This window comes from Rhipicephalus microplus, chromosome 4 (assembly GCF_043290135.1).
Source record: "Rhipicephalus microplus isolate Deutch F79 chromosome 4, USDA_Rmic, whole genome shotgun sequence".
Taxonomy (NCBI): domain Eukaryota; kingdom Metazoa; phylum Arthropoda; class Arachnida; order Ixodida; family Ixodidae; genus Rhipicephalus; species Rhipicephalus microplus.
The window spans coordinates 85730067-85802155 of NC_134703.1; the positions used below are offsets into that span (position 1 = coordinate 85730067).

Consider the following 72089-nt stretch of genomic DNA (forward strand, 5'->3'; position numbering starts at 1 on the left):
GAAGTAGCTTGTACATGTACAAATTTTCATAAAGTTCGTCGATTTTGTATCAGCGTATGCGCTGCTGGTGCGGCAAAGAAGCTTGATGTACAAGTGTGACTCGTAACCGCTGAATATCAGACCGGCATTCAAGTTCCTCTATCTACATTCGACATTTATATCTGGATATTGCGATTTACTCGTACAAACAATGAGAGGTGAAAGGGTGTCCCAGCTACTAGTGTGGACATGTTGTCAAGTTGATCTACTTCCCACTTGTTTTTGTTGTTTTGCTATGTAGGAAGGGGAGATCAGTCAATTTCGATGTACTTAAACGGCTTTTTTTGTAGTGGTCAGCCACAGCGCTCACGACGTTCGCGCCCTCTGTCAGTTGTATCGATCACAAAGTTTACCAGATTTTTGTTCACAAATGAAGATGGCGCTGTGTGGCTCCTTTCTTTCCGTGGGCTTTCCGACGGATCGAGAGCGGGAATTCGGAAGTGAAGTTGGACGTGGGTCTAGATTGAAACCTGTAGTGGGAAGCCTAGAAGACCAGTCCCACTCCGATTTCGTATCAAGTCGTTCCGCAGGCTCTGGAACGACTTTGTCGTTTTGAATGCGTTGTAAAGGCGTCCGACATACTAGCCATGCAGTTCTGTGCTCATTGCTAACAGATGCCACGAAATCTAGCGACAGTGAAACACTCACAGGCTGTCATGACTAGCTGCTCTTAAAAAAAGGCCTTGATAACGAGTCTATTTATAAACTATTCCTAGTGTGAAATGAAAGAAAAAGTTATAATTGACTACTGTGAAATGAAATGGTGTTCATGTACTTGTGACAAAGAACTAACACCGTGCTAATAAGAAGGGCTGACTTGAGGCGGCCCTTGGTTCTCCCTAAATCAAAACTGGGGAATAACTTCTTGAGACGTCAGTAAAGTTCAGTAGCTACCTAACTATAAATTCAAACAAGAACCATCGCCACACGTAAAAGATGGTTAGATCCAAACCACATATCCATCACCCACGAAACAAAAACTTAAGCCGCAGGAGTAGTCGGCATCGCTGCACGAAAGCTGAAGCACTAACGCTACATACCTTCACAATGAAATATTGCATTGGAGAGAAAATACGCTAGTTTTTCTAAGTACGATGTTAAAATACAAATAGTTAGTGCCAAAGTGCAAGTACCTATTTATAGTTTACGTACCTAAAATCTGGACTGCCGGCAATTTCACACTAATAGCATCACACAACTACGGCTTAGTGTCAGAATAATCGTAGTGTGAAAATTGTGCTTACACTCTTTCTCTACACCTCCACAACTTTGCTAGACAACAGCATGGTCTTGGTCTTGACGTCTTTTATGAGGCCGAGCCTCCTGACTAACCCTTCGAACGAAGAAGTTCACAGTAATGTTGATACTATACAGGAGAAAGTAATGTACCAATGCTGTAAATATTGGGTTCACAGTACATACAGCATCCGAGAAAAAGGAATGTTTGGCTAGATTTACAATAGACTTTACAGCCGGGGTAAAAGTCAATTCAGATATCGGGCCACAGTCACGAAAATTCACCCTAGCAAGGGCCAGGACGTTTAAGAAAATACATGCATGGGAACGGGAAGGCAGCAATTAGGATGCACAAACTGCCAGCTAATATTGCCAATTCTAGCAGACCCCTGTCATATTTCATATATGAGTCAGAACTAAAGGGGGTTTGGTGCTATGATTGCAACATAATCATACCTGAAAACAAATTGACTAAAATCTGCACAATGATTTGTTTTGTTTCACGCGTTTGTATCTGGACAAGAAGACCACCGGGAGTGCCTCGCGACAAAAATAGTTAAGACCAGTGGTGCTTGAATTGCTCATGAACACACTGATCATGAAAATTAAATAAATAGGACGAAAGCAGTCATGTTCGGGTCACGTGTCTGAGACCCGCGCTATAAAGGCTTCTTTGAAAGCCCCTATAGAAGCTGGGAGTACTTTAAGCGAGTACTCTCAGCTTAACAATGCTTATACACAGTAAGAAATAATGGTGCAGTGAGGAAGTAGTTCTGCCACGCTATATTAATCGTCAGCTGACTCGCCCGCGTTTTCTTTCTTGAAAACGCGGCGTTGGCCACTTTCCTGTCGGGAATGTCATGTCACCCTGATAACGCACGCGCCGTTCGTGACCGCGAACTACCGGAACAAAAGAACGTGATTATTGTTTCGTGCCAGAAATACTCCAGAAATACTCCATTTTCTTTCTTGTATAGCGTACGGCAAGTCTGGCCGATCTCTCCCACTAGGGCACACTCTAAAAGCAGCCATACAAAGCAACTTCATACTTGGCGGCCCACTGGCGCCATCCCTGTAGGACAATGAGTGAGCGCTCTTGATGCTGTTGTATTTGCACGGTTAGGTGGCGCTACTTGTTACCATGCGTTCGTTTGTACTATTTTAGAACAATGCAATTCCATGGCCTCTGAGATGAAGCGCCAACGGGTTTCCTCCTCGCACGCAGTTTTGGAGGCCATGACTAACTGAGCAAGCTGTCTCAAGAGGGCGTAGCAAGTCAGTGAGTGAAGCAACTATCATTTGCGTGCGAGAAGGCTGCTTTAGCGAGAACAATGCTCGAAATTTGAGCTCTATCTGGTGTGCTTGCAGAGAGTACAGTAAACGTAGGAGGCGTACATGTGAATAAATGACCCTTCTGTGGTGATTCGAAAAAGAACAAAAAAAATATTTTCACCTCCTGGTATGTGCCGCATTAGGACTTATCAGTCTCAAAAAGGGAGCCTAAAATTTATAAAGCGCCTACGTTATAAAAGTATTTCTAAGCGTGTAAAAGTATGCGTGCCAACGCCTTTCAAGTCTGGGCTGTTAGTATAAAGTATAGTGAAAAATACACATACTCGTGGGGAATCTACGAGGATGTGGTGAAATACGGAATAGGACAATTTATTCTTTGATTTTTTAAGTCCTGAAGGAACCAGAAGAGTAAAAAGACGCAGTGCGGGGGGTGCTTTTTTCTATTCATTATATCTATTCCCACTACCTCTTTTAAGCAGTACAAGGCGAGCTTTTCTTTCTTAAGTGTTGTCTCTGTTGTATTGTAAAAGCATATTATATATGAATAAACCGAGAACAGTAGTGTCATTTTATGTGCAAATAAAACAAATGATGAGCTCTTGCTCAGGTAATTGTACAACATTTGAAGACTGATATTATGGCATACTTTATCTTTGGAGAACTTCCTTTAGCTAGTGAAGCAAGTGCAATGTGGAAAACATTCGCCGTGATAGAAAGCTATAATGAATTATACGTTCGTGTTAAAACTGTTCACCTTATTGAAAAGTGAGATATCAGTCAAGTACTTTGTATAATACGTAGCTTATAAGCAAAAGTGTTTAGGGCAGTGTACTTCTCTATACTGACTATAGCCAGCATGCCGAATGCTGTTAAGGGTGCATTCATTTCAAGTAATGAGAAACGCCTTATCTCATTTCAATACAACAATAACTATAGAGGAATGAAAAGGCTCAGATTCTGTGTTGCCGGGTGCTTTAATTTTTTTTCTTTTTTTTTTTGCGTACAGGCCTGGTGTTTTCAGTTAGTCTAATAGTCTGTTCTTTACAGCATTAAATACAAATTTTGTCTATACGACTTCAAGACTTATTCAGGCTCACGGTCCGTCGAAAAAAAAAAACTGTCAGGCAGATGACTTCTTAGGCTTTCTCTTTCAAAACTCAAAAAACACAAACAGTCACAAAAGCGAGAGGAAGAGAGAGTGAAACTAGAAAAAAATCATAGCACATTCACGAACGCATGATGATGAGAGGGGCGAAGCGTCCATCCGTCCGTTCGTTCTTGCTTCTGTCCATCCGTGCGTCCGTCTGTGCGACCATCCGTGCATCCATCCATCCTTCCGTGCATCCGTTCATGCATCCATTCGTTCGTCCATGCATCCGTCCGTGTGTCCATTCGTGCGCCCATCCGTCCGTCCATCCATTCGTGCGTCCATCCGTGCATGTGTCTGTGTGTCCGTCGGTCTATCTAGTTAACACTCCAAGTACCGCCATCTCGCATCCTTTCATTATGTATTCAGCATATAGGAAAACCGCCATCCAGCGGACGCGGGTATTTCAAGCACTGAACGTGAGGTGGCACTCGCGCACTTTCTTACAGCCTGCGCTTCGTGTCTACTTCCGATCTTTCACCGCCTCTAGTTCATGGCTATATACTCGTTCTCTATATTCATGGCAACGCCGGCCCAACTTTCGATAAACCTTGCTAAAACCAAGGAGGTTACGCCCACAGAGTTTAACATGGCAACCCTTTCTGGTCAGACAGTACTAAAAGTGCGTCCTTCTAATACTAGCTTTTTTCAGTAAGCATCAAATTCAAGGCAAACTCTATTTGAGATTAAGTCAGCAATACTCGTCTTTGTAAGTTATTTCATCAGAAGCAACTATCTTTTTTATGATTAACATGCGCGGGCTTCCTTCCTCCTAAATTGAAAAGGGTACGCGCGTGCCACTCCCTTAGTCCGGCCGTGTAGGATACCTACCACTACGACGATGACTACATACATCGCGGACGCACGACTCCCGGCATAGGTAGCTTCGGCCCAAAAGCGAAAGGCAGGGAGGTTAACCACAAGCTAGGATGCGGTATGTTACCTTGCACTAGGGTTGAGGAATAACGCGTTAAAAGAGAGAGAGAGAGAGAGAAATAAAAAGGAACAAAACACACACAATCAATTGGATTCAGGACTTTCTCACTAACCATCAGCAGTTCGTAGGAGCTAATGATATGTCCTCATCCTTTTCTAACGTAATTTCCGGTGTGCCACAGGGTACCCTTCTGGGCCCTCTGCTCTTCTCAATTTATATTAATGACTTACCCACTAATATTTCATCTAACATTCGCCTCTTTGCTGATGACTGTGTAGTATACCAACCCGTTAATAACGTTTCAGATAGAGTTACCCTTCAGCATGACTTACTAAAACTTACCGAGTGGTGCTGCAAATGGCTCATGGTTTTGGATACTGTAGTTGTTTCATTCACCAGACGCCAGAACTTTTCCACTGCTAAATATATTATTAATGGCTGCACAGTTTCTTCCATCAGCTGTATTAAATATCTTGACGTTAACATCTCACAGAATATAAACTGGGCTCTCTCTCTCTCTTCTTTATGCTCCCCTTCCCGTTCCCTCAGCGTAGGGTAGCAAACCGGGCTTGTGCCTGGTTAACCTCCCTGCCTCCCGTCTTGTTATTCTTGTCTTCCTCCTCCCTCCTCCTAAACTGGTCTTCTCACGTAAGTGAAATGCCTAACAATGCTAACAAAGCTCTTGCAAGCTTACTTTTGTCGTAACCCTCCTCTTCTTGCCCCTCCTTCAGTCAAATTACTAGTCTACAAAACCTCACCCCAACACTAGACTATGCATCCGTTCTTTAGGGCCCACGACAAAGTAACCTATGTAAATATATAGAACTATAGTTCAAAATCGCGCATTTAGTTTCATCTATTCAGATTACTCATATAACACTAGTGTTACGACCCTTAAAAGTAAGGCATGTTTACTTAACCTAGACCTACATCGTAAGATTTATAGACTGTCCTTGTATCATAAAAGCATCTTTAGTTTTAATATAACTCCCCAATTCGACCGGCCCATCACACTTTAGCCCACACAAATCACAACGAGGCCGTCTACCCTCCTCCTGCTTGCACTACAGCCTACCATCTTTCCTTTTTCGCTCAGGAAGCCAGGTACTGGAATGGTCTTCCCTCAAGTGTCATCGACCATTCAAACCACAGATAAATTTAGGAATGCCATAGAATTATTGTTTTATTAGCTCTATATTGTTTGCCCACTCCCTCACGGAAATCCCTCTGTAGTGGGTCCTTGAGATATACTAAATAAATAAATAAATAAATAAATAAATAAGTAAATAAACTTTCACAGTGCCTGGACATCTAGCTTGTTGAGTGTTTAGAAAGGTATTGTCTTTGCATTTATATTCCGCGCAGTCACACAGGACGTGTCGAATTGTTGTAATAAAGAAAGTATGCATCAACACTTAGGGCAAGAATGCAATCTTCCGAACTATTATTTGCAGTTTGCGGCGTGACAATGCATTGTCGACCTAAAATTTTTATTGCCGAATCGTGCTACTTTTCCCGTTTTTTTTTTAAGTTAGAAATTTCATCGCTCATAAATACGCATTGTGCTACCGCTTACGTTCTTTATAGTTAGACATTTCATAGCTCGTAAATAAGCGAGGAAATATTAAGTGTGAAAGTGCCCAGTCGCTATTGCGAAAGTCGGTGCACAAGCGTGCACAAGCTCACTGCATCGACTTTTTTCGCGTTTTCCTTGAGAGACTGATTAAAAAACGCTTGCGCCTGCCGTCCCAGTGGTTACCACTGACTGTTACTGGCATGCCATCTGCCTACTTATGCGTCAAGCATAGTGATGTAATCCCGTGGGTTTCTTCTGGCTCTCACCCACCGTTTCTCACATTTCAGCAGCGGGGGCAGCGCGCACGTGCGTTTACTGAAACGCATTGCATAAATTTTTGATAATATTGTAATTTTTTTTCGAGATGTGATTATGCTGTACCTATACTTTCTTTTGCTGCTGCCGCTGACGAGGCTGTTTGTATCGCTGATATTGCCTATTTATATTGCAATTTATTATATTGCTCAGAACAGTTCTGGAAGTAACTTAAACATTGCTAAGCGGTGTTTTTCATGTAGCTAATGATTCTTCTCATTGAAATGATGCATGCTGGATGAGAAATTGAATTTGCGGGTGCTAAGTTGAAGTTGTATAATTTATGTAAGTGCACAAACATCAGCCGCATTCTCAACATTTTTTAATTTTGTCACTTTATTTATTTGCGTAAAGCTTACACATCTTCCAATGAATGCAGCAGTGCGACTATAATCTTCCCATGACTTGCTGTCCCGGCCAAGAAGCCTGAGCAATGGTTAGCGGCGTCTCATAGAGACCCATAATCTGACAGCAAGCTCACGTGAATATGGAGGTGGTAGTGGTTAGAAGGTAAGAAAAGGCACCTAATTTCTGCAGCCCGGTCGGGAGCATGGCGCAGTGCCTTAACTGTAAAGCTGCACACGTCTACACCTCCCCCTCTGCTGAACGATTCTGTTGGGTAGGGGGGACATGAAAACTGCATGATGAACAAAGCGTATGTAACAGGTGTCATGACACCCATATCTGTATAAAATATAAACTATTGCGCAGATTTTCAACAGCACAGCTTTTTCTGTCCTAGACGTGTGATCACTACATTACGTATATAAACAAAAGGGCCCGCATAGTCAGGCATAGCATTGCCACTCTGGAGGTAGCTACCGGAAGGCCTCGTGTAGAGTGCGTACTCCTGAAGAGCAACATGCATGCTGAAAGTAGAGGCGTTGACAAGAAAGACAATGTGAACAATGGTGTCGTGCTTCTGCCACAGATGAACTGCGTGTCTAGGACGCACCGCGCAAGCGACGAAGCTAGAATATTATGAACCATTTCCAGGAAACACTAACTTCAATTATTAGACGCACTTCTTCAGAGTTCTCTGCTGTACAAGTTGAGCAACAATAACTTAAATATAGAGACTTTCCAATGTCTACCGGATGAAGAAGAGGTAGAAGATGATGAGATGGAGAGCCTGATCGTGCAAAATTTACTGGGACCTCTCAACGCACGTATTTGCGATATCATCCACACTCTTGATATTTCATACCCTGTGGCAATTCAATTTGACGCAATTTTTTTATTAACGCCAAATTACTTCCCCATTATATTTTAAATGGCTTACTACAAGATCACCTGCGCAGTATTACAACAGATATTGTTGTTTCAACAGACGCGTCACAATAGGACGAAAAGTCAGGTGCACGTTGGTATATTTAGCCCGAATCTAGATTGGTCTTATTTCCTTCGACTACCCGATTGCATACACGTTTTTACGGCTGCATGTCTGGCAGTAGTGTTCGCCGTACGCAATTCGGATACGGAAATTACACCATCTGGTATTGACAGATTCTCTTCTGTGCTGCACTTTCTGTTGGTGCTGAAGCTCAAGTAATAAACGCGCTCCATGCAATATAGTACCTGCGCACTTAGGAAAAGTCTGATTATTTTGGGTGCCAGGACATAAAGCCTTGTTTCGAATTGAAATAGCTGATTCCTTAGCTAATTCGTCAATCAGTGGGCCGATTCTACCGTACTTTCCAAAATCCGTATATGTGACTGCTGCTCTATTCTACGGGCGTTCGCTTATGGAAGTCTTTGGAGGCACAGCTATGCCAAACGCTGTGCAATATTGTCATTTATTATATCCCTGGCGAAGAGCCTTTTGCCAAACTTGTAAACTGTATAGAGCTATCACGAGTATGCGCTGCCATGTACCGAATCTAAATTTCTACAAAAACCGGTCCACTCAGGCACCTTCGTGACTGTGTGCGTTCTGTGGTGAACAGGAAACAATAGATCATTTCTTTTTGACCTGCAGATGGCTTGCTACAATAGAAAAAAACCCTTTTAGAAATATCTTTACGTGGTATTGGTATGGATTTAACTGTGCATGCCTATCATTCTGTTTTTCTAGCGCCTCAATTTCTGGGTTTTCCAGTGCGAGAGTATGCGTGGCTATCAAGGACTATATTATTGAAACTGATTGACTAATTATGTTTTATTATGCTAGCATGTTTACAACATTATATGAGTATAAAATTCACAGCAGTGCTCTAATTTAGGAATAAAATATTTTCTTTATTTATATATTTACATGCATTACATCAAGCATCACAGTTCTGTAGGTCCTCTGTATTATTTTAACTATGTATCTTCCATTATTCTAAAACTGCTCATTATTTAATAAAGCCACTCAATTTTTGGCCAATTCCCCACAATGGGTATGCGATAGAGACAGTAGGTGAACAAGAACAAGGTTGATTGTACTTATACTACCGCACACAAAAGTTAACCTTCAATACTGTCCCCTTCCGTAACGAATACCCCACCCAATCCAACTCTAAGCAGTGCTCAGTCTACCACGTTTTGTCAACTACAGACTGCGGCATATGCCTCTCTCCTTAAATGTTCTAAACACATGGATGACATAGAGCCAGGCTGCCCTCGCTGTGATAACTCGCGTTGTACTTTACAATACTTGCAGTGGCAATGTCCTGCACAGCGCGAGAAACCGGAGTCTCTCTCCACAGAGGAGGACTGGTGATCTCATCTTACTAGCCACGAGAAAGAATCCCAGCGAAAGGCTAACCAGAGAGCCCATGTCCTAGGAGAAGCATCTCCCTGTCCCGTCATGGGTGCGGCTCGCCGATGTCAACCCATAAAGGGGAGTGAACGTAATCTCTAGATTCAAATAAACTTTTTTGCCTGCCTACCCGCACCCCGCAACTATGACATTAATTGAAGGATGTTCCTCCATAAATGTCTACAAAAGGAGTCAATTTTTTTTACAAAAATGAAAACACTCTTTCATAACTTTTCCGATTGCACTCCCTATCTCTTGTAACGCGCACATGCTGCACTCGCCGGTTTTTTTTCTTTCTTTCTTGTTAGAAGTTATCGTTGTGTAAAGGCGTTCTCTTCATTATTTATGTGGTATAATCATTGTTTTGTGCCTATTCTTGTCTAATACCTTAACTTCTAGAAAAAAAAATGAAACGTTTGATTTTATTGAATGCATGCATCCGTAATTGTTTTGTCTTATATCACCAGATATTTATGTGTGTCGTGGTGGATTGGCACTTTGTCACTCTTTCTGTGCCTTTACGCCTGTCTCCTGAAAATGAAATGAAATAATGGAGTTCGCCGACTTGTACGACCAAATGAAATGCGTCATGACTATGAACGCGTCAAGTCGGATGATTAGATCGAATAAAACATGCATGCCTGGTTTGCGAAGTCGACGCACCTCTTGGTCATCCCTCACAGGAAAGGTAAGGAGCCGATCTAACTCTTTTGTGACTATAATGTGGAATGTCATTCAAGCGATGTCGCAATGAGTAATAGTTCTGTGTGGTGTCTACAACTTCGCTGTCCAACCCCCTTCACATTTTGTACTGCTGCGATAGTCGTTTTAACTATAGTTTGGGTGATTTGATGTCTAACTACAGGCTGCGTAAGGTGTTCGAGGCTACCATAGTGCAATTACTGCCTCCACCGATAAACCACTAAATGAACCATTCCCAACGCCACACTTAGACCAACAGAGCAAGTATTGTAATTCCTAAAGAACGTTTCCCTCTTGCATCTTCTATTAAATAAAAGACAAAACAATAAACAAATCAGGTATATCTACTAAATGAACAATTGACGAATGGGCGGCTAGACCCTAAGGTCCATATTGTCTACGTTGAAGTCGCTATAAGTATAAACTATAAGTATAAAGCTAAGTATAAAGGAAAGACAGCTGAATGAACGGACACATGGACTGATGGGAAGACAGGTGGGTGGATGCACGAATGGACGCGTGGACGAACAAATGAACGGATGGACGCACAAACAGATGCACGGACACACAGATGGACGGATGGATGGACGAACAGACGGACGGCGCAGGTGAGCATGTATTGTGCTTTCATATAATTGATTGATGTGCACATAAAGTCGGGTTTTCACACAGATGTTTTCGTTTTTGGTTCTGCAAGCATTAAATTTAGGTGTTAGTTTTATAGAACACGACGGCTGCCAACAAGGCTCGGCCCTAGGGAACTTTGCCCCTAATAACTTATGGCATTGAAGACACCAGTACGTCCATTACTTGAGCAGGCATCCCCAGCCTACTCAATGGGACATTGCGTGACCCATTACGGTAAAAAAAAAACAACTAAATAATTGTAGTTTCAATACTGCAAAATCTAACCATTTACAAGTGTAAACAGCTGACTGAAATAGCCTGCCTGGCTATATATCCAAACATGCGTGTACTTATGAAGGTTTACTAGAAACCCAGGGGTGGTGCGAGGATTATTTTACCGGGGGGGGGGGGGGGCACGATAAGTGAGTTTCTTCAGGTGGGGGGAGGTAGCAGGGAGGCGGTAAACTTGGACATTGCTTTATGATTGTGTTACATTTTGTGGGGGGGGGGGGGGGGGCAGGTGAAAATTTTTGGGGGGCTTCAGCCCCATCGTGCCCACCCCTCGCACCACTCCTGTGGAAACCTGATCTAACTTCACATTTTCAGCAATACCCTTTCACGCAATAAGACCACTAGAAGACAAACTTGCAAGACTTGGTGAACATTCATATTTTGCAGGCTATAGTGCTGGACAGACCGACCTAGAGGAAAAGGAAAATCGCAACGCTGCGCTCACTTCACGATCATCTTTATTTCTCTATACCTGTCTGTTTAGCTCGGTCTACGGTACATTTCATATCCCTGCCGTGGTGGTCTAGTGGCTAAGGTACTCGGCTGCTGACCCGCAGGTCGCTCGATCGAATCCCGGCTGCGGCGGCTGCGTTTCCGATGGAGGCGGTAATGTTGTAGGCCCGTGTGCTCAGTTTTGGGTGCACGTTAAAGAACCCCAGGTGATCAAAATTTCCGGAGCCCTCCACTACAGCGTCTCTCATGATCATATGGTGGTTTTGGGACGTTAAACTCCACATATCAATCAATACATGTCATATTAAACCAAATGATAGCTGTTGAGGGAAAGAAAGGTGAAGTTACCTAAAGAATAATGTGTCCAGATTTCATGGACACCAAAGCGCACGGCGAGGGCAGAGCAAAAGGGTGTGAGAGGTCTAGGTAAGTCGTTCTCAAGCAGTGTTCCACAAAAAAGGGGTCCGCGAAACCATTTCTGTAAGGGCGTAAAATCCATTCACGAAAAAGAGCGTGGGTTTCATGAACCGTGCGCGAAAGACGTTTGTATACTTTCGGGATGATTGCATACAGCATATCTGAAGAGCAAACATACGTATTTAAGCAGAATTAACGTGGCTGCATAACAGGCTGCCGAGACTGGATTGGCGTGGCACTCTCTAGTTAGACCATTCCTTGCCAAAGAGAAAAAATGTGTGTGTGTGTGTGTGTGTGTGTGTGTGTGTGTGTGTGTGTGTGTGTGTGTGTGTGTGTGTGTGTGTGTGTTAAAGAGAGCGAGAGAGGTACTACGTATGAAGACCTTCCATCAAACTGCTTTTTTTTAAGTTTAATGGTTGAGTCTAAGGCAACACTCAAACGCTGTTTTGCCCGACGTGACAATCTTGTCTGTCAACGCTTTGTACGAAAGTCTGAACATCGCTTCTACTTCAAAAGATTACGACAGACGATCTCAAAGTTGAGACTTCCTAATCATGTGAATGCTGAATTTAGGGGTCAGCCTACTCAATTGCTTGAAGCTTGGCGTTTCTGCCACAGCTCGCTGCGTAACGACAACAGGTACCGCTTTCTGCTCACTTGAAATTATACAATCAAATGACTAAGCAAAATTTTAAATTAGGATAGAAGAAAAAACAGCTTGAAAAGAAACGCATTCCTTCTACGTCTTGAGCTTGGTGTATTAGCAATGCTGATTAAAGTGCTATAGCCTAAAAAATGGGCTCACACCAAGAGGTTTATTGGCCTCAATCACAAAGGCTCTCCCAAACATACCACGAGAGAAAAACAGAAAGAAATAAGGGCCTTTTGCTAAGTCCTCACGCAGATTGCAATTATGTTGGAGCCGATTCTTATTGAACTTTGTCTATAAGAACAATGGCCTCTTCCAGACACGTCACTGCGGCACATCACACGTAAGAAAAAGTAGGCGACCCCATCCCCATTCTTCCCCCTTTCTTCCTCTGTTTCCTTCACCAACGTTCACGTCTTGAGCGGCAATCAGCAACCACTTCGTTTCGACTCACTGCTACAAACTAATTTCACCCCTCTCGTGAGCCTTAATTAGGCTGACTGCTTGTTTTCCCAATCCCGACAGTTTCGATAGCAAAGAAATGCCTTCGGGGCATTCTGAGAAGAACGATGTGTGCCCTTGACTCCTACTCGCTCTTGCACAAAGACATTCGGCTCTAACACTGATTACTAGAGCGATGCAATTAGAACGCGTTCGCGTATACGCCATACGTGCACTGCAACGGGACGGTGAACTCACCAACGGATGACGTCAGCCAATACGCAGGAGAGATGCCCAATACAAAAATAATAAAAAATTACTCCAGTGCATAACTCTAAAATTGGCTCGTTCTGCCTAATCAATCCTCTCAGAAGCCCGTAGAAAGCGATTTTCAGTTTTCCCGATATAACCAGACAACTGAATTGCTTTGCCGAATCGACTGGTGACTGTGTAACCTTTTCAAACTCGATTTTTTTCTGCGTAGCCCTTGGCCATCTTTGATTAGCTAAGCTAGAAAGACACCAGCAATACTAAATGTGTGGTTCTAGCAAGAGCGCAATAAGACATAAGGTGGGAGAATACTTTACGCAGATAAAGTTACATGGTACTTAACAGTTTATTCAGACTATGCTGCAGCAGTTTCAAAGATTAGCATAATCAAATCACTTGGAGATAATGGTTTATATGGTGAAAAATATTTTGAAGTTAGGTTTTCGTGCATAGGGGAACCACTCCGGGTTCCCCTATGCACGAAAACCATTATGCCATTAAAAAAAGGTGCCAGAAAATAGGCCACAGAAGAAGGTGGGGGGGCGAAGGGGTTCTGTACTAGTTTTGGGGCTCAGTAGGAGTATTGGCGGTGAAACTAAAGCCGTAAAGCCTAATAGCACCATTGCCATATTCTTGTGAGACGTTAAAGCTAAGCGAGCGTCGTTACACCAAGCATCAGTCAAACTGACCTTCCGGTTGCGTTGACTGGGCTTGTGATTATGTGCCTTCAACACGCACAAACCTTCATCTTTAGCGACTGCAGAGCTAATAACATAGATATCGTTGTGGTGAAGAGTAGCGTTATAATAGTCGTCCGCTAGTTGTACCCACGTGCGATCATCTGTGCTTCAATGTCGGTTTTTGGGGACAAGTTAGGTGAATTTCATTACTAAAGAACAATTACCAAGGTCCTATTTTTAAACCTTGAAGCTATTATAGGATCTTCGTTGTAAGGGCTACCGTTCTCTAACTTGGCCTGACAGTCTGTCAACACGACAGAAAAATTTCATGAATATCATACTTTTCTCTTTCTTTCTTTCTTTCTTTCTTTCTTTCTTTCTTTCTTTCTTTCTTTCTTTCCTTCTTTCTTTTGTTTTTTTCTTTCTTCTTGCTTTCTTGCTTTATTTATTGATTTCCTCTTTTTTCTTTCCTTTTTCTGTATTTCTCATTTTTTTGTGCGGATAGCATTGGTGTGCCGACTCATCACTACCATACCACGCTTTCAACCTACTACCTATTGGCATTCGCTTATGTTTCCAATAAAGTGTAAGAACCAATTCAGGAACATGGCAACAGCTGATATGGGCGCCTGCCATGAATTGACTTCCGGTACGTGTGAAGCAACAAAGCGTAGCCTTGTTAAGCTTAAACACAATATTAATCTGTCTTTTAAAAAAAATGTTGCCCAGTTTCCCTAATGATCAAGATATTGACACGTGCACTGTAAGGGTCAGTCACCGAATAATTTCAAGTGCACAGAAGCACTGCTTCAAAGTGGCAATTATCGCGAATGACCGGCCATGGAGGCTAGTAAGGAGGAGGTTAACTGTGCTATGAAATTCCGATTTCAACTACCATTGTCACAAGGCCACATTAGCGAGTGCGGAGAGCAAAGGCGAAATAGCGCAAGGGATGCGGCAGATGGAAAATTGGCCACGCTAAGGCGCTTTCACCTGTTCTGTGTTCGCGCTGTTTCACAGGAAGGAACGGAAACCAACTTACCACGCTAAGGATACTTAAACGGCAGTTTGAAAAGCGCACGGATCAAAATCAATGCAACCGAGGAATAAAGAATTATATTACTATATGTTTTGCACGCTTCATATTCAAGAACGTGTGCGGAAAAGACCACATCACGGAGAAAAGAAAAAAAGAAAGAAATACGAAAAGCCCTTTCTTCTAAGTTGAGGAGGGAGGGCGAGTCACTAAGTTGAGGAGAAGGGGAGGGCGAGTCACACAAACGCACTTTTTGCGTAGCAAGGAAGAAGAGAAACCTTTCCCACATGCACTCAGTCATCGCTTTATAGTTTTGGGCCGCCACACGTACGCAACCAAGTACTGAATGAAAGGTTTTGCGGGCCGATTCCTTGCTAAGGGTCGCAGGTGCACGCCCCCTCCTTCACATGTGCTCGACTACGCGAAGGTCGCCCAGAGCGGGAGTTTTGCCTGAAGAATAGCTGTTTCGTCTCGACCTGCGAGTATACCCTGCTACGGGAAAGGAGTGAACAGAAAACGAGTACTGTGAGGAGGCAGTGAGAAAGGGAGAGAGAGATGAACCCCTGTGCATGGCCAGCGAAACCTGTCCAGCAGAGACGTGACCCAAATACACGACAGAGCGGAGAAGGGAGCCGGCCTCTCCCTTTTGTGGGTCAGCCCGCGCCGTCGTTTCCGCTCCGGCGGTCGCCCACGTTCTTCGGCGCCACGCAACGCGAAAGGCAAATCGGCCGCGCCACAAACACGACGACCAGCGATGCAGCGAAAACACGGGGGAATCCACTCATCTGCCACCGTCGACTCACGTTCAGGGAGACCCCGGCAGCCGCAACGAATTGGCCTCTGTGGAACGGGACCGGTCGTGACAGTCTGCCTCTCGGCGACACCGTGCGCAGAAAATAAGGGGATCTCCTGGTGACAGTGTGTGGTCAACGCGGCGGTTCAGTGCCACGTCGGGGCTTCGAATGAGCGCCAAGTAGCAACACAACAGCAGTGAGGACGGCACCGCGCTTGTTTTTTTGCCGCATACTCGACTGAATCCGAAAACACTGCGGTGAGACGACTGCGTGGGTGCACGGTGGAGGCTCGCGTGGTGCCGCGAACGCAACAGGTGGCGTCGTGTAGCGTGCGGCGAACGCATCAGGCGTGCACCAGTTCGTGAAGGGAAGATCTGCCGGTTATAGTTTGTTGTGATGTTCGTGCCTTTTTGTGACTGAACGGCGACAATACGGGAATACCAATAGCGCGAAAAACGACGAACACTTCCATTGTTCTACGTTGAATCGACCGTTTGCCGCACGCCTGTTTCAGGTGTCCGACCTTTGTGGCAATCAGTGAGCTATGCGCCATTGCGGTGCTACTTGAGGGAGTGACCGCTAGTCAAACAACATCGTTTGTGCCTTCGCGATACCTGAACTTCTGCCTTTGTTACTTGTATCTTCTAAAGGATTGCCACCAGCGCCAAGTTTGTGATCAAGGAGCAGTGAACCACATGACGGAATTATAAGCTTGTGACTGGACAAACGCTCCCTTGAAGGTCAGTATGTCGGCATGCATTCTATATAAAAAAAAAATATCGCATTGATGCTTACTTTCTGAAATGGTATAAAGTTCTGTACGATATACAAGTAATAGTATTTATTTGCAGTTGCTACATTGGCGCTTTTGTGTCCCAGTGCCGGTTAAATGATCGAGCCATATTTGACGGATGATAACTCTTACATAATGTGGCTATGTTAGCCGGCTTCTTGTATGTCCTGGTGCTTTTTTGTTATTCATTTAGGTGAGCCATTAACAGAGAGTATGAAATATTTCGCACGAATTTTTTTCTAACTTACAAAAAAAAAAAAACCTTGTTAACCAGCTGTCTCTGAAAGCTGCGTCCGTGCGAGAATTGAAAGGACACGTATTTCTCGATCCCGAGTCATTTCGAGAAATGTGCCTGGTACCAAGAAATGGCACGTTTCTTCGAGCAAGGCCTGTTAGACGAATTAATTATTGGTTTCGTTATTACATTTTTTTTCTTTATAATTTCTGAGTTTTAGTTTCACGGCTCTACTGATAAAGGTTTCGAAATGTCAAGCATGAATTAGGAAACCGTGTGCCTTTCAGTTAAATTCAATCCCGGTGCGTTCGAATGAAGGAAAAAAAAAAAAGAGGATCGCGTCAGTGTACAGGGAAGCGAATCCCATTTCCTGCCAGAACCTTCCGCAGATTTCTGCGAAAACGACGGTTTTCCCTGCGGGCGGATTTCAAGGGAATTCAGGTGCCGCGTCCGACGCCGAATAACACGCTCGAAATAAACCGCAATAGTATGACATTCCCGATGACAGCCCCGCGGCTTCTGCTTCGTTGAAGTTGCAAAGGAGATCACCGCGCACGCTTACTTGCTTCGTCATACTGGACGCTTAGTTTCCCCGTGTTCTCAGCACAGCGCTCCAGGCTTGAGCATGAAATTTAAAAACAAGTATTTGGAAAGGAAGTCCTAAAACGAAGAAAATATTTTTTTTTTTTCATCTTGGACGCTTTCAACGGACGAGTGCCTGCTTCGTGTACACTACTTCCGCTTAAATGAGACCTCAACTTCTCCCGGATTTTCTCCCCGAGGGGACTTGCACGGGAACACCGGCGTCGAATATCCTCGGCTTTGTAACAAACGCCCCAGTCCGGTCGTCCTGTCAGCTTTACGCTCTTGTCTTTTCTTTCTTTTTCATTTTAACTTTTTTTTTCTACGTTCGCTTTTACCTGGCGCTTCTTTCTGCCACTGGCTATCACGCTGCAGCCTATGAAGCAACTGTAAAGGAAAAGAAAAAGAAAAGAACCTGCTGCCCCTTCACGGCCGTCGTCAATCAAAATTTACACGCCGTGTCATGTTTAAAGCCGAGCGGCCCCTTCGTAAGTCCCTCCCACGGAACGACCGCTTCCTACCTGTCAACTCGCCACTGTGGGCTGGAGAAAGAGTGAGGAGTATAGATGGAGGAGGGGATGAAGGGAGGGAAAAGGCAGGCGACCTTGCCTCAAACAACATTCGTACCCGGATTGAGATCCCCTGCCAAGATTCAAAACAGCCAGGCGACGACATGAAGCCAGTCTTGGAAAGATGAGCGAAGCGATACTTATACTTTGCGAATAAATTGCGTAGTTCTAAGTAGAAAAAAAAATCGACCGCGTGTCACTACTTGAAGTGTATCCCACATATTATCGGTTCCATCAGCTTGCGTTTAAGAATGAAACGGCCATTTTATTCTAGCTCCTTTCTTGTTTATGCACTTTGCACGACTTCATTATTTTGCAGCTGCGGCAGGGAACGATCCATTGGCATCCTGCTTATACCGTTCACAAGCACTAACGGCCGCAACACTAAGTTGAATAGAAAACCTGGAATTAACTACTTCATTTGCAAGCGACGTGAATTATAAAAAGCCAACCACGACTGTTATTGAACGCCTGGTTTGAGGCAGAGTCTTACAGACAGCCGTGAAAATTCAAGCTATAACGACTGCTTTTTACACGCAATACACGCCGTACAAGCACGCACTTACAAGGAAGTATCTGCATGATAGTTCGTTGTGTAGACAAAATAAACGTCTCATAATCGCATGAGCCCTTGCACGCAAGAGAAAAATGGCAACTCGCAGTGAGTGCGACTTCCACTGAAGCAATGTCAAAAAATCCAGTGAAACTAAGCAGGGTTGTCGGGTAGAAAAGACAAAAATAACCAAGATATTTCAAGAACTAGCCGAAACGCACCTAGCTAGAACAACTAGTACTAAAGTAGCAAAAAGTAGTCACACATGGGTGCAAAAAGTGACGATTTTCGTTGAAGTGACCAGATTGAAGAGCCTTTCGGCAGAAATGCAGATAGGTGCAGAAAGAACCCTTCAAAATTTTAAATGCTGTGATTAGACCAGTAATCTTACACTCTAGCAATAATTGGTGCAGGATAACAAAGTTGCCTACACTAACTAACTCAGAAACGACGCACTCGAGACTTGCAGGACTTTTCTTGAACGAACTATAAAGGCGACACCTGTGGCTACAATACTTTCAATATAGATTGGGTACGCTCACGGTTACTGTGGTTATTTGCTGAAGTTGTAGGCACTTTTACAATCACTTCTCGCATAATCAGCAAGTATGAGCTGGTAAGTCCGCCATCCTTCCTAAGAAATAACACACACAACTTGTCACATAACCTCTTTTTTGAGTCGCTCTGTTCAGAGCGACCTGTGTGCGCAGCAAGCAAATTCGACCATCTTGTTCTTCCAATTAGATTTTAATGTCGCGTTTAGTAATACGCGAACTGCAGGTGGCTTCTCTTTAGTAGTTTTACTCCAAATGTGAGCCATATATTCAGAGGTTCATTGTGGAATGTAAATAACAACTGAAGGTTCGGGAATCTAAAACATGCCTTGGCCACCACGTTCCGGCCCCGCATACTTAAATGCTGACGGCTACGATGGGGCAAAGTGTTGATAATTTGATTTAAATAGAGGCTCAAAAATGTAGCCAGAAAGTAGCTAAATAGCCACGCCATTTTTCTCTCGCCACCAGCCGATAAAATGGAGGCAAAGTGGCGGAAAATTTTTTAATTTGCCAACTCTTAAAGGGACACTGAAGGCAACTACTAAGTCGACATTGATTGTTGAAATAGCAGTCCAGAAACCTCTTAGTGTTGCCTGACAAAGAAGGGCTTACTTTGAAATAAAATCACGTTTTAGTAATACGCATCGGGTTAGCGCACTTCAAACTACCCGCCTAGAGAAGCATACCGTTTCACGTCACTGTTGCCGTGCACAACGTTGCCCGGCTTAGCTGCATGGCCGCCGACACTAGTGGCAGCAGAACAAAAGCAGCGGGAGCCACAGCAGCAACAATGGCCATTGATCAATTTCCTGCTATTGTCTCCGAAATGGCAGATTTGTTTCGGTTCAACTTCACCCCGCTAGTCGGCATTACCTGTCCAGGTCAACCATGCGAAAACTGAATATTTTAACGACTCACGCCATTCCTCAATGTAACGCCCGGTGATCCTTTTTTCCATGAATCAAACAGAAACGAACAAGCAGCATTTTCTTACTTCTCTTGACGCATAAACGCTTACTTATTTAGTGCATCCAGATCGATTACTAGCAATTAATTGTAGGCGGTTTGTCTGACGTCATCGGGATCATTTGGAGGATGTCCTATGCGGCGCATGTTTTCTTCTTTTTTCCCCTTCATTTCTCGATAAGAAGGGCACTGTTGTATATAATACTGCCGTTTTAGATGCTGTCATATAATGAGCTTTTGCTCTGACGTAAAATGTTATTTGACTTTAGTGTCCCTTTAAACTAAGCGTACTTTCAGGCCATGTTAGGACACCATCGACCACAAGCAAGATTGTTGGCACTTTTCCTCCAAGATGCGTTGGAGTATTCGATTAGCTCAAAACATTTCGAAAGAATGGAGAGCTGGAATAGTTGGCAAAGTATGTCGTTTAAAGTGTATAGAATAATATAGAACAGTCTAAAGGACATAGAACCATTGACGCCGTAAAAACTTTGGATGTCAAAGATAGCTGCCGAGGGTACATCAAGTTGAGGTCATTGCCGGGCCCGTACCTAGGAATTTATTTAAAAGGATGTGCAGCGGCACTTGCTGAGAGCCTTGGCTATGTTAAAAAACACTCATCTTCGTTGCTAATTTTCACTAAAACAAGTAGCCCAATACGAACTTCTTCGTGGAGGTTGGAACTGGTCGGGCTCGCAGGACAACCCCCCGGCTATGGGCGGGTTCAATATATTTACTCTTTGCTCATCCCCTGTCTTATCATCTTTTTCATGTGACAAAAGTTGTGTAAAATCACAACACTCGAAAAGTTGACGTTTTTTTTCTTTAGTATCCTTCTATGTATCGCCAAGAACAAATCAATAGGTAAGGTGGATTGACGCATGGGGAGGAGGGGCTCTGCACGATAAGGGCTCTGTACACTATATGGATTGCTCTACCAGCACGCTCTCATCAATTATGAGAACATAATTCTTCTAGTTGCTGTGTTAACACAAGCATCAATGATAGGCGTTTATATGATTCTTCTTTCAAAACATGTCGACACAATTTCCTTCTATTCAAATGCGATGGGTTGCCTCACTCGTACTATCGCTATGTGTGTTGATGTGATTTTTAAATAAATGATCAGATCGCAGTATGGACTTGCATCATGGCCTCTTTCAATACTTTTGTTTGAGCTTCGCTTTTAACTGAAGCGCTACTGGCTTCTGAAGTGAAGTCATGTACTTATGGGCGCATATTGACTCGGAGGATCTGAAGCGCATTTTTTTTTTCGTCATAAACTTAAAACATATCAACCTGAATTAGGAAGACGTAGCTTCACTTTCAAGAGTACTACGCGATAGCATCACAGGACCTATTTATTATAATAGTAATTGTTGAAGTTAAACGTATCAAAACCCAATATGGTTATGAGAGATGCCCTATTGGACGGTTTCGGCAGTTTTGACCATCTGGGCTTCTTTAACGTGCACCTAAATCTAAGAATACGGATCTAAAGCAATTGGGCCTCCAATCACAGGGCCAATTTCGCATCAACTTTACCATTCTAGCGTGGCTTCTCTTCTTGGTAGGCAGATCAACGGTGCCACAGGAAAAAAAATAAGCATTCGTGAGTAACATTTACCATCTCAAACTTCACGCACTTTACGCCTACCACTTCATGGTAGCCTTGTTCACCATGCTTTGTAGCTTTTGCCTACTAGCGACCACCAAGGACCTCGAGATTGCCAGAAACCACTCGTGCTTCAGTCAATGCCATGGCACCGCCGGTTCCCACATTTTTTAATCTGCCGGGACACGTATCACGGCTGAGCACCGGACACGCGAAATCCATTTTGCGGCCGTCAATCACGCATTATAGAGAGGCTGTCGTGCCAACCCTCCCCCCACTTCTCCTCTAGGCCCTTCACCCTCTGAAGATCTGATCGTACACGCTTCAAGACACGGAAGCAAAAGTTTAGTGTGTTAAGGAGAGCGTCGATGAGTATGAAGAAAAAACAGAAGAAAAAGAACCCACGCTCAATGCAAATGAAAAGGGAAGTCTGCTATTACACCACTCTTGAAGGTTTTTGAGCTGCGTCCTTCTGCCTTCTTCCGCCCTTATGATCGTCATTTTTGTTAATATAGTTTTTTCTGCTGTTTTTTCATCGCTGGTGAATGCACGTACTAATCGAGAAGGCCGCCCAGAAGGAACTGACAGACTCTGCTGTGAACTTGCCGACACCGACCTCCGTGTGAGGCACGGAGCAGCAGACAGGGGGTGCACCCACCCCTGGCCTCACTTTCGCTCCGTTTTCGCTTTCGGCCGAGATGTCTTGAGATGGCGCGAGCCGGTCGGCTGCCATTGGCGTCTCTTGTCCGCCCGGGTTGTCATTAGACGAGCGTGGGGGGGCAGGGACGGCGGGAGGGAAAACGGATTGCGCATGCTCCGGCGGGGCATTAGCGTGATGAATGAGGCTGCCTGCTGGGAGCGGGACGTAACCCTGCACTGACGCGCGTGTGTGCCACGCTAAGGCGAGCGTGAAGCATGAAGCCGCCCGACGACGACCTTCCACGGAGGCTAGGTGCTACAGAGGAAGGTAGAGGGAGGCCGGGGGTGCCGTAAGATGCCACGGCTGCGACCGTGAAGCGTTGTGGGGGCGCGCGACACGCAGCGTGCACCGGGAAAACGCAACAAGGTAAATGTCCCCCTCCGCCCGTCTCGGCTTTATACCGTCCTCCTATTCCGTGCTCGCGACCCGTTTATCATCGCCGCACCACCTAAGCACCCACGCGTTTTCCGTTGCTAGGCTTTCTTCGGTGTGCTCGTGGCTCGCAATGAAGAAAACAATCCCGCACATAATGGTGTGAGTCTACGTTTATCTTCAGGAATTCGCAGAGTAGTTATATACTACTACACATAATGGAATCAAATAGAACTTAAATGAAGAATTCATTCGCTAAAAAAGTTAAAAGCAAGTAAAACGAATTCTGAAAGCGATCCTGATGCTTGACTAGTAGCAATCGCATGTTGGCCGCCGTATACCCAGATACATTCTCCTGGTTGACTTGGCGTTTCGTACAGTGCTGAAGTGGATCTCAGAGGTCGCGTCGAAAGAAGAGCGCGCTTCAGATCTGCTCCTCCAGGTGCTCCACCAGGTGCTCCGCCAGTCGCAATCGTTGAAGAGTTTTTTTTTTTTTTTTTGTCATTGAAGTAGATAAATTCAGTTTCATTATTTACTGGGACGAATTATTGACGCTTATTTTAAGCAAAGGTATCCTCCAACATTTACGTATACGATATAACTCCCAAGTTGAACCAGATCCACGAATTTCAATGTTCTAAAAGGCTTTATATGAATCTTCGGAAAACCATAAGTGCTTGGCCGCATATGCCTGAAATAGATACAAGACTGACACTCGATGCCCGCGTCAATAATGAGAGCCGAGCAATACACCTTGCGAAACACTATGCATTCTGTGAAGAAGGTAGCTGTTGTTTCCTTGATACATACTAATGTCTTCAACACGTTACGGCACTCTGAGAATGTTAGGCAGTGTCTCTCACGACAATCACCGGAATGGTCATGAATAGTGACAAAAAAAAAACATTTTCCGCGTTATACTTTTTTATATTTATGCTTTGCGTGTGTTTTGAGTACAGTGTTTTCATCTAAACTTTTTTTTCCAGTACCATGATTTTTTTTCTGATGCATATATCACATTATATAACAGCTGCTCTAGTGCAACAGCAGAAGCGCAGCTGCAATAAAACGTCATAGTGTGACTGGGCGAGTGCGAGAGCACTCACACCATTGCAGGAAATTACTGTATATGTGAAAATTAGTGCGTTGCCTTCATTGCGCGTTAAGGGATGACATAAACTGGTGAATTGTGCATAAATTACTTTCGGCCGCATGAAACAAAAAATGCCTTCACCATTTCTGCACTAGAAATAAAACAAAATGCTTGTCTGCATTTTTGAATAGTGTTTCGTGTACTTCCTTTTTTTCTCGCAGATTTTATCCAAAGACGGGACCATAATGAAGACTCTGGGTTTTGTCTGCCTTTTCCTTTGGTTGGCCCTGGCTGAAGCTCGCTCAGCTGGCCCAAAGTGTCCTGGTGGTCACACTCAAATTTACCCGTGCAAGTGCGCCAGAAGCGAGGACGTCGGACTTCACATCGTGTGTGACGGCGTCAACTTAGCCATGATGTCTCGAGGATTGGGTAATATAGAGCATCCCATAGCTAACCTCACTATTACTGGATCTTCATTCAAAAGGTTGTTCGGTGACGTCTTCAGTGGATTACAAGTAATAAACCTAACTGTAGCTCATGGATCTCTTGCATCGATTGCCACGGGCGTTATGGATCACTTCAACGAGTCACTAAAGTTGCTCAGCTTTGAAGACAACATACTGCCTGAGATTCCCGTTGAGCTTATAAACAAGTTCAGGAACCTGACGTCCCTAAACCTAGCGTATAACAAAATCGAGGTTATACCTGCAAACGCATTCGGGGCCCTGAACATCCTATTTGAATTGCGTCTCGATCACAACCTCATTTTCAAAGTCCACCCATCCGCATTCACGGGACTGAATCGGCTTGAAAGATTGGAGTTGCATCATAACAGAATGGAAAAGATAGAACGAAACACTTTTCGAGTCGCTCGCAAAATAAAATACTTGGACTTATCCCACAACAACTTCACAGCGTTCCAAAAGATCGACTTTAACCAGCTGACAAACATGTGGTTTTTAAACATATCTCATAACCGAGTGAAGACTTTTCCGCGTGGTATGTTCGTCGCCAACGCCATCCTTCGTGTCATCAACATGTCGTACAACGAACTTTCTGAAATCGATGCTAACACTGTGAAAGGCGTTAGGTTTCTTCGAGACGTTTACTTCAGGGGGAACAAGATCAATAAAGTACACAAACAAGCGTTTGTGTCTTCTAGACATCTTCGTACTCTCGATTTGGCCTTCAACCAACTGGAAGACGTGGGGTATGAGCAGTTCAAGGATTTTCAGTGGCTTGAAAAACTTGACCTCAGCTACAATAAGATTTCTAAGATTGCTAGCGCGGCCTTCTTGAAGATGTACCAAGTTCACATTGACCTCAGTCACAACAACATTAGCTTCATAGGAGACATGGCCTTCCAGGAACTGTCAAACGTTAGCGTCTTTGATATGTCGCACAACAACATTACTACCTTACCGAAAGATGCGTTTTACTTGTCTGACGTCACGGTTCTTCTACTCAATCACAACAATATAAGTGATTTCAATAGCGTACCTGTCGCTAATATAACCGGCATAAAAGTGCTCAACGTGACCTTCAACAAGATCAACGAACTTAACCGAAAGGCATTTACGAAGAAAAGGTTGTATGAGCTGCACACCGTCGACTTTAGTTACAACAACATCTCTGAAATATCCGGGTCAGTTTTCGAGAAATTGGCCGGCGTACGATTCATAAACCTCAGTCACAACGTGATTAAAAAAATCGGCTACAGCACTTTTGGGTCGATTCCGACATTGCTCGAACTGGACATCAGCCACAACAACATCAGTGACGTCAGCCACGGTGGTCTCTCGGCCATGGTCAGCGTACGCCTGATAAGGGCCAACGACAACAAGATTAAGCGAATGTTCAATCTTCCCATAGCGTTGAACGAACTTCACTTGCAGAACAACCGGCTCACACATTTCGGCCCTGGAACATTCAGGTCGATGAATTCCATGTTAAGGCTTTACCTCGATAGCAACAATCTAACTCGGCTCGAAAGGGGGTCGTTCTCGAATCTGCTAACACTGCAGACGCTCTCTCTCGGAAACAACAGCATCGGCAGGGTACCATGGGAAGCGCTAGAAGATCTCAGCGCCCTTCAATACTTGTATCTCAATGACAACCAGATCAAAGCCCTCCCTAAGAAAGCGTTTGGACGCCTTCCTGTCGTGTTCGAGCTGAGACTTCAGAACAACCAGATCAACAACGTAAGCGAGTACGCCTTTGAGGGTATGCTCCAACTACTTCGCCTCAACATGAGCTACAACAACATCTCCTTCATACCACCCGACGCTTTCAAGGGCCTCGTGTCCCTCCATACCCTAGACCTTTCGCACAACTTGCTAAACAAACTCGAAAACAAAACCCACGGCCTCCTGGACGATCTACTGTCTCTGACTTCCATAAATGTCTCTCACAACGAGGTTGCTTTCGTGACAGAAAAGACGTTTCCTCGATCGCCTTACATTCCGTACAAGTTGAAGCACGTTGATCTCAGCCACAACTTCATTTCGGTGCTGACGAACAGCTTCGACGATGGCCTCGGAAAAGCGGAGTACCTCGACTTGCGCCACAATCTGATCAATGAAGTATACCCCAATGTTCTTAGAAATCTGACCAGCCTTAGACATCTCGACATGTCGTACAACGATCTGAGGCACATTGCCAACGGCGCTCTCACACTTCCGGAGAACGTTAGCTGGGCGGACTTCAGTCACAACAAGATCTTCTCGATTGACCTGCGGGACTTTCTGGCGTCTCAGCAGCTGCGACACCTAGACCTTCGGTTCAACAACGTGACTATGTTTGAAGAGATGTACATGGCCCGAATCAAGGATGGTCTTCGTCTCTATTACGAAGGTGAGAACTTGCCATTAAGAACAATCGTCATGGTTACTGCCCTAAAAATTCATGAAAGATATACACCTAATTAGTTAAGACTAATGAAGGCTCATTTTAAAGCATATTTTTTGTAAACTTTCCCATAACTTTTGTTCAAAGAATATGCAATCTGAAATCGCTAAAAAAAAACTTGCCGACAGCTGAACTTCAAACATTTATTCGAAAGCAGGGTGGGATGTAGTATTTGAAACATTTGGTATGAGACCCATTGAGGTAGCGTGCATGCCGCCTCACAGCCACTGTGCTAAAAAGTAGAATATGCAGAAAACACCATTCACATAAGTGATTTGGGTCATGATAAGAAGCAAAGACGATTGCTTTTGAGTAAGATATTAAACACTCTTCGTTGGGCGTGCATAACCGGCTCACGTACGCAGCATGACTGCGGAAGAGAAATGCGCACGCGCACTGCCTAACTTATCTTTTCCGCGAATGTGTGCGTATACGCCCGAAAAAACAACAGCATAACAAACAAGTATTGCGGCCAAAGTTGTTTGAGGGGCAATTTTCACGTGATAGATAAAGGCTGGTGTAGTAGTATGTAGTAAAAACTTTATTGCACTAGAGAGAATTAGGGCGAAGTTGGGTGGTTATCCCAGTCCAGAGCCCCTCTGGGCTTTGCGGCTCGCTGGGCCTGATCGAGCAGAGCAACTTAACTCTCTCGATCCCTGCTTTGCGCAACCGCTCTCCTTTGATGCTGTAATTTTCTTACCACGTTGATCTTGGGGATATTTTTCGAGAGATTCACGACCGCGCCTGCGTAGTCGGGAGGTTTGCTGAAAACTTTGGAGCCTCCCTAGCAAACGGGAAAGTTGGTATGAGCGCGCGTACCCAACACTCGTGCATTTTCGAGGCCTATTGCTCCTTGGAAAAAACCATCCAATTCCTGTTTCGGGCTTCATCCACCTTTCTTAGGATGTCTGATTGGGAGGACATAACTTGCTTCGACATGTCAGGCACGGGAAAACTCAGTACATTTGACGCTACCACGAGAACAGCAGCATGCGTCGATGCGTTAAAGTAAGAGAAAAAGAGAAGCTTGAGTCTATTCGTAATTTGTATTCGTAATGGCCCCCAGTATTGGCGTGGAAAATCTCAGAGGCTACGGCGTGCCACTGATGACCTAATCTGTCAGTATAGCGGTGTATGTAGCTCACGCTTGCGCCTGTTTTCCCGCGTCCTTGAAGTTTCCCCTAAATACACTAGAGGGAACTCTGGCGCTAGTCTCTGTGAGAGCTGAAACGCATGGCGCTTCGGCGAGCATGAAAATGATGGGTAAGAAATGTGCCTAATATTCGTACTTTTCGATCTGTTTGCCTTCGCGTGGCTTCAAGCTGTTTTGTCATAAAAGAACAATGAGTTATACTGTATCAGTTTCGCTTCACCACCGTAATCTTTTAGGCTGACCAATTTGAATGGGGTCAAAAAATTCCGAATGGTTTTTTCTTTCATTCAAAACAAGACCGAAACATGGCAATAAACGAAGCCACAACTGCGTTTGAAGTCCACAAACACGAAGACAAGGCAAATCCATGCACTACCCACCATTACCTTGATCGCAGCGCCACAGTCTCCTGTAGTTACTTTTAGAAACCTCTACGTTCACGCCCATACTATGGCCGCGTATACGTCTACCGCGGCAGTGCGGGCAGCACCGGCTCGTAGCTGCGCGTTAGTGCACGTTCGTATGAAACTTTGTAAAACTAAAATAGGTTCCCATCAACTTAGCTCAATTACATTTCAGGCTAATGAAACTTAGCCAGGACCATAGAATAATTCATATCGCCTAAGAAATTCGTATGAGCCGTCATTATAACACCGATTTTTCACTGTATATTCTCACGGAGCGACACATGCGTGTGATTTCTATCGAGGCTTACCTCTGTGAGGGAATTGTTAATCGCAATTTAAGAATCGCGCCCTGTCACACAAACAATTCTGATTGTGATCGATCCGAATTAGAATTTTTTGCCTTGGTCTTCCTGGGCTGTTGCAGTCAAGCTTCGTTATTAAGTTAGCTATTTAGTGGGTGCTCGCCCCACTGCAGTGGTCTAGTGACTAAGGTACTCGGCTGCTGACTTGCAGGTCGCGGGATCGAATTCCGGCTTCGGCGGCTGCATTTCTGATGGCGGCGGAAATGCTGTAAACTCGTGTGCTCAGTTTGGGTACACGTTAAAAAACCCCGGGTGGTCGAAATTTCCGAAGCTCTCCACTACAGCGTCTCTCATAATCATATGGTGATTTTGGGACGTTAAGCCACACATGTCAATCAATAGTGGGTGCTCGATTACTAGAGGCTGGTTACGACGCGACAACGGAAACGCGTCGACCTTAAGGAGCTTCACTCCTAAAAACCCTTCATTAAAGGGCTTAAATCAATATGTGGCACAGGGAGTTGTGTAACGTGACGGCATCTCTTCGAGACGTGTTGCATAACATGATGTCTTTGCAGGAAACCCCTTAACCTGCGACTGCCACGTGAAGTACCTGCGCCAGTGGCTGAGTCACAACCCCCAGGCGACCGAGTGGAACAGCGTCGTCTGCCACTCTCCTCACCACTTGCACAAGCAGCCCCTCGTGGAGGTCAGCCCCGACCTCCTGGATTGCCTCACCGACGAGGAGCGTGAACTAAAAGGAGACGACGACGGCTCCGCGGTAGACCTGAAGTTTAGAATCGTAGATTCTCCGTCCAAGAGGACCATACGCTTTGCCTGGTACGTCGCCACGAAAGAGGACGTGTCCGGCTTCCGTGCTATCTTGAGTGACGTGTTGACCAGCAGCCTCATGAGTGAAACGGACATTCCCTATCGGTACAGGGAGTACACTATCAACGGCCTCGAGTCTTCGGTGGAGTATAGGCTGTGCTTAGTCGCGTTGGACTCCACCGGAGGAGCTCGCAGTCTTCCCATGCGCCAGTGCAGGACAGTTACTCCGGTGGGGGCTGCGACGAGGACGGTCAGCTCGGCGTCCGTCTTGATTGTTGTGCTTGCAGCACTTACCACTGCATTTGTGTCAGAGTTGCGGTTCTCGAATAGCACATGAGTGCATGGGCTTCATGCAAAACTGACCGAGGGCTTGTGCTTCACATGTGCTACCTCCACATATGCCACCTCCACATGTGCCGTCGTGGGGTCATGCCGTGCGAGTGATTTTCAGCATGTGAAGTGAGGATCTCTGTCCAATTATTGTGTTGAGTATGGGTGACCACGAAGCTGTAAGAGGGCCCCTATGTCGTGTCGCATTTTGGGTATCATTCGATGCACAAAATACACTACCAATGTTACGGAAGAATAAAAAGCAGGAAAAGATATGATAAATCACAACGAAACAAAAAAGTGGTGTCTATAGCAAAAAAAAAACATAAGCAACAAAAATAATTTGCCCAAGATAGTCGGCTATCTCACTGTTCCCTCGTGAAAATCACTTACATTTAGTGATGCTAAATTCATTTGAACTTAGTTAGACAATGCCGTGGTTGTGGTCTTGTTTGTGTGCTGGTTCATTTTTCACATTCTCGTCATCTGCACCACCATTGTTATGCTGTGTTCATGTTACTGAGCATTTACATTGTGAAAGAGTTATTGTCCTTGCGCACATTATGCTCATCGTTTAGAGAAAGCTTTTCACATTGAAACACATATATATCAATCATGCCAGTCGGCACGATATGTGTACAAATAGCGCATGAGATTTACTGTGGTTTAAGAACAGCTAGCCTATGTAGAATAAATGTATATTTACTTTAGTTCAGAATTTATATACCAATACTAGTTGCTACTTGCGCGCTAAGTCTACCTACCACAGTAATCGAGGCCGCCGTCTCTGCGATCAAATTTTGAAATTTTACATTCCTATATGAACTATGCGGTGAAAAAAATGGACAAGTGCGAATTGATGCCACAGTCTCATCATCACATGCGAGAATGTTTTCATGTTACTTGCACGATTTACCTTTATTTATATTACTATCAGATGCTGGCCTCAGTTCTCCTCATCCACCCATAAGTTGCTGAAACCATCATCAGGTATGCTCTGAATGCGAATAAACATACATAAAAGATACTAGTGCAGTGGTGAATCACCAATGCATTTCAGTCTGTATCGGCTGCCTGCCTAATACCAGGCATCGGTAATATACCCCTCGCACAAGGATCCAATTGCCAGATTCTTGCTATCTATATGACACGTAGCAACATTTACAGTTACCAACTGGAGTCGTCTGTAATTCTTGGAGAGAACATTCTAAACACTTAACCTATTTGCACTTTCTAAAAAAATCATTTATTGCTTGAAGTCAGTGAGGAACTCATCCCTTGTTCCGGGCATCGATTTATATGGTTCCGTTTTTAATTGTGTTGTGCACATTTTCAAGAAGTGTGCAGGGATCTGTGTTGGTGAAGAGTCTACAAACCTGCGCACTACGTGCGTGAACATATAAATGCGACTCTTTTTTACGGCACAACATTTTTTGCGCTGTGCCACAGTGATTTGGTGCCACGGCATACGTGTACAACTTTTACTGCATCCGTGAGGTGTCCATGTTAATAAACATTTTAAAACAGCACTCGTTCTTGCCTGTTCTCAAAATTGCGAGATCCAACTATGGACTGCACTGCATATGTGACTTTCACATAAAGCGTCTAGTACAGCCGAGGACAAAATCCGAAGTCTACAGCAACAGAAGTCTTCACGTGTTCTTCGCTTTGTAATAGTCTGAACCACCTAGAGTTCAACGGAGACCCTAGCATACCGATGCTATACTCGCAAGACCTTCAACATTTTGCCAAACTTCCTGCGATGTTGGATGCACCTGTGTTTCATCAAAATATATCTACAAGCAATAATGTGGGAGAAGAAACGGTGGAAAATCAGCACTCAGCTAGATGGTTGCTGAACGACACTACAGAAGAGGGAAAAAAACAAAAGCTTGCTGTCGTTTTATTCAAACCAGTAAATACCGTGTGCGGCAGTTTTTAAACGCGAAAGCTCAAGAGAAAAGTGTGATTCAATTCCACTATGGCATGTGCTTAGGGACCACCTTTTCGCTATTTCAAAAATGACAGATGGAGCTAAGAATCCAGCTTACACATGAGTATCTATTTATTATTTTACTCTATGGTGAATTAAATTGATCCATCTAATCCACGTAAAAATCAACGCTGAATGTAGCTTTATTATTTTGTTGCATTTCCAGCATTTGGTGGCTTAAACAAACATTTAGAAGCTGAAAGTGTCTAAAATATTATTAGTATCCAAACCTTAAACGAAACAGATAGACAGATACTGTCACAATGTTTAACGCACGCACACACACACAATAATTAGACTATTTGAAACGTTCGTTAGCATGTTTCCCTCAAGAGTGCAAATGGCACTTTCGTCGTGCGTATACTGCACATGTAGTACATTGTCAATGGCCCAAACCACGCCGCAGTTTAACACAATAGCCCCACCACGGTGGTCTAGTGGCTAAGGTACTCGGCTGCTGACCCGCCGGTCTGGGGATGCAGCCGTCGGCTCCGGCGGCTGCATTTCCGATGGAGGTGGAAATGTTGTAGGCCCGTGTACTAAGATTTGGGTGCACGATAAGGAACCGCCGGTGGTAGAAATATACGGAGTCCTCCACTACGGCGTCTCTCATAAGTGTATGGTAGTTTTGGGACATTAAACCCCACATATCAATCAAGTATTAACACGACAGTGTTAAAGAGCTCGTTTCATCAAATTTACGACGTCATCGTCGATAACGGCGTCACTGGTTGGGAGTGAAAAATAATCTCGTCCGTGACCAAAAAATTGAGCGAAATGTAAACGAAATAAATGATACAAATATTTGGGTTTGCTATTACGCTTTCGGGTGCTGCGGGTATCTGATGAATATAGATAAAATAAGCGATTGAGCATAGGCCGTCTGCGTGGAAAACAGGTGTTCTACCATTATAGAGTCAATCTGCTTCTTTAGCTGTTTCGGAATAAAAAACTATATGAATGTTATGTAGAAGAGGTAGTCTCATTAACGGAGGGGCTTAGCCAAGAGTGGCACAGTCAGCCCGTGCCCCCCCCCCCCCGCACCGAATTTTTTATCATGTCGTAAAGAGCAATAAATGGTCATTTCAAGGAGGCGATTCTCCTGAAAGAAGAAGGTGCTCCCCCCCCCCCCCCTTCCCCGAAAAATACTTCTGGCTACGCACCTGCCTTAGCGCATGCAATATTCCGTAACAGAAGCGTAGAATCACGCCAGGCATCAAAACACGTGAAATGTGCAACGATTAGGCGTTTTAAAGGTCTATTCGTTACAAAGCGCACTGACATACTTGATCACCCCATCAGCAGCAAGAACATCTACAATGTGGACAGCTGCGAAGGTTCGCGTGTTGCCCTACGCGCGCGCAATGGGCTCTTAGCTGATTTGCAACAATATGATTTATGGATGTTGTACGGTACTTTTAAATGGTCAATGTTACGTGCACAGTCGTTTGTTTTCTTACGGCACGTTTCAGGCATTCACTGAAAACCAAAGCGCAAGAAAAGGTGATGCGAACGCGGCCCGATTTGGCATCGCATCCTCAAAGTCCTTTTATGAGAGTAGCTCCTTAGGCCGCACTCCGTCGTCACCGTCGAAGCTCCCTGCGCCGGGAAAGTGTGCCGGGCAAAACAACAAGTGCGCGCACATATGATAATGAGAGACGCCGTAGTGGAGGGCTCCGGAAATTTCGACCACCTGGGGTTCTTTAACGTGCACTCAAATCTAAGCACACGGGCCTACAACATTTCCGCCTAAATCGGAAATGCAGCCGCCGCAGCCGGGATTCGATCCCACGACCTGCGGGTCAACAGCCGAGTACCTTAGCCACTAGGCCATCGCGGCGGGGCAAGATACCTTTCTCGAGGCGAGATGCAGCAACGCCAGTGTCGGCACACGCCTGGCGCCTCCAACGATCCCTCTGGACAGACCCTAGCCAATAATATGGGCCTCTGTACAAGATTGATCTATCGTGTGACTTCAGGATGCCGCGAAATCTGAACAGGCAAGATGAAACATGTTTACACCGCATCCGAATAAACGTTGCATATACGAACTACTTCAGGAACAAAATTGGACTGTCCGACTCATCATTGTGTGCCCAATGTAACGTCGTTGAAGACATCAATCACGTCCTCTGTGAGTGTACAAAATACGCATCAGAGAGACAGTCTCTGAAGATGGGCTTGAAAATGCAACAGGACACAAATTTGGAGTTAAAAAATATTCTAGGTTCATGGCAGGACACCTCCTGTGCGTTAGACTCTACAAAAGCGCTACTGACGTTCTTACGGGCCACAGGCTTGAACGAAACGTTGTAAATTGTGCAGTGCGTGTGAGAGACTTTATGTGTTATGTGACTGTTATGCGTGTATGTTATGCGTGTTGTGCGTGTATGTGTTGTGTGTTTATCATTGCATATATTAATGTCATCACCCGGAAACTAGAGTAGCCTGTCAGGTGAGAAACTAGGCAAACCTCTCCAGCTTCCATTAAAATAATTCTCTCTCTCTCGCCCAACGCTTGCATTTGTAAACGAAACTGGTAGTTTTTTTTTAGGCAGGAGTCACCTTGAAGATTTAAAGTGAAGCAGTCTCCACTAAAGTCAAATATGAAACCTATTATGCCATTCACAAAAGCGAGCAGTTGGGGAGCCGTAGCAAATCTCAAATATAATATACTTAGCTGTAACATAGGCAACACGTACACCTGGTATCTATACAGCTGTGCCATAGTTGTTTTCAATGCTTTATTCTCTGAATAGAAAGGAAAGTAACGGTTGCGTGCTTCGTACAAAAATATACTATACTGGTGAATTTGTTCCAAATATGTAAATGAATTAACAACAAAAACAAAAACGACGCGTGCTTAGTGGCAGATGAGAGGGAGGAACCAACCAGTGCCATTTATTACAATTCCTAGGCAGTGTTGCCTGAAAGTGCGTAGACGACAGTTACAAGGAACAGGAAATATGCATTTTCGAAACACGCCCTTTGATTCGTACCGCACTTCAGAGGCTGCATTGTTATTTTGTTTTCAACTATAGGCGAAAGACTAGTAATGCGCGAATTCATACGGGTTCCTCCAGTGCGTCAAAGCCACGAAACACGTGAACGTGCCCACCATCTTGTTCGACGGTGTAATAATAAATTTGTTTAAAGGTAAGAATAACGATTGAAGGAGCTTTCTATTCAGGGAACAGGAAGACTCACAAGTGCTCGGTGTTCTTCACGGCAATATCAAAGTTGCATTTACGTATCTACTGTATTCAGTTACACAGACATGCCACAAAATTGTAAACAACTCGCATTAACTCTTTCTTAGTTTATTCGTGTATTTTTCATTGTGAAATATATCCAGCTAACCCCTGTGGTGCACTATACGCGAAGGGCACAAGGACTAATGCATTTAGTGGTTTTAAAAATGCACGTAGCCTAACATACAGATATATCTTGGTTGTGCCTATACTGATACTCCACAACAGATCTGGGCTATGCTACGAGGCTTGTATAACGTTACTGAAACAGCTGTGAACATTAAACATGCACACAAACATGACCCATGCACACACGCGCACGCCTGTGCGAACGCACGTATTATAGCAACTCCCCCTAGGAAAACTATGCCTGGAACGCCGCTCTCTTTTCATTTGGTTGCCTCCTGCCAGCACGCAATCTCGGAGGCCATGCCTCCTGCCTTGTGTTGCGACCGGCCGCCGCGTGAGACCACTCGCCTCCGTATCGCTCAGCCACGTGAAATAACCGTTCCACTCTGTCACGTGACATCACGGCTGCTTGGAGGTAACTGTGAGAGCACTGCTGTGTTCGCAGGGGGCGGCCGTCGGAGGCACTCGCCTTCGTACCGAAGGAGGAGGGTAAAATCAGAGGGCAGGTCAGCGCAGTCGCAGCTCACGTTCCTGGCATAATTTTTCAGGAGGCGTTAAATATAGCAACACCCGGTGACAACTTATCTCCACATTGGCTACGGAAGCGCTGCTTCCGCACATTCCTGTTAATCCACAAGTAGTACGGCAGATCGGGGATGATTTCGGTTTCGCTTGCTGGCATTGTTCACGCGTTCAGAAAATCACATACACGCGAATGTGAATGGCAGAGACATATCGATGGTTCAGTGTATATTTTAGTGTCATGTGACAAGTATATTTTTTCTGATCGAACTTAACAGCACCCTTGTGGCCGCACAGTGACCCACTACGTCACGGATGCCATGTTCACTTTGAAAAACAGGTGTGCTGGAAAGGTGGTGCTGTCCAAAAAATGAAAACTAAAAGAATGATGCATAGCGAACAGCAACTATATTTTGCCGACGACTTAACGCTAGTATTCAAGTTTCATAATGAATCAAGCCGCGTTTATTTTAGACAAGACAAATGAGAAAATTGTGAGTTCCCCTAAGCAAAGTTTTTTTTCTTTTTTTCTTTTTGGCGCGAATGCAGGCATGCGTTTCGGTACTCTTGCTTTCTGAGCGTTTTCAGGAAAAGTTATCGTCGAGTATACCACGAATCGCAAGAGGTTCTAGTCAAGCAGGTAGTTACAATGTTAATACTGTATTCCAAAAGAAGTCTCGTTTTGTACTGGACTGGATAAAAGTTTTCGAAGCAATTACTACAGATTATGTTTTAGCTAAACGCGTGTATTCTTGTTTCGCTCATATCTGTCAGACTCATTGCCCCTTTCTCCAGCACCGGGTGTGAAACCAGCCTGAAAGCTAACAAACCTTCCTGTCCTTCCGTTTTTCTTCTCCTCCTCCTTAACTGTGCATAAATTGGCGTGACTACCTAAGTCAAGGTAAGCGTTACTTTAGAGATGAAAGCTTTCGTTTGACCACCGATTTATTAATGCTTGAGTTATACCGGATGGCCGCAGCAGTACAGCAGTAAACACGGGAGGCTTCACAGGTGGCGCCATATGGTGCCTCTATGTTGAAGGAGGCAAGCACACAATTCTTATCACCGATATCTCGTGCATTCAGCCTCTCTCCTAGTAGACCCTCGAGACGCGCTGAATAGCACACGGGAAAAAAATAGAGGGGCACAGGCAGGGCACACACGAGCGCAAACAACCGGGAACCACATTGTACAGGGTTGTCACTTGCAGCTGATGACACTCCTAAAATGACACTTGTCAACCATGTTGTACATGGTAGATGAGTGTCAACCATTTACAACCAACTAGATCCTACTTTGGCCCTTCTTTCTCTGCTAGCTTAACTTCCCGCTATAGCGGCCTGATTCCGAGCGAAATGCTCTTTTGATGTTTTTCTCTTTCAAAGATACTGACTGAAAGTAAATATAAATGAATCTATAATTTTGTCTGCAAGAATCATACGATGTCATCGTCGGGGAACTCCAATCTGTACATCGCAGCACCAAACCAGCAAAAAAAAAAGTTTTAATAAGTGATCATTACCTTTCTATGTGAACTGGCTCCAAATCAATGCATAGCCTTTTTACCTAATATCGATAACGTACTTCAATGTCCCACGACGACGGTCGCTAATCAGGGCGATTAAGAGCATAATTGAGGGCTGTCATTGCCCAATTCCATGAACCGTTATAGCTATCATTGTTATAAATGAATTATTTGTTTGTTTTACTTTGATGTTTGAATGCAAGGACCCAGACTGTTTTTTAAATCTGACTTCTAACTTCACACCTCCATTTTCGTAATCGTACCTATTCCCGGTGAATACATGCCGCAATAATAAGTCTGCATCGGGAATTGTACCGAGTAATTTCTGATGCAGTGAACAATAATCAGCTATTTCTTTGATTCTTTTTCATAATGAGTATCATAACAAATGTTTATTAAAACATTCCACGCGGGAAAACTTTTGCACCCGCCTGGCTGCTGGAATTTAAAAGCAGCTTACGGTTCAAACACTCACAAACGCTGCAAGCCTGTTTACTTCCACAGAGCACGTAGGCACGACTCACTTAACAAAATGACCCTTCCACTGGGATGAAAGAAACAAGGAGTTGAATTACAACTCCTCGCCAAACAGGATGAAATGATTGAATTCGGTTCATCGTTCAATAATCAAGAATAAAAGGGTCTACCCAAATTATAGCTTTCTATTCTTATCTAAGGAACAGTCGGTGAAGAAAGCTCTCACAGAAACTTCTTTATTATTATTTTTTTGCCATTCTTCCCCTTACACTCGCAAAGTGCCACCCCGGGCCTTTTTGTTTTGCTTTCTTTTCCCCTGTACCATCCCGTTTTATTCTGGTTGCTTATTACTCAAAGCGACTCCTACTCACTTCACAATAATTTAGCTGCTCGCAAAATGTGACTACAGACGATCCAGACGATTCAGCAAACAAAAGAAAGTAGACTAGTGAACGAAATAAAACTTCGACGTTATTCTTTCCAGTTTTTGTGATGCTCATGCGTGTCTGTAATTTGTTTTAATTTCTCGCTCGATATTTATATTTAGAAAGAGCAAAATGGAGGGGTAGCTACGACTGCGGCGAGACCCAACCTCTCGGCTCATACCTTAGCATCGGCTGCGCTTGGCTGCGCTTGGCTTGTTCGGAAAGCAGCAGCCGAGATATAAATGACTTTTTTTTTCTCCTTTACCCCCCGTCCGTACCGTGTTTCCGAGAACATCACGCGTTGTTCTTCTCTTGTTAGTTTTATTTCCTCGCTTTTTTATATAATGTACTAGTGTATATTGGAAAAAGGTATAATGAACTCCAGGCGTCGTGTCTTTTTCCTCACTCGCATTGACTAATTCAACTCGCTCGATTTGTTTTCATCCGGGAGCCAGGAGCGTGTCACACGAGGCACCGATCTAAATACATTACGGTGCTCCCTTGTTTTTTTTTGTGTGTGTGTGTTTGTGTCTCATGGACGATTGACTCCTTTTTTGTTGTGTTGGAATAGTTTATATAGCTTCCTCCGTGCTAAATTTGCACACATAAAATGAACTCTTGTTAAACATGCGGAATGTCGGTTCTACGTATCACTTCACACACATTTGCATATGTTAAAAACATCACATTTTACTGCACAACAATATCGCAAGAAAATGTGAAGCGTATCAGTTTAATGTGTGCTGCTTGCGGAAACTGTATTCCTCAGGCCACAACGTTTTGGGAAATACAAATTCAATATAAAGAGCGACCTTCATTGATATTTTTTTAAAGTGATCACGCTAAGAAGCTCGTTTCACAGATATTCGGGTGTCGGCGTTGGTGTTCGTGTCGTTGGTTGTGAGTGGACAATCATCATATCTTGTCTCTGATCCAAAAATCTAAAAAGATGCAAGTAAATTAAAAAATAAAAATCAGTAATTCGAGCCAGAATCAAACCCTGCCTGTCTGCATGGCAAACAGGTGTTCTAGCTAACACACACGTTATTGCTTGAAACTGCTTCGGAGAAAAAAAAAGACACTATATTGCATTGTGTTGTGAAAAGAGCCTCCTTGATGCATGTATTGTTGCCAATCAGAAGCTTAATATCGCGCTAGGCGTGAAAACATGTGACTTGCGTAACGGGTGAGTATTTTAAAGGCACACTCGTTACACAGCGCTCCGACATATATAATCATCATCAGCTGCAAACAAAGCGAGCAGCTGTGCATGTTCTCGTGTTGCCTTACGGACGTGTAGTGCGCCCTTCACTGATTCGCAAAAGGAGGAAGTATGGCACAGCGGGCACTTAACAATAGTACTTGCAGTAGGAATTCTACAGGATGGTCTGAAATGGCGAAAATCACGCGCACACGCGTTCGTTTCCTTCCGGCATGGTTGAAGCATGGACGGAAAACCGAAGCCAGGCTGGCCATGGAGAAGATGGTGTGGACCCGGCCCGATTACGCTCTCGTTAGCTACTTTCGAAGGCGAAGCTCGAGGGTCCTTCAGGTTTTTTACCTCCCAATTTCGTGCGGTCGCGTTGCATATTTAGGGTTTATATAGACTGTTTGACAGTTTTCGAACATATGATTATGCCCACGAAATAGGTTGTGATGTATATATGCACACCTATGCAGACAGAGAGAGAATTTATTCACAGAATGGCAGAGATGTTGGCCTTAGCTAGTTCGCTTTGGTATACACTGGCAAGAGCAGCAGGCCAGAGGAGCGAAAGAGTGATGAATGATGATAGTGGATAGTGAAGTGACATAGCAAAGTGAGTATTTGGATCGCATCATACTCTCAGTAAACGATTTGTATTAAACGAATATTATAAGGAACGAAAGTTTCTCAGTCAAGATCTTGTAAGATGAAAAGGTAAATGAGGATGCATTGTGTCCCGCAGGCTTCAAGAGTCAACCCGTTTTGAATCTATCATTGTGGGCCCCACACGTGACCCTTTGCGTCAATATCACGCAAGCAATGAAGTTCACGGAGACGTTGAAGATGTGTGCCCGGTACTTTTTATGTGAAAAGCAATTCTCAATGGACCAGAAGCAGTTGGACTGTTTTCATCTATGTATCTATTTATCTAGACACCTGCGTGCAAGCTCTTTCGTGATCACTTTCTTAACTTGGAGTAGACTAAACCACTATGGCAGGGTAACAGAGCTCGACGAACATGACAGACTGGTCATTACATAACGTGAATATTGTCGCGAGCAAAACAAGACCTGCAGCCAGGAGTTCACCTGAACCCGAGCAACAAAAATGTTCTCTTCCTCTTCGCAGCCCAAAACGGGTATGAGCCACAGCGGCTCGTTCATCAATGGTGGCATGACCCCCTCTCCCAAGAAGCATCGTCTCGATGCTGTACATGAAGGCAAAAAAAAAAAAGAAAATGAGATGAAAATTACCATGCAAGCAAAATGAATGGCGTAAGGCGGAATAACATAGTTGGTTGTGGAGTCAAGATTTAAATGAGAAATAAGAAAAATAGGAAAGAATGTAAGGGAGAGACGATTAAAGTCAGTCACTCACTGGCGATTCACAGCGCGAAATATATGGTTTGGGCCGTGAAACGTGAACGACTTCAGTTCGCGGGGTGAAACAGGAACGTCTCGAAGTGCCTTCTGGGAGAACCTCGTATGTGACGTCGCTGAGACGTCATATGACCTTGTAAGGGCCGAAGTAGCGACGAAGAAGCTTTTCTGAACGGCCACGTGCTTGCCTTGCTACCAATTTGTCTTGAGATAGACGGAAGATAGGTGGGTGTGCTCAGAAACCTTGAGCCGAGGGGCGGGCTCGAAGCAGTGGCGTGGAAGGACTGCATAGCCTGGTACCTGGGCCGCATAGCAAGATCTGTAGCCGGTGGCGCAGGGGATCGCGATGCCGCCGCGTATGTCAGGACTGGGGCCTCGGGAATCAATGGTGCGATTGGGGTCAGGGGTGTGACGGCCTGCCGGACTTCTTGTCTGATTACATCCGCGAGGACTGACACAGGTTGATAGGATCCCACTGCCTGAAGCTGTCGCAGTTCGCCCGAAACAAGACCTGCAGCCAGGAGTTCACCTGAACCCGAGCAACGAAAATGTTCTCTTCCTTTTCGCAGCCCAAAACGGGTATGAGCCACAGCGGCTCGTTCATCACTGGTGGCAATATGTTGTCGCGCACGTCATGAAACCTTTCCTCTAGACACGTGTGCCACATACCCGTATGGTACAGGGTGCTATGCGCCACGGGTGATAGAGATAGGGTGGCTGATAATTTATTCGAAGGCAGAGAGGGAGGACTGAGCTGGCGCTATAGCCTGCTGGTCTACACAGTGCGATGGGGAAAGGCAGAAAAAAATGTGATGAAGGGTGAAATATAGGGTAAGGAAGAGGCGATGCGTATGTTGAGTAGCCAACGGTGATCGACAGTGAATATCTACACCGAAACGGAGAGAAATCATATTGGTAATTTAAATACTAGAGCATTAAGTTAACCACAGCGTTCATCCGATGAATGCAAAGAATAAAAATCAGGGTATCAGCGGAAATACAACCCCAGAATTTTGCTTGGCAGTCAGATATTCTACCACAAAGCCACCCCAGGTCTAGAAGCTGCTTTGGAAAAAGACCCAATGCAGGAGGTGTTGTCAGTGTAAGGTATATTGTGGCTGCAGTGCTGGCAATCAAATTTGACAACAAAACAATAAATATTGCATATTTACTGCTATAACACTGGCGTTATGTCCGGTTGACACTATTTGTGGTTGCAGTGTCGAATTCAATGTTATAACATGTCTAATAAGCATAACATATTTTTGTTGTGATTCAGCAAACTATATTCATGCGTTGCTCGTCCTCGAAGGAATACACAATGTGAAAGTTACGCATGGCATTTACTTCATCACTCCGCAAAGTGAACACCCGTTTCGATAATACTGATGTATGCACTCTAAATTGAGTTTTGACGTTACGTCACATCATAATAGGTGAGAGAAATTCCCCTTTGGAAACACCATCTTATGACATGACGAACTGCCCGATGGTTGATGTATCAAATGTCCCGTCTGTTTTCTCTGGACACCGCCGTAGGTTTTCATGTATATTGACTATAGGTCATGCTCAAAATATTTTTATGTCAAGGATACTTAGATTTACCTTAGTCCTATATTGTCGGGTATGAGTGTAATAAGTAAGCTTGGTGAAGATCTATACATTAGTGCTCCTAGAGGTACCACCGAGGAAATACGTAAAGTTTGGCAAAAAAAATGCTTGCTTTAACAGAAACCACGAAATATATAGTCTTACTGCGTAAGAATAGGTGCATAGGGAAATTTTATGTGTGCTAATGAATTTAATGCTAAGGGCGCGTCTTGACAGTGTTTTTTGTTGGGAGTGTAGCGTCCTGGCTCGGCCTAAGGCGGTCTTCTGTTTCCACTGAGAGCTTTTTCACGTCACTGCTACAAACTGCGTGACTTCCTAAAATTTTTATTACTACCCTTCCTATTGGTGAAGCGTTTTGTTTAGAGCGTCTCAAAAGCGCCACTTTTACTGCGTTTAAAGCGTTTACAGTTTATAGCTAATCCTTAGGGCTTTTGGTTCAACTGCTGGACTATCTCACTACAAGGCTCCAAGAGATACGCAAAGCCCATTTCAAGTATAATTGACTGTGATCACATATTGTGTTATTGTGTGTATGAAGGGGGGGGGGAGGCTTCATACACACAATAACGCGCGTATACGCTCATGCCAACGTGTACACACCCATAGTTTTCTGCATTGTAAAGGCTGGTCAGTCGAAATGCCCTCAGACATCAAACATTTTTTGTAAACTAGAAACTTGCTCACACATTTCAGCAAACACAGCCTCTGTAGAAGAGATGGCAAGCGATGTCATTCGGACCGAAGCCTGTGTTCTCCGACTTGTTCGTTGGGCGCAACGACAATAAGTATATCGGCAAATCCCGCATGCCTCATCTGTACCAGAAATAATGCAAATAGGTAACTTTTTCAAGAAAAAATAAACTTAAGGAAGCTTCTCACTGGTGGTGGCAAGCTTCAAAGAAGTGCGCAGCTGGATAGCTACGGTTCCTTTTTTTGTTTTCTCTTTATTTTTCTCCTTTATTCCTTTCTCCTTCTTCTCTCTTCTATCTGTTCTTTTCTGGGCTCTCTTAATTTCTATTGATTTGTTCCTCTCTTTTAACATGTTTATTTCCATTTCTTTTTGTTTTTTTCTATTCTTTCCCTTTCTTTCTATTTCACACTTGCCTGCTCCCCCCACCTCTTTTCTTTTTTCTTACGCATGGTTTTGCGGGCATTACGCCAAGCGCACAACTTTTTTATGTGTGCTGACGATGATAAATCGTCATCATGATAGCGGTGGAAAACCAGGATGAAGAAGAATTCTTGGCATGAGTATGCGCTCGGTACGCTACCCATGGAGTGGTGCGTGCTGCCACGACGACAGCACACGACAGCGTCCGACAGCCCGGTGACCTACAGTAACTCGCACTTGAAATATCCTTATCTTAATTCTCAGGTTTTCACTTGCCAAACTTCTGCGTTCGCGTACACGTAAACTGGTGCATCGCGTCAGTTAAACAAAGACATCTAGTTTTTGTGGTGCTACATATTCTTTTATTTGATCGGGGCATCTTCTAAAACAAGTTTTTAATATCAATAGATCATTCCTTTTGAATGTATGTAACTCATGAAGCGAACTTGAGATATCTTCAACAAGCAACATAGAAGTAGAAGAAGTGTAACCTTGAAGTCATAAACAATAATACCCTACGTTCTCACAACATTCTGACATTTTCCTGTTACATTTTGCGATAGCCTTGCCTCAAAACAATTAACGCCTCCCCCCCCCCCCCGTCCCTATACACTGTTAACTGCGGTTAGATGTTAGGAAAAAAATTCACTTGTCATTTGGCAATCCACTCACAATTTGTGCTAGCCCACGTATCAGCTGTGGCATACGTACTGTTTTAAAGCAGAAAAAAGCTCTCGCGCTCTTTATATGCTTATACTCGGAACACGCAAAACTACGCAAGCGTACACTGGGTGTTTGCAGCATGTACCGATCACCTTTTCTATTTCCTTCCGCATGCAACGAGAGGCAGTCCGGCATGGGCCGAACAAGGGGTGGGGTCGCCGGGTCAATACCGGTAGGCGCCAAAGGAACAAGGCGGCCTGAAGGGGCGATTGAAATCTCCACGCATGCAATCACACACATCCAAACGGCGGGGAATAAACGGAACTTCACACGACCAACCGAAAAGAAACAACACCCGGTGAAAAGCGATTCCCGAATAACGACGAAAGGAGGAAAGAGTGAAGCGAGAAAAGAAAATGGAATCCCATTCATAGAAGCTCATAACCCATTTGAGCCGCGTCTCCCGCCCTCTGCTCGCATGCGAGTCGGATAAGGAACCTTCCTCTCTTTACCCTTCCCTTCTTCTCAATTTACCCGGCGTGCTTGAACGACCGACCGGGTGGAGAGGAGGCTGACGAAGGCACCGCTCGAAGCTGGTAAAAGGCGAAGAAAAAAGTGAAACCTAGGAACTACATAAAAAACTACGTACGTTGAATCATGAAGAATGTGAAATGAAATCTACCCACGCAAGCCTGCGCTTCGGTCTTAGCCGAAGAACTAACATAAACGACAAAGACGATAAAAATGGAAAAATAAATGAAGCTCAGAAGATAAGACAGGGAGCAGTCGAATGGAGCAAAGGCGTAAGAACACGCCTGTGGAAGCCAGCACACGAGTGAGCCGGGAGAGAAAGGGGCTAGGGATGGGAAGGTGGGAAAGAAACCATAGAAACTAGGAGAAAAGGCGGGATGAGTGGAGGGGGACGGCGATATCTGGGGAGTTGAACGGGCGATGAAAGGGTCCAGATATTATACGAATTACGCTAAGGAGAACAATGCAGACAGCCGCCATGGACGCTGTCCATGCTACGCTATATATACTACGCTCCCATCTCTATGAGCCCCCTTCCACGCTCCTTCGAAATCTAGCCGCGCATGAAGGGGGGGGGGGGGGGGGTGTCCACGTAGTGGCCCTTCGATTTTGCTTTTGTGCGAGAGGGAACCCGCGTGTTTACGACGTGCCCGAGTGAAAGCCCCGTCGGCGATGGCCAGTGAGCGGGGCGGGCATGGGCGCTTGTCAACGACAAGGTGTAGTACGTATATGCCTCGGAGTGCCGCCGCTGTAAGGAAAGAGAGACGCATATCGAATCGCGCTAGTCAGCGCACAGTACGGAACCAATATTGAAGGCAGCGGAAAAGCTGCATGCAGGTCGTGGAAACAAGCCCGGGGATACCTAAAGAGGATTTCAGGGTTAGCCTTTCCTCTATATAGGGAAAGTCATTCCACCGTTCAATATTCCGACATGTTACCCGCTGTGTGCTTAAGCAACATGATGGGGATATAGGGGGAAATACTTAAGACGTCCAGTATGCAGTGGTGGGCATACGGAATCGATATGCTGCCAAAAAAATTTCTTGACAGGCCTTACACAGATTTTCTTCTGTTGGTGTTTATATCTTGATTTCTATCATAAAAAACTTTCAGTGTGCGTGTATGTTTCTGCGTGTCTGTGCGTGCACTTGAGTGTGTGTGTGTGTGCGTGCGTGTGTGTGTGTGTGTGTGTGCGTGTGTGTATGCGTGCAGACGAACGTACAAACGCATGCACACAGATATCTACACTCACCTATTTATGTATATTCGTGTACATACACAGGGTACACGATCTTCACATACGCTTTTCTACGAACATGAGGTACAAGCTACATGTTATGTGTGTCACATATATCCACATTCCTCTATGTGGTGTGTGTGATTGTTAGTAGTTTTTTCAATATGACACCTAGACACTGCTTTCACGCTTTTCGATCTTGATAACCAAATCTCATGTCAGATCGGACGTCATTTCCCAAGCTCACCGGATGAATTCGCTTCTCATTTTTCTTCAAGCTCTGTCTCTCGTTCTTCACCAGGCGCCGGGGGCAGACTCGCTGCACGAGCTTTGATTTTCTTTTGTGATCGCCTCCACACGCCGACGGTCAATGTCTCAGGGGTCTTTTCTATCGGATCAACTCGAGACAACGTATTTGCTTCTCGACCGTGTAGAAAGCATAGACCACGAAATGGCGCAACCTGGGCATCAACTTACGTACTTTTTGAACTATAGTGTAGTGATCCAACGTCTCAAATCCACCTGTTCCAACGCAACGTGCACCTCGTTCACTTGCGTGACGGTGGTTCGCACGATTGTTTTAGGGAGACGAAAGATGCCATCTGGCTCAGTAGACGTCTTCGAGGAACACGTAGAACGTACAAAATCCTCTCCAAGTTCAACCGCACGGCCAGTATAACCTCAATGAAATATAACTTATCATTAACTCTCCGATGCAAAGTCGCCCATCTTTCGCTATTTCATGAAATTTTGCACTACCCAACATTTATTAAGTAATATATATTTTGACCACTTCACATAAACCATGTTAATCGTCGTAATGAGGTATAAATTGCATCATGTCAGAATAAATCTTTTTTCCCTCGTTTATTTCCCTGCATCTGAAGAATAGAACCGTCCCCCCGCCGTAGTGGTGTAGTGCCTAAGGTACACGACTGCTGACCCGAAGGTCCCGGGATTGAATCCCGCGGCTGGGGCGGCTGCACTTTCGATGGAGGCGAAAATGCTGTAGACCCATGTGGTCAGATTGGGATGCACGTTAAAGGACCCCGGGTGGTCAAAATTTTTGGAGCCCTCAACTACGGCGTCTCTCATATTCTTATGGTCGTTTCGGGACGTTAAACCTCACATATCTTAGTCAGCAAGACTAGAACCACCTTCCCTGAAGTGGAACATTTGACCACCGGATAAATTTGGACGCAACAACTATCCTTGAAAGCGAGACTAACTGGACGAGAAGGTTGCTACTCGAGTCGTGGCTTATACAGCGAACGGTCCGAAACATCCAAAACGTCAACTGTTTTCTAGGAACCCTTGCTCCGGTCTATACACACGGACGGCGCTCCGCGGAAAAACGGGCGAGAGAGGGAAGAGGGGGGGTCATTAACCGCCCCGCAAGTTCTTTGAAGACGCCGCTGCAACGTAGCCCCCCCCCCCCCCCGAGGAAAGAACCAATTCAGCTTCGAAACGTCGGTTTACGCATCTTCGCGCACTTCTTGGTTGAAGCTTAAATAGTTTACCAGTAGCGTGTCGGTGCAGCCACTTTGGTGACATGAAGGCAGACGCGACGAGCTTCAATAGCCATGGCCAAACACGCGAATTTCGCTAGGCTGCTATTGTAGAGAGGACACAACGCGCCACCAGAGTGGGTATCGGTGAGTCATAAAAAAATGGTAGAACCCACGAATTGTGAGAATCGATGATATGTGAAGCACGAATGAGGAAGTTCATATGTCACGTTAGGATGAGCACAGCGTTGCGAGGTGGACGTAAATTATTCCGCGAATGAATTCCATGCCATGATTATCACGTTTAGAAGTGTCATTTACCTTCATCGTCTGTTCACGGCCCCTAATACCAAATTTTGTATATGTGAAGCTAGCGAAATGGCGAAATGGCCGTGAGCACGTTATTAGCGTAGCATGTAGTCATTATTTACGTGACACGCATGTCATGATTATCATGTTTGGGCGTGTCAAGTCAAGTCAAGTTTATTTGCAACACATCAAGTCGAAGGTCCTTTGTCGAAAAGATGACACAGACATCTTGAGAGAACACAAAGACCCGTCGAAAAACAGAAGGCATTTAACAAGACCACGGAGTTAACTATAGATGCATAGGCCAAAACAAAAGCTTATTTTGTTTCTTTTTAGACAACGAAATAATCACGTGGATTGTACTTGTGTTACATAAATTGTCTTTGCCCATGCGCAAAAACAACAAATTCTATAAGAAAGAATAAATCCAAAAACAAGATAAACTACAGATAGTCTCGTTTTAGCAGATGCTATATGCTCAAGATGGCCTTCGTCGTCCATTCACGTCACCTTAAACCAAATTTGGTATGTGTGGTGATAAAAAAAATGGCCGATAGCATGCTATGACTGTAGCATGTAATCATGTTTCACATGAAACGCCTATCAATATTATATCATATTTGGACGTGACGCATAGGTATGGCCGACACCGCCGACTGTGCACACTGCGGAGATGAAGAAACCATTCGACATATCCTGTGTGACTGCCCGAAATACAACCTGGAAAGACAACACCTTTCTAATGCACTAAACAGGTTAGATGACCAGCTGCTGTCAAAAGAAAGTATACTGCGCGATCGTCATGACTCATCGTCACAGAAGAAAGCCGTGCAAGTGCTACTGGGCTTCTTGCGAACTACTGGCCTGTCGGAACGCCTCTGAGTAAACTGATTTTGTGTGTGCGTGTGGGTCGGTGTTTTTCTCTTATTTATTTTTCAACTCTCCCTTTCTCTTTCAACCCCCTATTCCCCAACCCCAGTGTAGGGTAGCATACCGGATACTAGCATCTAGTTAACCTCCCTGCCTTCCATTTTTCTCGTTTCTCTCTCTTTTTGGACGTGACATTTACCTTCGTCGTCCATTCACGCCACGTATTACCCAATTTTCTATATGTGGAGCTAGCGAAACAGCCACGAGCATGCCCTGAGTGTAGCAGGTAGTCGTGTGTTACATGACGTGTATATTATGATAATCTTGTTTGGACGTGTCATTTACCTTCGTCGTCAAATGACGTCACCTGATACCAAATTTGTTATATGTAGAGCTAGCGAAACGCCTGCGAGCACGCTATGAGCGTAGCATATGTAGTCATGTTTAACATGACATTCATGCCATGATTATCACGTTTCGATGTGTCATTCACCTTCGTCGTCCATTCACGTCACGATTGATTGATTGATATGTGGGATTAATATGTGAATCTGAGCACACGGGCCTACAACATTTCCACCCGTTCACGTCACGTAACACCAAATTTGGTATATTTGAAGCTACAGAAAGGGCCGCTAGCGCATCATGAGTGTGGCGTGTAGTCATGTACAGCCATAACGTGAAACTCATCACATGCATGTAATGATTTCCGCGTTAGCGTCTGTCACTTGTGTTTGCTATGCAGTGATGTCATACCATACCAGTTTTGCAAAATGTCATGTGAGCGGAACTACCTCATGAGCCGCAAGACCATGAAATGTAAATAATGACATCCATGACATACACGTCATAATTTTCGTGTTATGACTAATCAATTATTTTCGTGGTACAGTCATGTTATGCCATACCAAGTTTGTTATTGATACCATTATCGAGACGGGTAGCAGAGCTAAAAGTCATAGGTGGCAACTAGCTAGCTAGCTAGCTAGCCAGATGGATAGATAGATAGATAGATAGATAGATAGATAGATAGATAGATAGATAGATAGATAGATACGCCCAAAGTTGCGAAGTTCGCTAAGAAACGCTTCACATTTAAAATATATAATTCATAAAAGATGAACTAGAACATACGTGGCTCCTAGCTTCGCAATCGGAGGACACGGAGATTACGCGATATACGACACTTACGACAGACGCGACTGCCTTCTGAACGTGGGAGAAGTGATTGTTGAATAGGAAAATAAAATAAACGTGTACCCCGCAACTTTGTTCAGGGGGAGGACACCTCAGCAGTAGTGCACAGGGATGGGTAAAGTAAATAAAGGAGATAAGAAGGAAAAGAAAAGAGGAGAATAAAAAAATCACAGCATATTCGTGGGGTGAATGGTGGAGAGTAGAGCGAAGCTGGGTCCGCACGCCGCTGCCTCGCCGCTTTGGCCTCCCGTTCTCGTACGGCGGGATCTTGCAGGCGCCACTGCGCAGCTTCACGGCACGCTTCTGCTTCGCGGACTCGCACATCGGGGTTCCATCTTCGAGCGCGAGCCACCGCCGACTTGCGCGCAGGCCGCTCTGCAGCTTTGTCTATTCACCGACCTTCTGAATGCGCGCGCGTGCCAGAACGGCTTTTATTTTACTACACCGCGCCCCCTAGCTCACGTCGCCGCCGACGAACACGCGATCGCCAACGTTTTCGTGTCATTCCTATTTCCTCGCGCGCTCGCCCATCGGGGTTCCGTCTTCGAGCACTAGCTGCCGCCGCTTTGCGCGTGTCATACTTTTTATCGACAAACCATAAATCATTTGCTGGACGCGTCCGTCCGTCGTTTGTCTGTCTGTCTGTCTGACACACGGATGGACGGACGGACGCACAGACGGACAGATGTACGCGTGGACGAACGCAGGTACGGACACATGAACGAATGGACGCACGAGAGGACGGACAGATGGAATGGACGGACGCACGGATGGACGGATGGACGCATGGACGGATAGACGCACGGACGGATGGACGCATGGACGAACGCAGGGACGGACGAATGGACGCACGGATGGACGCATAGAAGGACGCACAAAAGATCGGACGGATGGAGGCATGGACGCATGGATGGACAGAAGCATGGACGTAGGCGCGAAAGAACGCACTCACGGATGAACGCATGGACGAGCGCAGGGACAGACGCACACATGGACGGACGAATGGATGCACAGATGGACGCACGAATGGCTGCATGAGGGGACGCACGGATGAACAGGAGGACGGGCGGACGCATGGACGTATGCACGAATGGGCGGACGCACCGATTTAAGAATGGATGCATGGACGGAAGCATGTACGAATGCGGGGACGGACACACAGAGGGACGGAAGCAAAAACAAATGGATGGCCGGAAGCACGAACCGACTGATGGAAGCTTCGCCCCCCTCACCATTCTTCCCTCCATGGATATGCTGCGATTTTTAATAATTATCATACTACAAGTAACGTCCTCTAGTATCGTACCATTTACATTGTTCAGCGTATATGCGTTTTGTTATATGTAAAAGTACCACCCTCTACTCCAGGTTCCAGAACTAACGAGAGGTGGCTACATACAATTACGACGGAACGCACAGCCAACGCTTTAAGGAGCTTCGCTACCAAAAAGACACATTCGTACGCGGCTTTACCCTTTCTGTCTTTTCGTTTATTGTTTGGGGCAGATCGCAACAACCCGAGCACCCCGCAAAAGTAGGCGGGGCGCCCTTGGGACGACCTGTGCCCCCTCAAAAATTACGACCGTATGGAGAGTACGGTAGAACCGGGCGTCAATCCGGCTCGTTATTTTCCTTACTCATTAGTTTAAGGCACGAATTGCAAATGTTTTTGCTAATCCTACTGACCAACGACAACCGAGCTAATTGGGCAGGCTAAGCGGCACGTTTCTTGCGTGTTTCTGCCTACAAATAAAGAGTTATCCAAATATTTGCCATTTCTAGTTTTTATAATCTAAATTGAGCTGCTCTTTCATTAAGTCTTTGTATTTACACTACAGTTTCATTTAAGATAAGTTAAAGCTTGCGTGAAGAATATCTCACAGTTTGTTGGAAACGTCGTCATTTAGAAGCATATAGTTTCAAACAAAGATACCTAGAGTGGAATCCGGTGCTAGTGTCTACGCGGGCTCCTTCAGCGGCGCTTGTACGTGCATGGGAATGATGGGAAGTACAGGATTCGGATCTGCTTCGGATAGATAACGTTCTTGAGATTCGCGACGCTTTTTTTTCGAATGTAAAACAAATTGATATGAAGTAACATTAAAAGAAAAGTTGCTTCATCCTTTTGTATGCAAACTTTATTGCAAAAAGTTTTTGGGACCATGGTGTAGAAGTGAAACATGGACGGATTTAACCATCAGGGTATGCATCGCTCTGCCATTGCGTTCAGGATTTGGCATCGAGATTTAATAAATTATTTTTTACAACACTTCAAAAGAAACGTGCTTATTTTTCTGTCAAAAGTGCACATTATCTTTTTATGCAAATAACAGTACAGTATTAAGTGAGAAACACTTATTGTTTTGTCTTCTGCGACGCTAGGTGCGTCTGTCCCAGTGGTCTGCCCCCAACGAACCTCTGGTTTTGTTGTTAAGTCGAGTCAGCGGATAGTGACGGTGCGTCTACTTAGCTTCGTAATCGCTTTGCAGTCGATTTAAAACGAGTTCAGGCAAGACGCGCTCGTGAAAAACATAATCGTGAGGCATCCTGAACTGGCATGAGACGCTACATCTAGACTCAGCGGTGAGTGGACGACGCTTCGTTTAAACTGTCTAATGCGACTCGCAAAGCTCCAACGTCGCAGAGAATCAGGAGACCTAGCGGTCGTCAGCCCCTTCGAGCAACAAAGGCACTGCTTCGGCCTGTTTTACCGCACCCCACTACCGGCGTTCCGCGAAGAACGAAACTGAAACTATAGCGAAAGATCTGTAGACATTTCAGTAGCTAACCCTATCCAATTCGAAGCCTGTACTTCCCATAATTCCTATGGGGAAACACGATTGCCGCACCAGATTCTTCTCTAGGTATTATTGTATGAAACTCTATGCCTTGAAGCAAATGTTACTTGGCTTGGTTAATAAACAAAAAGTTGCGGTTATAAAGCTGACACATAGAAATAAAGCTAAAAATAATTACAACAAATGTACCACGTATATTGCATGGACTCTCACGAATTGTTTTAAATGCGAAACATCCCTTAGCAAACTTCGGTGACTTTATGCGTATCTATCTATCTATCTATCTATCTATCTATCTATCTATCTATCTATCTATCTATCTATCTATCTATCTATCTATCTATCTATCTATCTATCTATCTATCTATCTATCTATCTATCTATCTATCTATCTATCTATCTATCTATCTATCTATCTATCTATGACTTTTAGCTCTCCTGGCCGTTTCGATAATGGTATCAATGCCAAATTTGGTATGGCATAACATGACTGCACGAAGAACATATTTGACTATTCCTAACATGAAAATCATGACATGTATGCCATGAATGCCATTATTTACATTTAATTGTCCTGCAGCTCTTGCGGTGGTTTCGTTGACATGGCATGTTGCAAAACTGGTATTGTATGGCATGATTGCATGGCGAACACGAGCGACAGACCTTAACATGACCATCATGACATGCGTGTCATGTAACAACACGACTGCACGCCACGCTCATGATGCGCTCCCGGCCGTTTTGCTAGCTTCACTTATACCAAATTTTTTATTACGGGACGTGGATGGATGACTAATGCCCCTGACACACGGGCACCCTGAAGTCCTTTAGACAAGGGGGCATCTTTCGGAAAGGCGTTCGGGCACAATGACACACGACAAAGGAGTAACTCCTTTCCGGCAAAGATCCTTTTCGCAAAAGCAGATCCCGCATCTACTTTTCTGGCTGGAAGGGAGTACTCTCGCATACAGTGTGCATAATTTATCAATAGAAGAAAACGTGTCGCAACACTGCGGTGCCCTGTCAGTCTTTTTTTGCGCTGAGAAAATGTTTTCATTTTCAGCAGCAGTGCGGTTTGTTCAAAAGTGAAGGCCTATAGTCTGTCCATACTCTCAAACGCCTGCATTACGTCACTAGCTGGATCATGTTAGCGTTGGCAGTGGCAGTTGCTGTGTCGGGCTCACTCGAAAACACTGCTTAAAGTGGCCGTCGCCTAATAAGGGCAATGTGTCTTCGAACCAGCGTTCGTTGCGCACAAAGGCCCAACTTTCGCGGTTGATGGCTCGGGGGACAGTGCACAAGCAGTCAAAATGAAGCTGTTCATGACGAGTCTTTGTTTGAGGCTCATCACTCTTGTTTTCGCAGCGTTTAGCTCATCTTCGATGGAGCCGAGGGCGACAAGAGTCAGGCCCACCTCAACTGTTGCTTTATCTCTGTCTTTGCGCTGAGACATCGCAGGACCACGATGAAACGCGGCACGCCGTCACTGACCCAGCTGGACGCATCCATGTAAAAAGCACTACAAAAAACAAAAACAGCAAAACACCGACTATTCATAGTTGCCAGACGAACTTAAGATGCTGCTTAAAACGCAAAAAAGCGAAAGAAAATTACAGGTATGCACATTATAAGCCACCAGACAATAAAAAAAAAACGGTTTTATGCTCCAGCGTCACTGAATGTGATGTACATGCGCAGATTCTTTTAATATTTCCAATCTTGCTGCTTCCACAAAGAGCGCCATTTTTTCTGCAGCGTTCTTCTGAGGCACCGCCTAAAGCAGTAGTCCGGTGCCGTGTGTCATCAGCGCCACTCCTTTCTGCAAATGGTCCCCTTAGGCGACAAAAGGGGTTTACTTCAAAGTACTTTACTTTTGCCCGTGTGTCATGGGTATAAGGTATGAAATTGGTGCAAACATGATAAACATGAGAAGCGTGTCATGTAACAACATGACTACATGCTACGCTCATAATGCGCTCGCGGCCGTTTCGCTAGCTTCATAAGTACTAAATTTGGTATTGCGTGACGCGAACGCACGTCATAGGTTACTGGCACATCCAAACATGATAATCACGACATGCCTGTCATGTAACAACGTGACTACATGCCAAACTGACGATGCGCTCATGGCCGTTTCGCTAGCGTCACATATGCCAAATTCGGTTTTACGCCAATGGATGACGAATGTATATTACTGGTGCAAAGATGATAATCATGAAATGCGTGTCATGTGAGAATATGACTACATGCCACAGTCAAGGCGCCAATACATTTCGACGTGACGCGGTGCACGTGCTTGCCGGCGTTGCCATTGCCGGCGTTGCTACGCCAGGTGCCAGTCCTGCCATATACTCGCAGACGCGCGCTGCGCTGCGTTGCTTCGACGCATGCGTGTTTCAGAGCGTCCGGCGTCCTCCGTCACAAAAACATTGACCCGAATCTACGTGTTACACTGTAAATGTCGTCGAAAGACGATAGTCTTGCATCTGAAGAGAGTAAACGAAACGTTTATTTGATGTTCTGCGCAAGAAAATCGGTGAAGTGTATTCTGCAGGCACTGCGTTAAGGCTGGTGCACACCGGCGACTTGCAGTGGTCGCGCGACCATTTGCGACTGATCTTCACACCGGCAGGGGCTGCATGCGAGCGACCGGAAGTCGCAAAAGCGGACAGTCACGTCCGGATCTCCTTATCAGCGAGAACTCTAGAGACCGGCGCCGATCAGCTGATCACCGCCCGCTGAGTGAGCGGAGCAAACCGGGCACGCCACATTGATTGTTTTCGTCCGTTCTCGCACAGCGTTCCCGACAGCGTCAAGTTAGATTCAAACGACGAACAAAACATTGTCATGGTGCTGACGCGCTGTGCCATGGTGTCAGCGCTGGCATCACAGATGCCTTCAAAGAAGAAAAGCCAGTAGTGGGTGTGACCGTCCTTTTGATCGCGGGAGTTGGCCGGCCATGCAAGCCGCCTGCCTCCCGAGCTGCGCTGAGACGACGAGGAGCATTTCCGAGAGTCGTACGTATTCAGAAACGGTCCTTGAATTTAAACTGACTTGCCACAGCCTGCAATACAGCACAAACGCGTCTAGAACGTGGTGTCTTAAGTCGTTGCCAAGGCATGAAGCACAAACGCGTTCTAAACGCGCTGCATTGAATGCGGTGGTAAATCAAGTTCAAAACAATAAAACGGTTCTGAATACGGGGAAACAATAGTGCATAATTTATTTTCTCTTTACTTTGACAATGTTTACCTTCTTACAAATACCGCCACGCAAATTCGACACTTTGCTCGAGCTGCTGCGCCCCACCATCTCCAAGCCAAGTATTCTGTGGTGGCCATGGTGCCACAGACCAAGAGGAACGCACTCGTTTGTATCTGGCGGCAGGAAGCAAGTGCAATGAAAAAACAAAAGAACAAAAATTGAGCATCGCTGATGGGTTCCAGCAGCTTTGCGACTGCAGTCGCGCGACTGAAAAACTGGTCAGGAAGCGACTAGCCAAAGCAGTCGCTTTGCGACCGTTTGCGATCGTTCGCGACTGTTTGCGACCAGTCGCAAATGGTCGCGCGACCGCTGATAGTCGCCGGTGTGCACCAGCCTTTAGAGTGCCTCGATCGTGTGACGGAGGCAAACGAGCGCATCTGGGCACGTTAGACACAAGTGCCATGTGGCAGTTATCTTCGAAAACGAAGGCGTGCAGCGCGCGGTGAAAGATGCGCGCCCGTCTCGGAGGTGATAAGGTGTAGAACGCAAAGCGACGGGCAGGTGCCACCACCGTGACGTCGTATAGCAAAGCATTGGAAACACCTTTTTGAGCATCGCGTTGCACTGTCAGCGCAGCGCGATAAACGCAACATTCCTTCGAGTTACTTGTGTGTGCCTCTTCTAGTATAAAGGCAGACATAGAAAACTTCGAAGTTTTGCTATGGCGCCTCAGATATGCGTAATAATTGCTTTTTAATTGACAATCGCACAAGTATGAACGCTAAGCCTTGAGCAATATTCGTGGGCGCTGCAGATGGGGTTGGCCGTTTGATGCCGCATGAGGTATCGTTAGGGCGGACAAACAAACAGACAGACAGACAGACCAAAATTTTTCCGCTGAAGGTCCCCAAGAAAGACTATTGTTTTTAAAAGAGAGAGACGCCATGTTTTCTGCGTAACACATCGGCGCGAAATGCAGCACGTCTCATTTTGTGCCGGTTGCCGTCGGGGCACACCGAGAGACGCTGTTCGCACCTGGCATCAGACTATAGAGCGCCCGCGTTTTGCTAACGTAGCGTCGCTGTGCCCAGCGTGCTCGCGCGTCAACGCTACATTGGGGTATAATGGACCCTGCAAGATGCGCTTACGGCCGTTTTTCTAGCTCCACATATACCAAACTTGATGTAACGTGACGTCAATTGATGACGAAATATATGAATGATGCAAACATGATAATTCAGACAAGCGTGTCATCTAAGAACATGACAACATGTCACGCTGATAGCGTGCTCGAGGCCGTTTCGCTAGCTCCACATATACTAAATTTGGTATCACGTGACGTGAATAGATGACAAAGGCAAACGACACATCCACACATGGTAATCATAACGCGGAAGTCATGTATGGGATCATTTACCTCTACCTCATTACGTTGTGCTGATTTTAAAGTGACATATCAACATTTCTCATTCAAGCTTCGCATATCATCGATTGCTTTTGTACGTGGGATCGGCCAATTTTTTTCTAGCTCCGCATATCCCAAATTTGGCGTTACGTGACGTCAATGGATGACGAAAGTATATGACTGGTGAAAACACAATAATCCTGACACGCGTGTTATGTTAGAACATGACAACATACAACACTCATATTGTGCTCGCGGTCGTTTTGCTAGCTTCACATATACTAAATTTAGTATCACGTGACGTGAAAAGATGACGAAGGTAAACGACCCATCCAAACATGAGAATCATGACACGGAAGTCATGTACGGCATCATTTAGCTCCACCTCGTAACGTTAATGCTGATTTTACAGTGACATATCAACCTTTCTCATTTGTGCTTCACATGTTATCGATTCTCACTGTACGGCCCCGCCACGGTGGTCTAATGGCTAAGGTACTCGGCACCTGACCCGCAGGTCGTGGGATCGAATCCCAGCTGTGGTGGCTGCATTTCTGATGGAGGCGGAAATGTTGTAGGCCTGTGTGCTCAGATTTTGGTGCACGTTAAAGAACCCCAGGTTGTCGAAGTTTCCGGAGCCCTCCATTACGGCGTCTCTCATAATCATATGGTGGTTTTGGGGTGTTAAACCCCACATATCAATCAATCCATCTTTCTCACTGTACGTGGGATCTGCCAACTCTTTGACAACTTTCGTACCTAGAATTTTCAGACTTGCACAAGTTTTAGAGAGGCTGTCAGGTACCTCTTTTGGATCTTATCTCACGTATCTGTGCAAGTATCTGAGGTAGAAGAACAAGGCTGCTTCAAGAAAAGTAACCCATTTGGTCCACTCTCTTCGCAATGAGAGCGCAGCTCGTAGATGTGTGTACGACACACCCGCTGATCGTTGCCGAACTGGTGCTCCCTCCGGCGATCGCTACCGTGCCTTCACGAACGAATTTGACAGTTCTTTTTATTAAAGGGTATTGTTCATTAGAGCTTGTTTGCATGGGTTTATCGTCGGAAACTACGCGGGCGCATGGGCCAAGAAGGACGACAGTACATTACGCTGGCTAGCAGCACGAGCGCTCATTTCACTTGAACAAATATATACGGCTTCCAAAAGGAAGGAGAAGAAAAAAAAAGCAAGGATTGGGAGGCCCTGCTTATGCGTAAATAAAAATGCGAAGTTCAGCCTCGAAGATAATCAATTTCTTTGTCGTATAGCACGGTGGACGGTGCGCTTATGCGCATGATGGCCCACTGGAATGAATCGTGAGCGCTTCATAGACCTTCCGGACGCGGAAATCGCGATATGTACGTAAGATGTGCGTCTGTTCAAAACTTCGAGTGCACAAGAACAGCTAAGGGACAATACTGTAAGCGATATGGCTATTCATCGTGCCGAGTGTAGTAGAAATTGTAACTAGCCTGAGGAAAAAGCGTTCGCTCTACCTTAGTCACAAGTGACCAAGCGTAGAGTAGAGTAGAATCATGAAACCATGGCGCACACCCACGCCGGGGAATCGACCAAGAGCTCTGCAAATATAGGAGAAGAGTTTGAAATGATTAGTGTAATTTTATCTATTTCCCAATGCGAGGTGTAAAAATAAAACAATACTGAATGTATTATTATATTAGCAGGAAAGTGCAGATACACATTGTTTAGAAAATTTTTTTAACAATTTTGAGTACTTGGTATTCAACTATAGTAGAGCAGTGCGCTGTCCCTTGCTAAAACCAAGCAGTTTAATGTCTACCTGATTTCCAAGCACTGTTTTAATCTGTATATTTTGTGTACGTTATCCACTCTCCTCTTCAATGCCATTGCACTCTCAGGGTAATGTAGATTAAACAAACAATTGTCGTTGTGTCATTGTTGTTAAAAGCGTACAATAAAAGTCAATATGAATTTGTGTGAGAGAGAAATACGAATGCTTGGTAACCTCTAAAACACCGGTAGTATACGCAGCATCACTTTTTAAATATAGGGAAAGCAGAATTGGTATATTACGCCTCGACTAAGACACCCTGAAAAATAGGCACCATGATCTAAAGGGCGTCAGCGCAATTAATAAGTTTTAATGTACATGAATTTTGTTCTGCAGTGAATGTATACTGCAGCGGAAGTGTATGTATGTAGAAGAATTTTGAACTGTAGTGCCCTCTCCTGTATGGACCCTACTTGGTCCGCAGTATGTGATAAATAAATAAATAAAATGAATAAATAATAAAAAGGGCTGAGACAGAACATTATACAGTACGTTACAAGATGAAATCAAATGCAGCAATACATTTAAGTTAAAAGAAAAGAAAAAGAAAACTTCTAAGCGTTATCGATCGGAACGCTGCAATTTCCGTCTGGCTGGGCCATGTTCGGCTGGAGCTCCTTGCTTTGCTGCACCGGGTGGAGATGGGTGCGTCAGAAGGCCATTCTGTGAGGCAGGCGCTTTGAATTGAGTTCGTTACTTGTGAATAACTGACTAAAATCAGATTTTTTTTCAAGCTAAGCACTTGCTTGCAAGAAACAAGCAGTAAGATGTTTCTAGCACGCTACAATATACTTAATACACGTCAACCTATTATTTGAATCTAGCCTCAATTTAAGCACCGTCGAGTCACCAGCGAGTGCTCTAGATCCAATAAAAAGATGGCCGCCGGAGATGCCTCTGAGACCACAACAATAGATATCCCTAAACATTATAGATACTTCTCCGTGACAAAAGGTGGCCGCTGTTGCACAGTGTTTGGAGTGATGGAAGCATTTCTGTGCACTCCGATTGATTAGTTAACGTAGAAAAATTGTTGCTTCATAAAAACCAAACATTAGCGTGAAACATGCAAGTCTCCCCAGTGTGCATATCGTGTCTCTGCTTTTTCGAACTGCTTATAACACCATTAGTCTCGAAAGGCAATCGTGAAGTACTGCGCGTGCCCTCGTTAAGCATCGATAAGTACAGTATCGTAAAGAAAAGAAACTGTCAACAGTCGTGACCATGCTCAAAAAGTGTTGTGCAAAAACTAAGTTGAGCGAATAAACATGCGGTTTTTATTGGACTTCTCATACGAAGCCTATACGAGCGTAGCTAACTTGATATATTCTTTCCCCGTGTATTGCAGCCAACCAGGTGCAACGTGGTTAATCCTCAAGGTTATCCTATGCCTTCTCGCTCTCTGTCAATGCTGTCTCACTTTTATAAGCAACGTTCTGGACGCGTCTTTAAAAGGGATGTCCCGCAATTTTCGATTCTATCGAATTTTGTCTCTCAAGAACGCAGTTGCGATTGCCAACATTGGTTTTCTTTTTTCACCGCACGGTGATATTTATGAATCCGTATCTACTGCAACAACTTTCAGTCAGCTCTCCTCTTGTAACACTTCCCCACGGACAAAGAAACTCGTTCATTGCATCTATACGCTGGTGTTTATGAAAACAAATGCGACCCTTTAAACCGTGACAAATAGTTACTTGAGTAACAACGTAGAACGCCTCGTCTCCGATCTGGAATCGGCCCACACCCATGGCCCTGGGGAACGAGTTGAGGCTCATTCTGGAGCCGCTAACACAGAGAGCAAAGTTGTGGCGAGCGCTTGAGTTGTTGGGGAGTCGCCACACTTGGGGCGGCGCGCGTCGCGTAGCTCGAGGGCCCGGTTGCAAATGCCGTCAATCTTGGAAACTGTTTCCGGAACCCGGAAGTGAAGCCCCTTCCCCATATTTTTGTGGCCCCCATTAAGGAAAGAACGCGGGCAGAGCGCGGGTGCCGCGAAAGCGAGAATGCGGAATTCTGTTTGTGCTACTCTGGCAGCCTCACTTCCTGAGGTCCAAGAAGAGAGATCGAGAGAATGACGACAAAAGAGCGCCGGTTGATGTCAACGACTTCCGACCATCGACCGCCCGTGGGGCTGCACCCTCGGAGTCCACTGCCGCTGCGCCCTCATATTTACAAGCGCCGTCAGGGAGAGCTAAACCCGGCTATCATACTTGTGCGCCGGAAACGCGACTCTAGCTAAAACGCCCCCACGCAGAACCTCCCTTACGGAAATCTCAGTGGTTTCGCGCGTTCAAATGTATAGCGTTTGCACTGAGCGCTTTTCGTGACCTAAGCTCAAAGCCTAGAGCTGTTTCACACAAGCGCTGGATAAGAACCAACGGGAAACACCCGTAAATTACACAAAGGAAATAAGGCTTAGCTTCAACACAGCCATTCTTGATTTTGCTCTAAAGCTGGCCATGGTGTCCTTTAAAATTGCAACGTCTTGATAAGCGAGAATAAATAAACGAAAATGGAAGGCATGTAGTGGTGGCGTGGTCTTGGCCTCCGCGCCAGGGTGGCTATAGACATCAATTATTATCACAGCACTTTCTCAGGCCTACCCAACATTTTTTATCAGAAAAGACGAAATACGCAAGGCAGAACGCAAAGACTGAACTCAGCAGCCTTAGAAAAGCTTCAGCGTACTTGAAATGACTGAATCTTGATAAAACACTTTGAGGTATGTGTGACGTGGAAATGACGTATGGGTGCGAGTATCGGTCCACAAAAGAGCAAATAAAGGATTGGTAGCGTGATATTCATGTTCCCTTCAGGTATTCAGTTCTTCGGCACAAATGTCAGAAACGTAGGGCTTCCAATGACCTATTCTTTATCAGCATTAAATAATCTAGCGCTTTATCATGGTCTAGCTTGATGGACTGTGAGAAGTGTGTTGGCATACGGCGTTGGCACTGGTTGCGCAAGGCTAGAGCCAACGGCGGAGCTTGTCTTCGATTATATTTCTTACTTTTTGCTCATGCCAAGGTTTTGTTAGAGGTAAGCTTTTGTTCAAGGTATGGTTAAGGTTGGCTGTCCTTTTCTGACTTCAATGGTTTCCCCACACTACACACGTGTCATGGCGTTTCGGTGGAAGCACGTCACTACACTATAGCTGTTACGATCCTGTGATTTTAGTAACGTGACTACCTGTACCGTGGTAATTGGCGAGATTATGTCATGGGGACAGCCGTTGCTTGATTTTATTTAGTTAAAGGGGTGGCGGCATCAAATTTCGAGGCTATAAAAAGCCTCTTGCGGGTTTCCTCTGTATGCAAGGGCAGTTCACACGAGTGGATGGGCACAGCGAACGTTTATTTTTGTTCACTTCCAAAGTGTACCTGAATGTTGAATTTCTCGACTGAAGCTCGCTGCAAGCGTGTCCAGCACTAACGTAGCTCTTTAGGAAGCGCAACCAAAGTTGTTGCGACGCCACAACAGATCTGTAGTCGGTTCCCCCTTCAGTGTAAACGAAGGTTCGTAGCAGTACCCCCCTCTCTCTATTATGTCAAATGTAAGGGGCTGACCTATGGACACCCCCCTCCCGTGATCGATAATTGATTGATATATGGGGTTTAACTTCCCAAAACCACCATATGATTATGAGAGACGCCGTAGTGGAGGGCTCCAGAAATTTCGACCACCTGGGGTTCTTTAACGTGCACCCAAATCTGAGCGCATGGGCCTACACCATTTCCGCCTCCATCGGAAATGCAGCCGCCGCAGCCGGGATTCGAACCCGCGACCTGCGGGTCAGCAGTCGAGTACCTTAGCCACTAGACCACCGCGGCGGGGCACCCCCCTCACGTGCGCACGCCTATAGTAGTGAGGTGAGTGACGTTCTGACCTCCGTTGCGTACGTCGCGGCTAATCATCGCGGCTGTTGCAGACGATAATGAGCACGACGGGCGTCACAGCCTGCTGTGGTCACGTGACAAGGCCACCTACTCTGCTACGTCACAGCTTAACTCGGCGCCCAGAAACCAAAACTGAAAATTTTCTGCATAAATAAGCCAATATCAAGTAATTCAGTGAGAATAAACGAATCTTGGTGCATATATCATTTGCTTTCTGGAGCTATCAAAAACGCTTACAGCAAAGAACGCGCAAGCCACAAATAATGTGGTGCCACCTCTTTAAGTGATGTTAAATTATTTTCGATGCCGTAAGTACTTGTCACGAGACGTTACGTGATCTTAGTCCTATGACTAGATGTTACAGGATGATTTGTGATTTCAATCACGTGACTAACTGTTACGGTCTCCGGTAGTAACATGTTACGCGACCAACTGTTACGTGATCTTAAGCACGTGAGCACTTGTTACTTGGTTTATGGCGGAAACGTCTCATGACTAGCTGTTACAAGATGTTACGTGACTTTAGTCACGTTACAAGTTGATACGTGGTGTTACGGGACTGTATTCCCAAGACTACATCCTAAGTTACGTTAATTTAGTCATGCGACAGGATATTAGATAATATTACGGTGATTTATATAGCGAAGCCAGTAGTTGTTATGGGATGCTTCATAATTTTACTCAAGAGACCAGTTACGTAGCGTCAATTGGTGTTTTGTCGCCTGACGAGTTGTTGCGTAATCTTACTGAATTCTAGTCCTGCTACTAGATGTTACGTGATATACATACTATTTTAGCCACGTCGCAAATTGTAACGGAATGTTTCGTGACATTTAGTCACGTGACTAGTTTGTACGTTACATCATGCAAGTTACTTGTTTTTACGTAGTGTTACGTGATTTTGGCCTCGTGTCTAGTCGTTACGGTATTAGTTACGCAACGTTAGGTGGACTTAGTCACGTAACTAGTTATTACCTGATATTGCGTGATTTTTGTCTTGTGGCTAGTTTTTACGAGGCGTTACTTGATATTTGGCCGCGTAGCATACTCGCCCATCATTGAAGTTGTTTTCCCATCCGGAAAAATCGGCCCACTTGTGTGAGCGATGCAGAATATGAAGAGGGTGGACCAAACGTGCAGGTTTATTTGTTTTCGCGCTACTTGGCTCGAAGAATAGCTTAAACAGCACCGTTCTTACAAAGAGTCCGTGAATTATCTTCGTTGGAAGCTAAGTGGTGTGAGCCTGTAGTGTTCTTCTGAAGGGGCCTGTTTCTTACACTCTGGTTGCAGCTGTTTCTATGTTTCTGTTTTCGAACGGCGCTGGCATGGCGTCTTCTTTCTAACGAACACCAATGTTTTGAACGGTTCCACAGAAGGCAGATCCCGCGAACACACAAGCGAGATCATGATAATAAGCTTTCGCAAAGCCTAAATTTGGTTATTTTAACAAACCTTCATGTCGGTTTTACGTGTTGTTCTAGAAAAGGTCTTGTTTCCACTGCAACTAAATTGAAACAGACGCCATACAAAGCTTTCTAGTTTTGTCATTGTTTTGTACCACGGGTAAAACACGTTATTATTGTAACTTATATTAGTTCAACAGAGCTAAAAAGCTCGTTTCCCCGGAATTCCAGTATTAGGTTTTTTTTATTGATATGATATATAAGGAGATGTTGGCGCATCGTTATGGCGCCGGCTACTCCTTAGCCGTTGATTGAAACTTGAACACGTATCTTCAAGCAAAACATACGAAGCAGTGCATTAGGGTTCATGTCTGCGTCATGGGCGGCCAGCGAAATAACATCACCCTGCCGGTGGCTGACAGACTGCGGAAAATGCAAAAGACGTGGCTCTTCCCTCTGTCAAAGGAATCGGTAAAACGCGAAAGTGAAACGTGGCCTAACAGAGGTTGCTGAGCCTTTTTTTGTGCATTGTTTTGCCACAAGAACTTTTGAATGAATTCTGTATCATCTAATCTAAATGTCACGTGGTTAAGAGCAGCAAGCAGCTTGAAAGTTACAGCTCGCTGCTCAAGCAGAAAGGACGTACGGGAATAACTACATGACCAGCCCGAAATAACTGTTACAGCTCGACAATTCACCGTCTCTCAGAATATATCTTCAATGTCAGTCTCTCTCAGAACGTGTGTGGTCGTATGTTTCGAAAGGCAGTGTGATCGTGAACGTTACAAAAAAAAAAATTGGCCCTGTAATTTATGTTACACCGCAAATGTCGCCGAAAGACGTATAGTCTTGCGTCTGGAAAGAGTGAACAAAACGTTTATTTGATGTTCTGCATAAGAAAATTGGTGAATGGTATTCTGGAGGCGCTGCGTTAGAGTGCCTCGAGCGTGCAGCGGAGGCGAACGAGCGCATCAAATCACGTCACACGTGAGACCCGAGCGCTATCTGGCAGTTATGCTGGAAAACGGGGTGCGCGCCATGCGCGCCCGTCTCTGAGGTGATAAGGTGTAGAACACAAGGCGACTTGTAGGTGCCACCACCGTGCCGTCTTAGCAAAGCGTTGGAAACACTTGCCGTTTCGTGGAAGCGTTGCATGGCCAGCGCAGCGTTATAAAGACTACGATCCTTAAATTACCTATATATGCCTTTTCTAGTAAAAAATACACATACATAATATTGACGTGTTGTTATGGTGCCTCAGACATGCGCAATAATTGTTTTTTTAATTGACAATCGCACAAGTATGAACGCTGAACCTTGAGTAATATTGGTGGGCACTGTGGATGGGGTCGGCCGTTTGAAGTATTGTTTGGTCACTTTGGTGCAGTTTAGAGTGCCGTTAAGAAGTGTAAATGCAGACAATTGTACAGACAGACAGACATACCAAAATGTTTGCGTCCAAGGTCCCCAAGAAAGACTATCGTCTTTAAAAAAAACGACATTGAAGATGCTCTCCTAGTCAAGCTACACAGCTCCATACGCGTCTTAGAAAAAGCGTAGTTGGCGCTTGTTGAGTTAGCTTCATTGGAAGACAACGCTGTGTAAATAGTACAGTTTTGGCAAATAATGAGGCCTGTTTAGGTAAACTCACAGGCGGCGTGAATGCGGAGTCTCCTAGCACTGTGATTATTCATGCAATATATGGAAGTTGTGTTCACACAGACACTTTACTTCGACTGATTCATTTGCATATAGTGGTTTTGGGACGTTAAACATGAAATCAATACATCAATTAATCAATCAACCAATCAATCAATAATTTATGTAATCATTTGACTGATTCATTTATTGCAGAATCTGTGTCCATCTCCCGCAACCATATTGACATCGTGTTCTGAATTCGCTTTAAGTCCCATATATCGAGACATAGATCACATCATGCGTGTGAAGATCATTCATGTTGCCATTTGTCATTTAAGGTTTTTGTAATATCACATCGCGTGTTGAGCATTTTGGCATTAAAGAAGGGATGTAAACGACTACCACCGCACAACCTTCGCACGTTGTGATAACTTACACGACACGCACGTCATACGTTTCGTGTTTTGACCTATCGGTCATGTTCACATTACTTTGTCTTGCCAGGCCAACACTATGACTTAGAGATAGATAGATAGATAGATAGATAGATAGATAGATAGATAGATAGATGGATGGATAGATAAATGGATAGATAGATGGATAAATAGATGGATAGATAGATAGACAGATAGATAGACAGATAGATAGATAGAAAGATAGATAGATAGATAGATAGATAGATAGATAGATAGATAGATAGATAGATAGATAGATAGATAGATAGATAGATAGATAGATAGATAGATAGATAGATAGATAGAGTTTTGTTGAGTCGGCACAGAAATGCTTACCCGCCTGAAGTAGCAGCGGCGTATAGCTGCAGTCTGTCAAGACAAATAAAACATAATATTTATAGACCCTGAGCACGCAAACCATTAGAGGAATTGCCATGGTCATGCTAGTTCAGTATGTAACATTTGTGCTCATGAAAAAGCACAGTACGTGTACTCTCATATTCATTTCTATTTAGCCGTGCGGAAGGTGCAAGCATGCGTGTCGAATGGGTTCATGCAGCTGTTATGCTTATGTAATAAACATACAGTGAAGTAAATTTCAAATGATCGTGCACTTCGGAGTAAATGAATTTCCTAACGCTCTGAGCCATGGCCTAAAATTGCATGCGCTTTTCAATGTTTCGTAGCACATCTATGGCTGAATGAATGTTAAAAAGACCACTTGGAGGCACACATAGATTAATAACAGATGTTATTACTACATTGCTGATGCATAAGAGCGAAGCGAAGAACTGTGAAAGAAACAGCATCTCTTGCAACGGCTTTCGATATGCTTTCCGAAATTCGAAAGACGAATGCAACGGAGGCTTCGCCTGGGGACCCACTGCGCGTTCGATTTGGAAAGGAAGCTAGGCAACCGTGACGAGGTATGATTGATCCTTCTTCGTATCTCCCAACTACGATTCCGGGGATCGCTAGAAGCGAATCGAAGACGCCAACGCGTTTCGCTGCACTCACGGCACTCGGAGAAGGTCGCGTGCAATATGCATATTCGTCTAAGTCTGTGTCACTCGCATCCTGCATGATAACTCTATGGCGTGCTGTCCAAACATCGGAATTGTTGCTCGGAAATTTAGTCTATATATATGAGAATTTCCAAACACCGCACTGCGTCGTTTCTATACCGAAGGAAAGAAGAAAACTTTGCTTCTACATGAGGCGAATTTTCTTGTCGAAAACAGCATTACTGATAGGAAATGTCATTATGAGAATAGATCATAAATAGACTCGAGAGTTCTTCGCGCATGGTATACTTTTTAGGAATGCAATCAGTGTTGCAAAACGACAAGTGTCTGCTATGTTGATGAATAAAAGCGTCATGATGGTGCGTGACGCCAGTAATAATGTCTAGTAATGTCTAGTCTTGGCCAAGGACAAAAAACGCTGAGATTTTAATAGAAATGCTGCAACGCAGCTGGATGCACAGCTTACGTTTTTGTGCCAAATTGAAGTAGTTAAGAACTTCGTCATTAGGTTCATTTAAAGAAATTTGAATAATAAGTATGGAACGACTATTGCCACAACTAAATAAAGTTAAAGGCCTCATGAGACCCAATTCTCGAACATAGTTCCAGTCTTTGGTGCCAGGTCTCTGCCATGTCTTAGTCTTTGATAATTTTTTATGTTCCTCGCGTAGTCATCGGTATACTGCGTATACTGTTTTGTCACGCTGTAAGTAGACTCGCCTGCGCACCATCCAGGCATGCTGCCACCGTGGGGCGGCCACCTTGAGAAAACGGAACAGCGAACTCAGCGACGCCGACAGTCAGTCCACCGAACTGTATTCGACAGTGAGTTCATCGAACCATCGGACAACTGGAGGCACTTGAACCGGCAGACCAACTCGAGAAAGCCCAAGTTTTTGGCGCCCAGCGAAATTAAGGATGTATGGGTCAACCCTCACAAGAATGGCTTGGCCGTCGAGGTAATACACCAGCCATCTATCCTCTCCTGTCTGAATCACAGACCTGGATGGTATCAAGGTGAAAGCTCATATTACACTGAGCAGGGAAATGGTGGTTGGTGTAATATACGATGTTGACATCACCATTCGTTGTGACAATCTTCCGATGCTGATAAATGGCGCAAGAGATTAAACCAGCATGGTCGTAGTATGACACTTGGGTTAGTCACCCTGCGTCAAGAATATCTACAGAGACAAAATTTTAAATCCAACGTAAAGGAAGGACACTTTCGACACGGGGTTCATCTATTTGCACTGAAACCACTGCAATGCCACAACTGTCAAAAAAATCACTGCATATCCACGGAGTGAATGATGATGAGTGGGGCGAAGTGTCCGTCAGCCCATCCATGCTTCCGTCCGTTCGCTCATTCTTCCTTCCGTTTGTTCGTGCGACCATCCGTGCGGCCATCTATGCGTCCATCCGTCCGTTCATGCGTCCATCAGTCCGTACGTCCGCGCGTCCATCCATCCGTTCATCCCTTTGCCACTCTGTCTGTCCGTTCGTCTGTGCGCCCATCCAGTGAACGCTCCAGGTACCGCCATCTCGCATCTCGCAACCCCAGTGGTCGCTCTAGAGTGGGTATGTGCCACTAGAGGCTACCTACTACTCGTCGTAGTACACATACATCGGAGGTTACAGACTCACGCCTTAAGGAGCTTCGCCCCTCAAAATTGGTCAAGCTAGGGAGCTGAGTTTGCAGGAACGTAGTGGTTTTCCCACGATGTGTGGAGCCCCACAGTGCAGAATCCTGCCGTGCAACTACCCTGATATATCTCAACTGGCCCGTATCACATAAAGGTACACTAAGAGACTGTCTGGCAGTCAAGAAAGAATGGAGCTTAATAAACTAGATATTAAAGGATGGATCAACACAAACAAGCCCCTTGTATTGTCAGAAAGCGAAAACAAGGTTTCCGGCACCGATGAAGTTTTAGGAATACTCCTGCCCAATCTTGGCCACCACCACGATGTCATAATACAGCGGACCACCTAACTTCTCTTTCCACGACAGCTACCACCACCAGCTAGGCCACGACCACCCCCGACCAATGCGCTACATTCACAGAGCCACAGAGACACCCCCGTCGAAGGTGACGCCAGCGCCAAAGTACAGTCGCTGGTATATAATATATATATATATATATATATATATATATATATATATATATATATATATATATATATATATATATATATATATATATATATATATGTATGTATATATATATATATATATATATACGCTAGAAAGAAAAAAACATAAAAAAGTCACAGCTTTGCCGGAAAGGCGAAGCAATGAACGTGATAGCAACAAATTGAAAGGTCACAATCAGAATGGAAAGCAGATCGGAACATGTCCGCGTTCCTCACGCACAAATGACGCACAAAATGTACTCACAGGTACGGATGCACGCGAATAAGCGCCTCATTTGTTACTTTGCTGTGTCTGAAAAGTGCGCTTCTCTCAAATGAAGACAGCAACGTTTGCAGTGACCTTTGTGCACCCGGTAACTACAGCAGAATTGTTCAAGGTAAAGCCCGAGGCAAAGCCCGAGGCTAGCCTAGGCGTATGACCTTCCCCTCCTCGCCGCCGCGAGATAAGGGCGCGTGAAAGAGCGTCGCTAAGTACGCGTTTGAGATTAGAGCGGGCGCCGCGGCGCGATGTGCGACGCGCGCTCATTGCGCCATTTTGCTGGTAATGCTAAAAAGACAATCCCCCCCCCCGAGATGCTCGTGAGCAGCGGTAAGTGGTAGATATGAGAAGCTGGCCGTTTGACCAGTGAAGGAAGAGCTCAGGAGTGGGTCAGTGGTCAACGCCTCGCTTTCACGGCGCAGAGGTCCAACGTTGGATTCTGCGCACCGGATTGATTTTTCCGGACTTTTTCTTTCTTGCGTCTTGATATATATAGATACGTATACATATACGCTGTATGACATCGACGCCGATGCCGACGCTGGCGGGAAAACCCTGCCGAGAGTGTCCATATAATTGCCATTGCAATAAAAAAATTGGCCCCGCATCTGCATGTCAATCAGCAAATGCCGTCGAAAGATGGTAGTCTTGCGTATGGAGAGAGTGAACAAAGCAATTATTGAATGTTCGCGCAAAAAATCGGTGAATGATATTCTGGAGGCGCTGCGTTAGAGTGCCTCGAACGTGTAGCGGAGGCGAACGAGCGCATCAAGTCACGTCACACGTGAGATATGAGCGCCATCTGGCAGTTTTCTTAGAAAAAAGCGCATGGCTCTGAGACAGCTGTGCGCGCCCATCTCAGAAGTGATAAGGTGTAGAACGCAAGGCGACGGGTAGGTGCCACCACCATCTCCTCTTAGCAAAGCGTTGGAAACACTCGCCTTTTCGTGCAAGCCTTGCATGGTTAGCGCAGCGTGATAAGGGCTACGGTCCTAAAAATTACTTATGTATGCCTTTTTCTAGTAAAAGACGCACATGCAGAGTGCATACGTGTTGTCATGGTGCTTCATACATGCGCAATATTTGATTTTTTTATTGACAATTGCACAAGTATGAACGCTGAAGCTTGAGCAGCATTGGTGGGCGCAGCGATTAGGGTCAGCTGTTTCAAGTACCCGGTGCCGTTAGAAGTGGACAAAATGACAAATGTACAAACAGAAAGACAGACAGACCAAAATTTATGCGGGGAAGATCACCACGAAAGACGAACACTCCGGTTTGTGGCATCGAACGTGGGACGTACCTCCGCGTCGTGAATGCGAGGCGCTAAGCACTGAGCCTACGAGGGCCAGCTCGTTCAACGTTCAAAGGGCAAGCTATTTATATCGACCACTCACCGCTGCTGGCGGGCATCTCGGGGGAGACGGGGGAACTATCCTGTTTTCAGCAATATCAGCAAAATGGCGCAATGAGCACGTGGAGGCTCTTATCTTTCACGCGTGTTTTGGCCCACGGAAACGACGGCAGTGGCGCTCTCTAGCGTGCCCTTATCTCCCGTTGGGAAGGATCATACGTCTTGGCTGGCGTTCGACTTGCTTTGGAACAATTCTGTTGTATTTACGGAGCGCACAAAGGTCGCTTCAATTGTTGCACAGCCTCCGTTTCCAAAAAAAAAGGGGGGGGGGGCACGCTTTTCAGACACAGCGAAGTAACAACTGAAACGCTTATTCGCGTTCATTTATACCTGTGAGTACGTTTCGTGCGTCATTTGTGCGAGAGAAACGCGGGGCACGTTTCGATCTGTTTGCCGTTCTGTGCGTGACCTTACAATTCGTTGCTATCGCGTTCATTGCTTCGACTTTGAGACAAAGCTGTGACTTTTTCTTCCCCTTTCCTCATGTAGGGTAACAAACCAGGTTCAATCTCGTTAACCCCTCTGCATTTCCTTTGCTTTTCTTTCACTCTCTGAGGATTCGCAAATATGCTGGCAAAACTGTGGTGTGCTTGGTCGAGCACTCAATTTATAACTGAATATTTTATGAACACGTGTGTGGCCTCCTAATTGGGCAACATTAGTGCATTCACGAGCTATTATTTAAGAAGCATTTTGGTGTGCGTGCGCCTGTATTCCAGCGAACAAGATCACTTCATGATAAGCTGCGCGTTAAAGAAAAAAAATCAATGTATATCCACGAGGTTAATGATGACAAGTGGGGCGATGCTCTTCGCAGCCCGTCCTCGTAGTAACACGAGTGCACCTGCGTAAGACCAACAAGTCATTGGCAAACGTCAGTGCCTCATCCACTAACGTCTGGAAGCTCAACATCGCTCACAACTACGAGGCCAGACCACCTGAAATGGACGCACGAATGAATGGATGGATGAACGGATGCATGGACGGACGGACGCTTTACTGCACTCATCAACCTTCACTCCGTGAATATGGTGTGAAGCTGTTTTTACTAGCACGCAATGC

The 72089-nt window shown here is 45.0% G+C and overlaps 1 protein-coding gene and 1 non-coding gene across 2 annotated transcripts; one reads left to right on the top strand and one right to left on the bottom strand.

Moving 5' to 3' along the window:
• The first annotated feature begins 15498 nt into the window (after positions 1-15498).
• Positions 15499-31140, top strand: LOC119172180 (uncharacterized). Its single transcript, XM_037423205.2, has 3 exons — positions 15499-16386; positions 23903-26534; positions 29029-31140. The coding sequence occupies exons 2-3, from the start codon at positions 23927-23929 to the stop codon at positions 29616-29618; spliced, it is 3198 nt and encodes a 1065-aa protein (XP_037279102.2). The 5' UTR covers positions 15499-16386; positions 23903-23926; the 3' UTR covers positions 29619-31140.
• A 19915-nt stretch (positions 31141-51055) lies between these two features.
• LOC119173028 (U12 minor spliceosomal RNA) lies at positions 51056-51210 on the bottom strand. Its single transcript, XR_005109983.2, has one exon. It is a non-coding gene; the product is annotated as a U12 minor spliceosomal RNA (small nuclear RNA).
• Positions 51211-72089: the final 20879 nt, after the last annotated feature.

Coding starts and splice junctions, on each gene's coding strand:
- LOC119172180 (XM_037423205.2), top strand. CDS start 23,927: ATGAAGACTCTGGGTTTTGTCTGCCTTTTCCTTTGGTTGGCCCTGGCT. Junction 26,535..29,028: donor TCTTCGTCTCTATTACGAAG/GTGAGAACTTGC, acceptor ATGTCTTTGCAG/GAAACCCCTTAACCTGCGAC.